The following is a 72,089-nucleotide window of genomic DNA, read 5'->3' on the forward strand; positions in this document are numbered from 1 at the left end:
TTTTAGTTCAATAACCTCCCTACCACCCTTATGGTTACATTCATGTACAAAGAGAAACTCCCACACCTAAGAATCATACTTCTCATGACTACTTTCAGTCCTAATTCTGAAATTTAGGGTTAAGGAATAGAACCTTACCTATAAGATTAAGATCTTGTGGATTTGTCCCATGAGTCTCCAAAACTTGAGCATGAATTTGAAGCATGAAGATCTTGGTGCCATTCCCTCTCTCTCTAGAATAGCTCTCTCCTCTCTCTAAAATATTAGATTTTATCTAGTAAAATGACCCCCTAAGGCCTTATATCAAAATAGGGCCGTATAAGAAAATTTCTAAAAATGACCCCTTAAGTCAATTATGTGGTGCAATTATGTGGTGCAATTATGTGGTAGAAGAATTGTTATATGGGCAGCAGAATCAATATGTGGCCAGTAGAATTGCCACAAAATGGTATGTCAATTCCGCGATAGCAGAATGATTATACAGCCAGCAGAATGGCCACAAAATAATTTTTAAATTCTGGGTTGGGTCTGGTCCATTTCGCGATGCAATTTTGATAGCATAATCATTATGCAACCAGCATAATCATTATGTGGCCAGCAAATATAGTTTTCAAAATTTGAGTTGCTTCTGGTTCATTATGTGGTCATTTTGTGGTCAGCAGAACAGATCCGATATAGCATAATGGCAACAGAATCGTCATTTTATGCAATTTCTTCTACCCACTCCACTATGCATTGTACAACCCAAAAAGTCTGTACCATGACTCGTTTTCTAAAATCTTCGAACAAATTAGCCTACCTTGGCACAACGAAACCCCGGGTTCTCGGTAACATTTTACGAGGCCTTACATCAAATCTGAACCTCTAAACCAAAACATACACACAGTCAACGAGTACATGAGCACTACTGATTATCAAAATACAAGGCCAAATCCTCAATACAAATGTCTCAATAGTAGAACAATATTTACATAAATAATGAAAGAGAACTCCAAGGTCTGCGAACGGCATAACAACTACCTCGTAGTCTCCCAAAATGTCGATATCAACACAACTATAGCAATCACTATGATTGGAAGTACTTGGATCTACACACAAAGTGCAGAGTATAATATGAGTACAATCGACCCTATGAGATCATCTTTGAAAATACATAAAGTAAGTTAATCAAGTTACCTTGGAGGTTACAAATATTTAAGATCATGAAATGCAAGTACCAAGAGGGTTGGAAGGTTTAGAAGCTAAACGACTAAGGAAAATAAGTTTTATCAAAAGTCGACAAGTTGGGAATGTTATAACATGTACTTTTGGGGTGAGACTAGGGTGCATAACATGATAAGGACATTATGTTATGAGTTATTGTAGTCATATGATAGTATTGTATTACGTTTTGAAGTCAAGCGAGCTGTGGAACAAACGTTGGCAAAGGTCATCACAAGTTACATTCATAAATATGCTGAAAATTAGGTCAAATGTAGCTGAGTTTTTCTCCCAATATACTTTGAATTATGAGACAATCCACCTACAAAATTGAATATATATATGAGTCTAGTTTCCAACACATTAAACTGTTCGTCAATACGACATCCGAGTAGAGATATATTCACATTTTCGTGAGACTGCAGGCAGCCCCTATGGGACCCACTTGTTCAGTGGCCGACCTTCACCTATTCTTATCTCGTTTTTGGGATGAGATTTGTTCATTTTTAGACCTCATTCCATAATCAAACACTCCAACCCTCCCAAACAGTTCCCCCAAGGCTCCAAACAAATTCCAAAAAAATACACCATAATCCAACATCAAAGTTAGCCAAAGTTGAAGAATAACCCCTCTATGGTGTTGTGATGTGAATAAAGATGATAGTGAGCTAAGTCAAGCTTATGGTTCTAATTGTATCTAATGCCTAAGGTATTTTTAACATTATTTAGATTGTGTTTAAGGTTAATTACATGTTGGTTGTGGTGTTGGAGTCAAAGATTACAAGATATCACTTGAAAGGGGAAAAGATGATGTTATCTTTTGTTGGGTTCTTTTAAGACTATATATATATGTTATGGCTGGAAATTGGAGAAAATAACTTTCTTATGATTTTGTTTCTGTTGTTATGCATGTCTACATGTTTATCGAGTGAATTGATGAAAGGAACATATGAAACTTGAGAATGGAAGTGAAGATTATCTTAAGTCACTTCTATGGTGTTTTATTGCCATTGAAGGCTGTTGTAAGCTGAATATAACTTGGATTTCGACTTGAATCTACTGTAGGGGGTAAGCATATTGTGTTCTTGCATATGCTTAAGGTTATCTTGATGTTGATTAAGTTAAATGGATGGACTAGACATGAACTAGTGAATAAAGTTGCTAGTTGAGGATAGTTGGAGTTGTGGATTATTTTATTTGTTATAAACATAAGGTATAAGGCTGGAATAATTGATGAATGAGCTTATTATCATGTTAATGATACTTTTAAGTTAAAGTAAGAAGTCTATAAGGGGTGACATGGGATATACGGATTCCAATCGGAGCTTGCCACTCGTCGTGAAGTAGTTGTGACTTGCTATTGTTATATGGTGTCTTGTTATTGATACTTATATGTTGTTGGATTGCTCTAGTTGTTGTTGTTGGTATATGGTATTAGAGGAGGCCCTTGTTATAGGGTAGATGCTACCGAATTTACGTAAACAAGCTACTAGCTTAAGTTACGGACTTAGCCTTTACTTAGAACTGATTTTGAATCTCCTTATGCTATGGTAGATTAAGTTGAGTTGTTTGAAGAGTTTCTTGGAAGGTATGAAGGACTCAACGGGGTTAATATATGTTAAGGCTATCCCTTCTTTCCTTTTGGCATGATCCATATGATACAAACAAAATGAGCAAACGCGCAATTCTTTACAAATGACTCTATTCTTAGAAATACTAGGGGTGCTTATGTTTTTTATTTTCCATGTGTCCTGTTATTATATCGTCTATTCATGGGTCTCAGAAAATACGTAAATTGATAATTTTATTTCGTGATATTAACCGAAGGCATATTGATCTTATGACATCCCGAGAGATCTTATTAACTTACTTCTTATGCCTTGCATTCATTTATACATGTACATTGACCCATGACCAAATGAAATTATATATGCGTATATTATATCTATATGGGGTATGGGGAAAGGTTACGACATTATATAAGCACCAACACCTAATCAGGTGCTATACATTGATGATTTTGCCCATTGAGGCTGAGATGATATGATGGGATTCCCTCAGAGGCTTGATGATGTTATGTACGCATATACCTATGCATGATATGACATTTATACGCATATGCATGACATTATAAATATTTCATGATTCATAGAGCTATTCAGACTTACAGGTTGAGTCCTTTACTCCATGTTCTTTCAGGTCTTTATATACTACTTTCATGCCTTACATACTCGGTACTTTATTTGTACTGACGTCCCTTTTGCTTGGGGACGCTGCATTTCATGCCCGCAGATCCCGATATATAGGTTGACAGTCCTCCTAGTAGGCTATCAGCTCAACAGAAGGTGTTGGTGCACTCCACTTGCTTCGGAGTTGCCTATTTTGTCAGTATGATTTATACATGAATTGATTGGTATGGCAGGGCCCTGTCCCGACCTTTATGATGTTTATGTACTCTTAGAGGCTTGTAGACATACGTCATATATATGGATACTTGTATAGTCTTGTCGGCCTATGTTTTAAGTGTACAAATGATCACGTCGGCCTTATAGGCCAGTATGTCACATGTATAAGTTTCTATATCATGTTGGGATGTCTTATGTCTAGTATTCCCTTATGTTTTATTCTGTTATATTATGACAGCCATTCTGGCCCATTTACCCATGATGGTATGATAAGAAAGATACGTTACATAGGTACTCAGTTGGGTAAGGCACCGGGTGCCCGTCGCGGCCCATCGGCTTGGGTCGTGACATAACCTTGGGCTGAAAGCAGTGACGAACTCAGAAGAAACAGCCAGAGAGCAATATTAATAACCAACAATAGCTCCGGATATAAAGGAACAATATAAGTGAATTGTTAACCGATATCTTGTTCACGTTACAGGAATTTAGACATGCTTTCCAAGTATAACAGTGAAGCCCAACACGGATAAAATGTTTCATTTCCCAGCTAGGATGAAGAATGTATATCTCTATGGCTACATGTCAAGTATACATGTCAAATCAACAATATTATAGTGAAACCATTAAGAATAACCATACAACAACACTTGGCGTTATACGGGTGCTAGCATAAATGCCCATCACCAAAGCACGTATATATAACATTGTGCCTGCGCACACTGCTTGCATGTCAGACTCCGGAGTGACGAATCTTGCCCAAGCGCTAATCATAATCATATAGCCCAAAAGGTATGACATGGTGAATGCGTCACCCCAAATCAGTAAAACTTAGCCCAATATGAGCCTGGCGTGCGCATCACCTCAAAATAAATATCAAATCGGTTTTATGGCCCAAGCTCAGTCAATAATCACCCAAGTCTCAGAAGATCACATCTCACAATACTCAGTTCAACAATGTTACACATATGGGGCACCAATAACATGTGAGGAATCAAATAAGAAAGTACTGAGACAGAGATATCATACACGGATATAGCATCACGACTGAGAGTATGTGTGCAATTAAGGCAAATAGCTCAAAACAACAAGAATAGCCCTATTCTGTCTCAAACAATTATCACAAGGCCTAGACATGATTTCTAACATGAATCGGAACTCAAATAATCACACAAGTTTAGAAAACATGGATATAATGAGGCATGATAGCAAAAGAAATCCCATAATAGTCTAAAAGCCACCTCAAATCATAAATACTCTGGTGCACGCATACACGCCCGTCACCTAGCACGTGCGTCACCCCAATACATCTCATATATCATGTTTCCCAAGTTTAATTACCCTCAAATCTGAATTTAGATATGTTACTTACCTCAAAACACGAAGATCAATACTCTAAATAGCCCTTGCCATGCGAATCGGCCTCCGAGCGACTATATGGTAACCCAGCCAGTCGTCTTGTGTATTGTAGCCCCATTCCCTTGTTAATTTCTTATTCTATGTTCATTTTTGGTTATATGACTTGTCGGGTGGTTGATTTAGTTCGGGGGATGTTTCAAAGTGAATTGGGTCACTTACTCCCAAGGTTGGAGGCTTAAGTTGAAAGTGTTGACCGGACTTTGACTTTTGCGTAGACCACTCTGAAATGGAGTTTTGATGGTTTCGATAGCTTCATATGGTGATTTTGGACTTAGGCATATGTGTGAATTTGGATTTGGTGGTCTGTAGGTCGTTTTAGCTTGAATTGACAAAAGTTGGAAAGTTGAAGGCTTGGAAGGTTGAGAAGTTTGACCGAGAGTTGATTTTGTTGATACCAGGATTGGATTTTGGTTCCGAGAGATGGAGTAGGTCTGTTCTGTAATTTATGACTTGTGTACAAAATTTGAAGTTAATCGGAGTTGGTTTGGTATGATTCGGCATTAGTTTTAGAAGTTGGAAGTTCATTAGGCTTGAATACGGATGCGAACGTTATTTTGAAATTGTTTGATGTGATTTGAGGCTTTGACTAAGTTCATATCGTGTATTAGGACATGTTGGTATGTTTGAATGGGGTCCCCGGGGTCTCAGGTGTGTTTCAGATCATGTTCAGACTCATTTTGGACTTGGAGGAGTTGTTGATTTATGGGCATTTGGTTTTGCCTTTCGCGATCGCGAAGGGAGGTCCGCAATCGCGAACGGTCAATTATGGAAGGTGGATTTTGTTCAACACTTTTGCAAGGTTAAATACGCGATCGTGAAGCCTTCTTTGTTTGTGCAACGTGAACGCGGGTGAAGGGACGCGTTCGCGAATAAGTAAGGGGAGGCGTGGGAAGTTCATGCGTTTGTTCATCGCGATCGCTTGTGTTGGTCCGTGATCGCGCAGGTGTTGGTGACTGGTCAACATGTTCAAGACTTGGTCATCTAGTTTGCGTAGAAGGATTTTGCTACTAGAGACTTTTGTTCTTCGCGCTCGCGAGGGTCTTTCCACGATCTCGAAGGGTAATAACTAGGCAGAAGGTTTAAACTACCATTTCGAGGGTTAGAGTTATTATTTCATATTTTTGAGTTGTAGAGCTCGGTTTCGGGCGATTTTGGAGGGGATATTCACGTCTTGGATCGGGGTAAGTGTTTTTGACTCGGATCTGTCATTATTTCATGATTCTATCTTTGTTTTAGCATTTAATTAGTGGATTAAAGTGAAGAAATGAGGGTTTTTGTGGAAACATTTCAAAAATGAAAAATGGAAGTTTGAAGGTCGATTTGAAGTTGGAATTGGATGATTTTAGTGTGGTTGAACACGTAATCGAATGGGTGTTCGGAATTTGTGAATTTTTTGGGTTCCTGTCACGCCCCAAACTCGGGGAGCGCAACCGGCGCTCAACCGAGAGAACACGACCGAGCAAGCCTGTTATATTTTCTTCTACCCAAACTCATCCATGAATAAATAGGAGATGTACTCCATTAATCAAACACTGAAAAGATTTTATTAACAACTTCCATTTCATTCCCATTAGCAGCTTCATTCTTGATTTCCAAACTATTACGAGTTTATAGAATTAATGAAAAATATGATTTTTAAATACCAACATTTCTAGTTTAATTCCCAACATCAACCACAACCCAAAACCTGTCTACAGAGCCTCTAAGTAAAATAAAAGAGTAATATGGAAATGCCGGAAACAAGGTCCCGACTATACCTCAAAACACAATACATGAGAAACAAAAGATACATGACCCCGAAATAAAGTGGAGCTCACCAAATTAGCTGAAAAGAGTGTACTACTATCACTGATCAATGCCGCCTGCTGTAGATCCACTAGCATCTATTAAAGATGCAGCGCCCCCGACAAAAGGGACGTTAGTACCGACGAATAGTACTAGTATGTAAAGCTAAAAGTCCTCTTTCAAAATAGAATGACCATGTAAGAAAAGACAACACATAGAAATGGCAAGTCACAATCAACAATATCCAAATGTCCAGTTAAAACATAATAATTTTCAAAATACGAACTTCATATATAATATTTTTGGTTGGGAGATCATTAGCATCGATATGAACTTTTAACTTCCAAAACTCGTGCCGAATCATATCAAATCAATCTGGAATGACCTCAAATTTTGCACACAGTTAATCCGGAATGACCTCATATATGGTTAGACTCGTAATTGAATAGGTATTCGGATTTTTAGAATTTCCTCGGGTTTCGAGGTATGGGCCCGATGTTGAATTTTTGATTTTGTTTAAAGATATTAGCTTTATCGTATGGAAATGATTACTATAGCTTGTATTGATTATATTAAGTTGTTTGTGATTAGATTCTAGTCATTCGGATCTCAATTCGCGAGGCAAGGGTTTGTTGGAGCTTTGAGTTGCAGACTTTGAGGTAAGTAACACATCTAAACTTGAATTTGAGAGTATTTAACTTGAAGCACTACGTTATGTGAAATATATTGGGGTAATGTACGTGCTAGGTGATGGCCGTGTGTGCGTGCACCAGTTTGTTCATAGTTTGGGGAGGCCTTTAGGCTATTATCGGGCATATTTTTCAATCATATCGTGTTATCCACGCGTTTGCTCTACTTGATTGGTTATTTGAACTGTGAATCATGTTAGACACTATGTCTAGGTTTTGTGCTAAGTATTTAAGACATGTTAGGGGTATTCTTGTTGTCTCTCAGTGAAGCACCTTATTTGCACACATGTTCTCTGTCATGATACTAAATCCGTGAATAATATCTCTGTCTCAGAACATTTTATTTGATTCCTCGCATGTTCTTCATACAGCTTAGGGTAATTCTGTTAAACTGAGCATTTGAAATGTGTTTATCTGAGACTTGAACGGTAAATGACTAAGTTTGGGCCTTAGGGCCGGTTGGTAGTTATTTTGAGGTGACGTGTACGCTAGGCCCACATTGGGCTAAGTGTTATTATTTTGGGGCGACGCATGCACCAGACCTCACTTTTGGGCTAAATGATTATGTTTAGCGCTTTGGCAAAGGATCCACCTCTCTGGAGTTTGACATACCGGCAGTGGGCACATGCAAAGTATTTCACCTATGTGCTTGAGGATGGGAAGTTATGTGTAAGGCCCCGTAAAATTCGCTAAGTAATTTAAGGTTCTCTGGTGCCGAGGTAGACTTATGTTTTGATGATTCGCAAGCTCGCCGCGACTCGAACCTTTTGGGTTGAAAAATACACTGAGGAGTTGATGGAAATTTTTGGTAAGAGAAGGCAATTTTGTGGTCAAATTTGCGACCGCAGAACAGGTTTGTGGGCCGCATATCTGTCGCATAGTTGAGTAGAGAGTTGTTGAATTTTGAAAGTTGTTTTGCACCCATTATGCGGTTGCATAAAATACATTCTGCAGCCGTATAAGTGGTCTGCGAACCGCAGAAAAGTCGCAGACCTGACTAGTCTAGCCAAGATATTTTAGGACCATTTTGCGGTCCAGATTGCGTACCGCAGACGTTATTTGCGGTGCATTTTGCGACCGCAGAGTTGAGATCGGAGGGTCAATTTTTTTATTTTTATAACCCGACCCCATTTTGATAAATAGCCTTTGGGGCTCTTTTTGAAGGCAAAAACATGATATTTTTAGAGAGAGGTGAGAGTGTTCTAGAGAGAGGAAGAAGCTCAAGTGCTTTGTTCATCAAGATCTTGTCAAAGCTTTGAAATCCAATAGGGAAATCTCATAAGATCTTCACTCAAGAGACTGGAATTGCTAGGATTTTCGAAACGTTGTAGTAATTTAAGGAAAGCTCAAATCGAGGTATGTTGGCTAAACTACTCTTATAGAAATGAATTCCATGATATTCCCGTAAGTTTCAAGTATGGTTGGCTCAAGTTCCTAATTCCTATGTTCCGAGTTATTCCTTATAAACTTGACTATTCCGAATGAGCCTTATGTCAAAATATATATGTTCAAAGTATAGGTTGTGTATTAAAATTATATGGCTTTGAGTCGTGTTCCAAATGAATGCTAGTATGCCAAATTGTATGTGAAAAATTGATATGCTTAGGACTCTTAATTGCTCGTATGTGTACCTAAAGTCTTGATTGGAAATGCCTTGTTGTTGATAATCTATAAAGATGCTCGAAAGTGAAAGAAGTGAGTTGATGATATAAAGTGTGACCACCGTGCAAAGAATGAAAGTTATAATTTGTGGCTAGTGGTGCCAATGACATGAGATGATGTGAGAAAGATTATGAAATGAGCCTTGATTCAACTGTTCCAAAATTACTTCAAAAGTAGATTTTCCTAAAAGCTTATGTCCTCAAGTCATGTCCCAATGTGGTTGTTTTAACTAATACTATGCTTTGTGAGTGTTTTAATATGTTTTGCGTTCTTACATATTCGTGAGTGGAAATTGTGTATTGCCCTTTTTGGGGAAAAGTATTTCAAGACTAAATGGTGTGTTACTTGTTTATTATTTTAACTTGCGCATCGATTGCCATCATTTTACTCAATTTCTTGGAAAGGAATCTATTGTGATTAAATTCTTGATTTCTAAGGAACTTAAAGTTGTGATTTCCGGAATATTATATATGTTGATGTTTATGATGATGATCCATGAAAGGAAAGGAATGAAAGTGTGATATATGAAATACGGCCATTGTACCATGAATGAAGAATCATATGTATGGCCAAGAGAGCCAATGAAATAATGATGTTGTAAGTGGATGAAAATGCCAATGAGGTTATAAATGGTGTGAAAGGTTACGAGGTAAATACATTTGTATTGTTGTTTCCTTTGTATGCAAATCAAAAATGTTTTTGGGAGTATCGATAGTCACCGAGGAAGTGTAGGTTGAAATAACCTAACCCTGAAACTACATGTGTCGGTGTAGGAGTGGATTGTGATCATTCCCCTTATTTGGGATGTGATAAAATTATTCCCCTTATTTGGGATGAGATTGATGTGACAAAATTATTCCCCTTATTTGGGATGAGATTGATCTGATAACATTATTCCCCTTGATATGATTGATAGAAAAGGATGATGACGATCCACACGACATTGTGGTGAGATTGTCTAGCCGATCGGGTCATGATCGGACGCCATGCCTCACATATGGTTGTGATTGTGCTGGAAATTGTAATTGAAAATTGTGATCAAGATTGTGACTGTGGTTGATGTCTTGGATGAGACGGCCTAGACGATCGGGTCGTGATCAGACTCCGTGCTAAACGTACGGTGGTATAGTGATTGGTGGTATATCAGTGCTAAAGATCTCCAACCCAAAAATAATATTATCTTCGTATTTTGGAAATTATTATGTTTTAACTTGGCATTTGGATATCATTGATTGTGACTTGCTATTTCTATGGTTTTTCCCTTTTCTTATATTGGCATTCTATTTTGAAAGTGGACGGTTAGCTTTACATACTAGTACTATTCCATATGTACTAATGTCCCTTATTGTCGGGGGCGCTGCACTTCAATGAATGCAGGTGGTTCATCAACGGGCAGCTTTTGTCACTCCCCAAACTCGGGGAGCGCGACCGACGCTCAACCGAGAGAACCCGACCGAGCAAGCCTGTTAGATTCCCTTATACCCAAACACATCCATGAGTAAATAGGAGATGTACTTCATTAATCAAACACTGAAAAGATTTTATTAACAACTTCCATTTCATTCCCATTAGCAGCTTCATTCATGATTTCCAAAATATTACGAGTTTATAGAATTAATGAAAAATATGATTTCGAAATACCAATATTTCTAGTTAAATTCCCAACATCAACCACAACCCACAACCTGTCTACGGAGCCTCTAAGTACAACAAAAGAGTAATATGAAAATGCCGGCAACAAGGCCCCGGGTATACCTCAAAACACAGTACATGAGAAACAAAAGATACATGACCCCGAAATGAAGTAGGGCTCACCAAATCAGGTGACGAGTGTATTGTTATCACTAATCAATGCTGCCTGATGTAGAACCACCTGCATCCATTAAAGATGCAGCGCCCTCGACAAAATGGGCATTAGTACTGTCGAATAGTACTAGTATGTAAAGCTAAAAGTCCTCCTTCAAAATAGAATGACCTTGTAAGAAAAGTCAACACATAGAAATGGCAAGTCACAATCAACAATATCCAAAAGTCTAGTTAAAACATAATTATTTTCAAAATACGAACTTCATATACAATTTTTATGGTTGGGAGATCATTAGCACCGATATGCCACCGTCTTTGATAGAATAACGTCCGATCACGCCTGGTCGGCTAGGCCATCTTCCCACGGATGATATGGTTTGATGAGTGATGCGAAAGAAAGTTGTTACCAAGATTAGTACCACCATGTGCGCAACATAGCGTCCGATTTCCACCCGATCAGCTAGGCCGCCTTCCCACATATGTCGTGTGAGTTGACTTTTCCAATTCACAATTGTTACTAGTTTCATCCCAATTAAGAGGAATAATATCACAATTTCTCCAATATTTCAATTTCATCCTAAATAAGGGGAATAATCACAATCCACCCTACACCGACACGTGTAGTTTCAGGTGTGGGCATTATGACCCATCCTTCCTCGGTTTTGCTAATGATGCTCCCAAAAACATTTTTAATTTGATTTGCACACAAGGTAACATAAATACAATTGTACTCACCTCAATATTTTTCACATTGTATAAATTCTGATTAATATTTCCAGACACTCACAACAACAATATTTCCTTGGCTCATTTGGCCATTCACAAGATTCTTTATTCCTGGCACGGTGGCCGTATTTCATATTCCACACGTTCACCTCTTTCAATTTTAAAGATCACCATCAAATATCAACATATAGAATATTTCAGCAATTATATAACTCATACTTATTAGTAACGGGAACTTTAAAAACACAAGGTTTATTCACAAATAATGGGGCATACCGACCAGCAATACAAGCACACATTAAAATCATAAGCAATCAATACACCATTTATTCGTGCAATACTCCTTCCCAGAAGTAACAATATACAATTTCACCACCTGCGTATGTAAGAACTCAAATCACACTGGATATATTATTTTAAAGCAAAGCATTAGTTAAAGCATCCTCTTATGGGCATGAATTGAGTACAAACGCTTTTAGGCAATTCTATTTTCGAAACCATTTTTAAATAATTGAGTCGAGGCTCATTTCATATTCTTTATCGCATCCTCTCAAATCATTTTCACTATTAGCCAAAATCATAACTTAAATTCTTGGCACATTGGCCACACACTATACCCCTAATTCAATTATTTCATTTCCAACCATCTTCATAGATTATCAACAATAAGACATTTCCAATCAAGACTTTAGGTCCACATATGAGCAATTATGAGTCTTAAGAATATTGAGATTTTCACACACAATTTGGCATACTAGCTTTCATTTGAAATACGATTCAATCCATAACATTTTAATACGCAACCCATACTTTGAAAATCACGGGAACATTATGGAATTTGATTCTAAGAGAGAAAGTTTAGCCAACATACCTTAATTGAGCTTCCTTGCACTCTAAAATATTCCGAAAATCTTAGCAACTTCAATCTATTTTGAAAATGTAACAAATTGAATCAAAATTAGGAGGATGGTCATGGTTCTAGCCCATTTGAGCATTTTATCAAACACTAGGTGTGCATTAAAGTTCTTAAGGCCCTTTTGCGAAAGCTTCCATCCCAACCCATTCTCTACCATTTGTAGCTCACAACCTTCCCACATTCTTTGATAACACATTCATGCAAGATAACAAGTCTCATACCCAAGAATTGTCTCTCTAACTATCTCATTTTTGTAAATTTTCGAAATTGAGAGCTAGGACATAGATTCTTACCTTTGGGATGAAGACTTCCTTTGTTAATCCTCAATGATTGGGCAAGAATTGATGGATAATAGGTTGAAGGTTACTCCCCCACGCTAAGAACTCTATATCTCACTCTAAAGTATCAGTTTTTTCTCAAAAATGCCCCCTTACATCTATTTTAACGAAGTAGGGTCGGGTTTTAAAAACCCAAATATAAAGCTCCAGAACAAGGTATGCGATCGCATATGCGATCACATAATTGATATGAGGTCCGCATATCGGTTGCATAATTTGGCCTCCAAAACTGGGCATGACTGACCCGGTCTATGGTAAATATACAGCTCGCAGACCTATTCTGCGGTCGCATAATACACCGTAGAACGGTTCTGCGGTCGCATAGTGCTTCATAAAACCTCTCTCCGAAAAATCCCAAATCAGGATATGCGACAAGAGTGCGGCCCGGGAAGTGGTTATGCGGTCGCATAATGACCGCGAAATTGATAGCAAAATGACCCAGAAAACTAACCAACTCTGCGGTCCGCAGAGTGGTTCTGCAGTCGCGAATAGGACGGAGAAATGCCTACTTCTGCCCAACATTTTCTTCAACTCCCCAACGCACTGTTCAATCCAAAAAGTCTAAACCCCGGGTTTTAGGAAACTTTTCATGAGGCCTTACATCCTCCCCCACTTAAGATCATTCATCCTCGAATGAGAATCAGGGTCCATTATTAGCACCTTATGCAACTCAATTTTTCATACCCCACACCTACAACCCAAAATTTAACTAACTCCCCAAATTTCCAAAAGTTTCGCCAGAGTTTCATTTGTAACTAGGCCTATCTACCTATTAGACTAACACCATAATAACTCCTAACAACATATCCACAACCCAATAAAGCACCACAATGTATATATCAATAACACTAATCTCAGCATTACAAGTACTGCATTATCAAAATGATATCTGGACAGGAACTGCACATTTTTAAATCATAACACCTAGAAAGTATCTTTCAAATCACAATCATTTGACTATACACTCAAGTGAGAACATTTTATTTCCTTAACACTCTTGGCCCTCAAGGTGGCCTTCTCGATTTACAGACTTCGCCATAACACAGTAACAGAGGTAATCCCAACTCCCACACTTATCTAACAAGGATGGCAAATAGTTGCTCCTCATAATTCACTTATCCATTAACTTCACCTTCTTAGACATAGACACGTGAAACATCGGGTACACGGAGAACAATAATAGGGAAACATCATACTCATAGTTTGGCCTATTTCCTTCAAGATTTCATAAGGCCTAATGTGACTACACATACTTTACCTTCCTTAACAATTCACCCAATATATTCATAGAGAAAATCTTGAGAATAACCCATTCACTTTATTTAACTCTAAATCCCTACGCCGAACAAACTAAACCTTTGGCAATCTTCATCAATTATTATAATATGAGCTAACATGAATATGACCATAAAATTTCCTATCCAATATATTTGATCACGGGACGATGCTTCTTCTTTGACATGGTTGAACCTTCAACCCCCATCAACGGGCTGAGCAGATTATTTCATGAGGTTATATATCCTAAAAGACATGAAGCTTACTACTGATAACGTGGACAAGATTAATCATAGTGATGACATCATTGATTAGACAAATAAGGCATAAAGTTAAGTAGTATATCGGAAATAGAAATCCTTAAGGAGGAATAGTCACGTACGTGACACCAGTTACCTATTTGAGTGTAAGAACAAAACAAATACCTGGTGAAATGGGTTTTATTCGAAATGAGAATATTCTGGCACCCTGAATGTGATATGGGCTTCAAAATACATGAAGTTGTATGCTCTTAACAGTAACTAGCATAAGGAATCTATGCCGCAAGCCTACGAGGATGAAAAAGAAGTTGAACACTTGTGATATTATTATCATTCTAACAGATTTACCCCTTTCCCGATTGTTGATCCTATATGTGAGAATTAGAGATGCGACAAACGTGTCTTTCAAATCAATATACCCATGATATGTGCCAAAATCTGGAAACATCTAATTTAAACCTTTCACAAGTAAAAGCATATAGCTGGGACATCTAAATATTTAGGATGGAATCATGTATTGGTTAGAGAAAATGAACATTTTTCTATGAGATAGACATGTTTCTTCCATAATAACTCTCAGGATGCAATACCAGGCCACTTCATGGAAGACTACAATACTAGGTACAAAGTGAGCTACTTGCTGTGAGATGATTTAGGTGAACATGAAAGTCATACTGAGATGGGTAAACAACAAGATCTTTCTGTGACGAATTAGTGATAAATCTCAAATTTCTCAGAAACTTTATGCGGAAAAGTGACCCCTTTCAATTGACAGGTACACATATGGTAGGTGCTAAGATATGATATAATGTTACTAGACAGTGAAAAGATTTATGATAATATTGATAGAGGAGTAAAGTAATCGTTCAAACCATAGGAGCAACATACACCGGAGAGAAAGAAAGTGGCTTAATAAGGATCTCAACATTAGGTTGTCTTACATTGGATATGATACCACATAGGTAAATATTATGATGATGCATGCATAGGCACAAGTGAGCAGATATTATCCATTTGAATCAAAATGTTCTGTAAGAAATTCATCAGGTATAGTCCCTTGTTGATAATTTAGGGAAGCAATGGGAAATATTAATCCTAGAGTTATAACTCAATTTCAAGGACATAATTATAGAACTCAATTCCTCAAGAGGTTGTAAATAAGAGAATTTGTGATAGAGTGGCTTCACGAATAATCTGTCTCGTTCAAAGAGTAGATACAGAGAACGTCTCAAAAAGTGATTCCGGTTCTATCCCAACTTCCATAGTAGCATAAGGAGTGACGTATGACAAAGTGGAACCGGGATCAATAAGAGTATACACATCATGAGATTGGACAGTCAATAGACCTGTAACCACATCTGGAGAAGCCTCAAACTTTTGACGTCTCCTGATAGCATAAAATATGTTGGGCCCTCCCGAGCTCTGAATAGCACCCCTAGTTGTTCCAAGCCCTGCTAACGTTATAGTGCCTCGAGCTGGGGGAGGCGCTGAGGATGTAGTAGCTACAGAACTGGCTGGCTGGGCCATACCCCTACCCAAGCTCTGGCTAGACAAATAACAATCTCTTTGAAAGTGACCCGTCATACGAAACTTTTAGCATACATTGGTACCATAGTGACATACTCCCAGATGACATCTCCCATACTTCACACAACAGGGATGAGGTCCGCTAAACTGACTAGTCCCACTGACCTGATATTTACCCTTTTCGCATACATCATAAGCATCCCCCTTATGCTCTCTCCAAGATTTTAATGCAGTAGTAACAAACTCGGTACCGGTTTGCTGTGTGGGCCTTTGGAATTTCCCAAACCTGCCACCCCTAACATGATGCTGAGCATACTCAACACAAGATGCCAAATATTCATTCCCGCATATCGGGCAGACCAGGATGGGTGTACCCAACCTAGGGAATTTGTTCTTCGTGTGTCCCCTCTTTCCACAACCATAACATATTTTAAGAGTCATCCGACATCTCCCCAAGTGACGCTTCTTGCAAACCAAACAATCTGGCTCATTAGTACTAACAACCCTTTTTCGTTTCTCAAATACACTTACCACACGATCCGGTGGTGTGGTGACATTGGTAGGAACAATGATACTTCCCCTATCAACAAGTTCTTCCAATCCCTCCATGGCTCGACGCATTCTCCCAACGAACTCTTGTGTAATCACCCCAAAATGCAATGGCGTGGTCATTCCCTCCTTGCTACTTCAAACTCGTGCATTACTCATCTGGAAAATGAGACATGGCGAGGAAATTAGCTTCCTATCTTGAACTCTATCACGCAATATGGAGTATAAAAGAAGTGTGAAATTCCTAAATGTCCAAGTAGCCTCCTCATTATAGATGTGGTCGACAACACATTGATAAGAAGGACCTTACTAGACATGGCTCCGAGATATCCTAGTATACTTTAAAACCTTAGGCTCTAATACCAAGTTTGTCACGCCCCAAACTCACAGAGCGCGACCGATGCTCAACCGAGAGAACACGACCGAGCAAGACTGTTAGCTTTCCTTCTACCCAAACTCATCCATGAATAAATAGGAGATGTAATCCATTAAACAAACACTGGAAAGATTGTATTAACAACTTCCATTTCATTCCCATTAGCACCTTCATTCATGATTTCCAAAATATTACGAGTTTATAGAATTAATGAAAAATATGATTTCTAAATACCAACATTTCCAGTTCAATTCCCAACATCAACCACAACCTATAACCTGTCTACGGAACCTCTAAGTACAATAAAAGAGTAAAATGGAAATGCTGGCGATAAGGCCCCGGCTATACCTCAAAACACAGTACATGAGAAACAAAAGATACATGACCCCGAAATGAAGTGGGGCTCACCAAATCAGCTGAAAAGAGTGTACTACTATCACTAATCAATGCCGCCTGTTGTAGAACCACCTGCATCCATTAAAGATGCAGCTCCCCTGGTAAAAGGGACATTAGTACTGTCGAATAGTACTAGTATGTAAAGATAAAAGTCCTCTTTCAAAATAGAATGACCATGCAAGAAAAGACAACACATAGAAACATAAGTCACAATCAACAATATCCAAATGTCCAGTTAAAACATAATAATTTTCAAACTACGAACTTCATATATAATTTTGTTAGTTGGGAGATCATTAGCACTGATATGCCACCGTCTGTGTTAGCACGGCGTCCGATCACGCACGATCGGCTAGGTCATCTTCACACGAACGATGTGGTTTGATGAGTGATGCGAAAGAAAGTTGTTACCAAGAATAGTACCACCACGTGCGCAACATGGCATCTGATCTCCACCCGATCAGCTAGGCCGCCTTCCTACATATGTTGTGTGGTTTGACTTTTCCAATCCACAATTGTTACCAGTTTCATCCCAATTAAGGGGAATAATATCATAATTTCTCCAATATTTCAATTTCATCCCAAATAAGGGGAATAATCACAACCCACCTCTACACCGACACGTGCAGTTTCAGCTGTGGGCCTTATGGCCCACCCTTCCTCGATTTTCCTAATGATGCTCCCAAAAAAATTATTAATTTGATTTACACACAACGTAACATAAATACAATTGTACTCACCTCAACATTTTTCACATTGTATAAATTCTTATTAGTATTTTCAGATACTCACAACAATAATATTTCCTTGGCTTATTTGGCCATTCACAAGATTCTTTATTCCTGGCACGGTGGCCGTATTTTGTATTCCACACTTTCACATCTTTCAATTTCAAAGATCACCATCAATTATCAACATATAGAATATTTCAGCAATCATATAACTCAAACTTATTAGTAAAGGTAACTTTAAACACACAAGGTTTCTTCCCAAATAATGGGGCATACCGACCAACAATACAAGCACACATCAAAATCATAAGCAATCAATACACCATTTATTCGTGCAATACTCCTTCCGAGAAATGATAATATAAAATTTCAACACCTGAGTGTGTAAGAACTCGAATCACACTGGATATGTTTTTTTAAAGCAAAGCATTAGTTAAAACAGCCTCTTATGGGCATGAAATAAGTACAAAAGCTTTTAGGCACTTCTATTTTCGAAAGCGTTTTTAAACAATTGAGTCGAGGCTCATTTCATATTCTTTATCGCATCCTCTAAAATCATTTTCACTATTAGCCACAATCATAACTTAAATTCTTGGCACGTTGGCCACACACTATACCCTAAATTCAATTATTTCATTTCCAACCATCTTCATAGATTATCAACAATAAAACATTTTCAATCAAGACTTTAGGTCCACATATGAGAAATTAAGAGTCTTAATAATATTGAAATTTTCTCACCCAATTTGGCATATTAGCTTTCATTTGAAATACGATTCAAGCCATAATATTTTAATACACAACCCATACTTTGGAACTCACGGGTACATTATGGAATTCGATTCTAAGAGAAAACTTTTAGCCAACATAACTTAATTGAGCTTCCTTACACTCTAAAATATTCCGGAAATCTTAGCAACTTCAATCTATTTTGAAAATGTAACAAATTGAATCAAAATTAGGAGAATGATCATGGTTCTAGCCCATTTGAGCATTTTCTCAAATACTATGTGTGCATTAAAGTTATTAAGCCCCTTTTTCGAAAGATTCCATCTTTCCCCAACTCATTATCTACCATTTTTAGCTCACAACCTTCCCACATTCTTTGATAACACATGCATTCAAGATAATAACTCTCATATCCAAGAATTGTCTCTCTAACTATCCCATTTTTGTAAATTTTCGAAATTGAGAGCCAATACATAGATTCTTACCTTTAGGATGAAGAATTCATTTTTTAATCCTCAATGATTGGGCAAGAATTGATGGATAATAGGTTGAAGGTTACTCCCCCACTCTAAGAACTCTCTCTCACACTCTAAAGTATCAGGTTTTGCTCAAAATTGGCCCCTTACATCTATTTTAACTAAGTAGGGTCGGGTTTTAAAAACCCAAAAATGAAGCTTCAGAACAAGGTCTGCGATCGCGTAATTGATATGCGGTCTGCATATCGGCCGCATAATTTGGCCTCCAAAACCGGGCTTGACTGACCCGGTCTGCGGTCACTATGCGGCACGCAGACCTGTTCTGCGGTCGCATAATGCACCGTAGAACGGTTTTGCGGTCGCATAGTGCACCGTAGAACCTCCCTCCGAAATATCCCAAAGCGGGATATGCGACAAGAGTGCGGCCCACGAAGTGGTTGTGCGGTCGCATAATGGCCACGAAATTGACATCAAAATCACCCAGAAAACTGACCCACTGTGCGACCATTCTGCGGTCCGCAAAGTGGTTTTGCTGTCGCAGAATAGGCCGCATAAATGCCTACTTCTACCCAACATTTTCTTTAACTCCCCAGCGTACTGTTCAATCCAAAAAGTCTGAACCCCGTTTTTAGGAAACTTTTCACGGGGCCTTACATCCTCCCCCATTTAAGATCATTCGTCCTCGAATGAGGATCAGGATCCACTATTAGCACTTTATGCAACTCAGTTTTTCATACACCACATCAGCAGCCCCAGATTTAACTAACTCCCCAAATTTCCAAATATTTTGCCAGAGTTTCCTTTGTAACTTGGCCTATCCACCTGCCAGAAAAACACCAAAACAACTCCTAATAATGCCTGCCCTGGCATCACAGAACCCCAGATTTTAGGAAAATTTTCACGGGGCCTTACAGTTCCGAGGTACGAGATCGAGGTTGGCTTTTTATTTTGGTTAAAGATCTTAGTTTTATCATTTGGAATCAATTCCTATGGCTTTTACTGATAGTATTATGTTATTTTGGCTAGATTCGAGCTTTCCAGAGGTTAATATGTGCGGAAGCGTTTGTTAGAGAAGTAATTTGGCTTTCTTGAGGTAAGTATCTTATCTAAACCTGGCTGACGCACTAGTTGCCCAAATTATTTATGATAACTACATGCTATGGGTGCACACATGTGTGGGGTTTTTAGCCCATGTGCTAACACCGGGGTATTTTTCCATGCTCGGGTTTTGCTTAGGCTATGATATGCCCAGAATTGGCTGCTATAATGTTTCTCATATTTGTAACCTTGTTGTGAACTATTTGGGCCATGTTTGAGGTTACATAGAGGCTAAATCTCTAAATGAACATGGTAATTGTTATATTTATGATGAAATAGCCGGTTTGAGCTATGATAGCACACTATGCATATGCCTACACTTTAGCATATCATTTATATCAGCCCAGGAGCATGATATCTATTATTCATTCATCATATATATTTCCTTCTGTGTGATATGATTTGACTGGATGTCTGTTACCACGCCAGAAGGATTGTATTGTTATGCCTATGACCACGCCGAGCGGATTAAGTTGTTATGACTGTGACCACATGGGGTGGATTATGTTGATATGCATATGACCACGTCGTGCGAATTGTACTATTATGCCTGTGACCACGCCGAGCGGCTTATGATATTGAGCATGTGACCACGCCTGGCTGGTAGCATGTTGAATTAGTCGTGCTTGCATGTGGATATGGATCCATCCCCCTAGGGTCACCATCTCATTTTTCTCTCTTGATGGTGTACCCTTGGATATTAAAGAAAACTGATAAGTGGTTTGGTATGGATATGGAAAGGTTGAGGAAATCTGGCTAGTGTTTGTTTAGATTTTGTATTTCATCTTTACTTGCCTTTTCCGCGGTTAATTACCTGATTTAACTGCATATCATCTCTATTTGCTGAACATTGTCTGAACAAAATATTTGAGTAACTGTACACATACACACATAGATGCTTCTTCCTGTATTTCATGACTTGATTTCATTATTGTTCTGTACATGTTAAAATGATGAGACTGTACAGGTTATAACTAGTATCATTTATAATTCGTGCGTCTTTTACCTCCCAAGGTTAGTTACGATACTTATTGAGTACATTGGGTCAGTTTTACTCATACAATAATATGCACTTAATTGTGCAGATCCAGGTGTGGGGACCAAGTATCAACAGTAGATTTGCTTGTTGGACTGATCATCGAGAGGCGAGGTAGAGTTGCATCCTTGGCTGCAATTTGACTTGTCTTTTTCTTATGTATTGCTGTTTCAGTTCAACCAATATTATTATTTAGTTTCTCAGACTTGTATTTCGTAGTAGAGCTCATGACTCCGTATTTACAAGTTTCTGGGGGATTTATATTGTATTGGCAGTAGTTTGATACATTGAGGTATAAGACTTATGCTATTTCTATAATTTCTGTTGTTTTAGCTCTTTATTGTTAAGTTTCGGTTTGCCTAGCCGGTGTGTTCGGTGCCATCCCGACGGGTTGGGATTTTGGGTCGTGACAAATTGGTATCATAGCCCTAGGTTCATAGGTATTATGAGTCATGAGCAAGTTTAGTAGAGTCTTGTGGATCGGTACGGAGATATCTGTACTTACCTTCGAGAGGCTACCGAACTGTTATGAAACTTCACTTTCTTGTATTCTTGTCGTGTAGATTTCTTATTTCCAAACTTGAAATTAACACTTATATTATCTCACAGATGGTGAGGACACGTGCGACCGAATCAGGCGAACGGGCATCAGTACCACCAGCTAGAGTCGCTAGAGGCCGGGGCCGCGATAGAGGTTGAGGTATGGCTCGTACTACAGCTAGAGCAGCACCTATGGAGCCACTAGTTGCTCCAGCTCATGAGCAGGTACTAGATGTGTGAGACCCCGTAAAATGTTACCTAAAACCGGGATTTTCGTGATGCCGAAATAGGCGTAGAGGGTATGAAAAACTGAGTTGCATAAGGTGCTAATAGTGGACCCTGATCCTCATTCGAGGATGAATGATCTAAAGTAGGGGAGGATGTAAGGCCCCATGAAACGTTTCCTAAAAACTGAGGTTCGGACTTTTTCAATTGAACAGTGCGTTGGGGAGTTGAAGAAAATGTGGGTCAGTTTTCTGGGTCATTTTGGTGTCAAATTTTGCGGCCATTATGCGACTGCATAACCCCTTTGTGAGCCGCACTCTTGTCGCATATCCCGTTTCAGGATTTTTCAAAGAAGGTGCTGCAGTGCACTATGCGACCGTAGAACCGTTCTGCGGTGCATTATGCTACCGCAGAACAGGTCTGCGAGCCACATAGTGACCGCAGATCTGGTCAGTTCCTTTCCAGTTTTGGCACCCAAATTTCGTGTTCATTTCGCGGACCGCATAATAATTATGCGGTCGGATATGCGATCGCAGAACCTGTTCCGGAGGTTTATTTTTTGGGTTTTTTAACCCGACCCTATTCCGTTAAAACACCTACCTTGGACTATTTTGAGCTTATTTTCTGATATCTTTAGAGTGAGAGAGAGGGTCCTAAGGGGGAGAAAGTGATCGTCATCAAATTTCTCTTCAATTCTCACTTAAAACCTTGAAGATTATCAAGAGAGGCACCTGGGTCTTCTTTCTAAGAGGTAAGATTCTATCACCCCCAAACTCTTAATTTCAAAATGTAACTAGAATGGGCCATTAGTAAGGTAATTCATGGGGATGGGAGTGCTTACCTTGCATGCATGTGTTCCTAAGGTATGTGGGGAGGTTGTGAGTTAAATATAGGAAAGAATGGGGTGTGGGTTGGTGGAGTCTTGCATAAAAAGGGCAATGAAACCTTAATACACACATAGTATTTGATAGAATGCTCAAGTGAGCTAGAATTATGATCGTTTTCCTAATTTTGGGTTGAATTTTGCTATATTACTAAAATAGATTTAAGTTTCTAATATTCCGGAATATGTTCGAGTTTTAAGAGGCTCAATTAAGGTATGTTGGATAAACCCACTCTTTTTAGAATTGAATCCCATGGTATTTGTCATGCCCCAACATCGGGAAGCGCGATCGGCGCTCAACCGAGTGAACCCGACAAGCAAGCTTGTTAGATACTTTCTACCCAATTCACTCATGATCAAGAAAAGATGTGATTTCATTACTTATACAGTAGGAAGCTCATTCATACAATCCTAAATCGTTTCATTAGTCATTGCGCCTTTAAGTCTCAAAATACACATTTCTTATAGTCTGAGTGGAACAAGTGATCAAACATAACATAACTTGTTTAACATTCCCAACACCCATATACAATCCACATAGTGTCTACGGATCCTCTAAAGATACAAAAGATAGTAAAGATGTTATCATCAACAAGGCCCCAGCTATACCTCAAAAGTGACCACAATATAAACAAAAGCTACAATACATGACCCCGGAATGAAATGGGGCTCACCGAGTCCGCTGAGAAGAGGATGCAGCACTATCTGTGATCAACATTGTCTGCTATGTAACTACCTGCATCCATTTAAAGATGCAGCGCCCCCGACAAAAGGGACGTTAGTACCGTCGAATAGCACTAGTATGTAAAGCTAAACACCAACTCAATAGAATGAACAATAATACAAAAAGGAACAGTCAAGAATTCAATAAGGGCTTCAAATAATATTAAAACAACAAGTTAAGGATCAAATACGTTTTCAAGTCAACTCCTATATTATTAGGTTGGGTGATCTTTAGTACCAATATTCCACAATTCACAAAACCTCTGTATTCTTACACGGAGTTCGATCTCGACCCGATCGGCTAGGTCGTCTCATTTGAGACATTACCACAACTTCATTATAATTTTCAACACAGTACCACCATGTGTGCGGCATGGCGTCCGATCACGGCCCGATCGGCTAGGCCATCTCATTTGAGACATCAACCATTTTCACAATATCATCCACAATACCATTGTCTTCTTACACGAAGTCCGATCTCGAACCGATCGTCTAGGCCATCACATTTGAGACATTACCTTTTTCAGTCAATCATCTCACATCGTATTCCTTTCATATACTTTAAGTTCATTGGCACTAGTGATCACAATTATAAAGTCATTCTTGTCACTTGGACGTATTTCATAGTTCCAGTTCCCTTTTCTACATTCAAATATCATTATCAACATCAATAGGGCTTCCCATGCAAGACATTAATTCACATATGAGCAATTTGGGAAATCTTAGGAACATAGAGGCCTTTCATACAATTTGGCATAACAACCTTTATTTCGGTCTTGACATGAAGTTTTAACACTCCTAACACATATTCCACATTTTGAACATATTCTCAAATGGCAAGATGACATGATGAAGTATTTAGAATAAACATTGAACAAACACCCTTCAACACAACCACATTAGGAATAGCCAATTCAAAAATGATCAAGGACTTACTCCAATTACATGAACACTGTGGGATTCCATTCTAAGCAGAAGGGGCTTTAGCCAACATACCTCAATTGAGCTTCTCAAACTCTAAAATGATCCGGAATTCTTAGCAACTTCAATCTATTTTAGAAATATAACAAATTGAACCAAAAATTAGGAAGATGATCATGGTTTTCGCTCATTTGAGCATTTTATCAAACACTAGGGGTGCATTAAGGTTCTAAGGCTCTTTTGTGGAAGATTCCATCATTTCCCAACCCACTCTATACCATTCTTAGCTCAAAACCTTCCTACATACTTCAAGGATACATGCATGCAACATAACACCCCCCCCCACACCCAATATTTGCCTCTCTAATTACCCCATTTTTGCAAAATTTCGAATTAGAGAGTTAAGACATAGATTCTTACCTTTAGGGAGAAGACTTCCTTTGTTAATCCTCAATGATTGAGTGAGAATTGATGGATAATGGCTAAAGGTTTATCCCCCACTCAAGAACTCTCCCTCTCACTCTAAAATATCAGAAATGTGCTCAAAATGGTCTATGAGGTGTGTTTTAACAGATTAGGGTCGGGTTTAAAAACCCAAAAAAAGAAGCTCAAGAATAGGTTCTGCGGTCTCATATGTGGTCGCATATGCAATCTCATAATGGTTAAGCGGTCCGCGAAATGACCGCGAAAATGGGTGCCAGAACTAGAAAGAAACTAGCCTGGTATGCGGTCACTATGCGGCCCGCAGACCTGTTCTGCGGTCACATAATGCACCGCATAACGGTTTTGTGGTCGCATAGTGCACCGCAGAACCTCCCTCCGAAAAATCCCAAAGCGTGATATGCGACAATAGTGTGGCCCGCAAAATTGTTATGCGGTCGCATAATGGCCGCGAAATTGATATAAAAAATGACCCAGAAAACTGCCCCACTCTGCGACTAGTTTGTGGTCCGCAGAGTGGTTCTGCGGCCGCAGAATGGGCCGCAAAAATGCCTACTTCTGCCCAACATTTTCCTTTAACTCCCTAGCGCACTGTTCAATCCAAAATATCTGAACCTGTTCCGGAGCTTCATTTTTGGTGTTTTTTAACCCGACCCTATTCCGTTAAAACACCTACCTTTGACCATTTTGAGATTATTTTCTGATATTGTTAGAGTGAGAGAGAGGGTCCTAGAGGGAGAAAGTGATCTTCATCAAATTTCTCTTCAATTGTCACTTAAAACCTTGAAGATTATCAAGAGAGGTACCTAGGTCTTCTTCCTAAGAGGTAAGATTCTATCACCCCAAACTTTTAATTTTAAAATGTAACTAGAATGGGCCATTAGTAAGGTAATTCATGGGGATGAGAGTGTTGTGAGTTAAAGATAGGAAAGAATGGGGTGTGGGTTGGTGGAGTATTTCATAAAAAGGGCCATGAAACCTTAATACACATATAGTGTTTGATAGAATGCTCAAGTGAGCTACAATTATGATCGTTTTCCTAATTTTGGGTTCAATTTTGCTATATTGCTAAAATAGATTGAAATTTCTAATATTTCGTAACATCTTAGAGTTTTAAGAGGCTCAATTGAGGTATGTTGGCTAAACCCCCTCTTCTTAGAATTGAATCCCACGGTATTCATGCAATCGACGTAAGTCCCAAATTGAACGTCCTAGAAATTGTTATCCTGAATGTACTTGCTTTGCAAATATATGTGTAATATTTATTCCCATGCTTTCATCATGTTATCTAGTCATCTCAGGAAATGTTCAAGACTTAGAATATGTGCTAATATGCCTAGACTTCAAGTCAAATTCTATTAAAGACTGTTATGCCAAATTGTGGGAAAAACCTCTATATGCCTTGAATTCTAAATTGCTCACATGTGAAATCAAGAGTCATGAATGAAAACCTTGTTGTCATTGATGATAATAATAATGTTGTATTGTGGAAAAGAACTTGAATTATGAAATAAGGCCAAGTGCCAAGAATGACTTTATAATTTAAAGCCAATTGTGCCAATGTGCTGAAAAGATGGAAAAGAAATATGAAGTAAGATGATCGATTGAAATGGTTGATGTCTCAAATGAAATGGCTTAGCCGATCGGACCGAGATCAGACTCCGTGTAATAACACGGTGGTATTGTGAGTGAAATTGTGAACACGGTTGATGTCTCAAATGAGATGGCTTAGTCGATAGGGCCAAGATCGGACTCTGTGTAACAACACGGTGGTATTGTGAATGAAATAGTGAATATGGTTTATGTCTAAAATGAGATGGCTTAGCCGATCGGGCCGAGATCGAACTCCGTGTAAGAACACGGTGGTATTGTGTCACAAAACCATCCAACCTAATAACGTGGCAATTGACTTAAAAATCTAAGTGATCTTTAACTTGACATTTTAGTGTTACTTACCGTTCATATTCCTTCTTGATGTTTTCCCTTGTGTTACTATTCATTTTATTGAAATTGTGTTTAGTTTTCATACTAGTACTATTCAAAAGTACTAACGTTCCTTATTGTCGGGGGCGCTGCATCTTTAAATAGATGTAGGTGGTTCTATAGCAGACAGTGTTTATCACAGATAGGTGTTGCATCCTCTTCTCAACGGACTCTGTGAGCCCCATTTCATTCGGGTCATGTAATATATCTTTTGTTTATATTGTTGTAATTTTTTAGGTATAGTCGGGGTCTTATTGCCGACACCTTCTTTACACTCTTTTGTATCTTTAGAGGCTCCGTAGACACTATGTGGGTTGTATATGGGTGTTGGGAATGCTAAATAAGTTATTTTGTGTTTGATCATTTGTTCCACTCAAACTATAAGAATATGTGTATTTTGGGACTTAATAGTGGAGTAACTAATGAGACGATTTAATACTGTATGAATAAATTTCCTACTGTCTAATTAAGGTAATCATGTCTTTTCTTGATCATGGGTGAGTTGGGTAGAAAGTATTCAACAGGCTTGCTCTTCCGCGTTCACTCGGTTGAGCGCCAGTTGTGCTTCCCGAGGTTGGGGCGTGATAAGATGTGGTTGAGCCGGTGGGACCAGCTCAAGCACAACAGTGCCCATTGTGATTCCTGGCCTTCAGGTGCCTTATCCCAAATTTTGACTATGTGCATGAATCTGGCCAGGCAGTCTCAATTCCAGCTGCACCAGCCACTTCACAGGCCTGAGGGGGTGCCCAGACTCCTGCCGCCTGTACTCCAGAGCAGCTAGCTCATGGACTCCAGACACCGGGTGTATTGATAGTTCAACCGGTTGCTGCCGCTAGGGCGAAGGTTTGTCCACATACGAGTGATGAGGAGCAGAAAAGACTGGAGCGGTTTGGGAGGCTTAAGCCTCTAGAGTTCAGTAGAGTTGAGTTGGAGGATGTCCAGGATTTCACATATCGGTGTCAGTGGATTCTTCGTACGGCGGGTATTTTGGACACCAGTGGGGTTTTATTCACTACTTTTCAACTGACCGGGGTAGCCTACTGATGGTGAAATGCTTATGAGTTGAGTAGGCCACCCGATGTTACGCCACTTACATGGCATGAGTTCTCATTTCTATTCTTAGAGAAATCTTATAGACTCGTAAAGAGGAGTTGCGTAGGAAATTTGAGAAGCTACACTACGAGGGTATGACAGTGACTCAGTATGAGATGAGGTTTTCAGAGTTGACTCGTCACGCTAGTATGGTTGGTTCCGACTGAGAGGGAGAATATTAGAAGGTTCATTGATGGCCTCAACTATAGATTATGCTACATTGTGGATCGGGAGGTTGTGACGGGTGCGAGGTTTGATGAGGTGGTTGATATTGCTAGATGCTTAGAGCTTGTTCGCAGGCACGAGTGCAAGGAGAGGGAGAGCCAAGATGCCTCATAGTTGAGGTGGTTTCAGTAGTGCCTCATCTGGAGGCTAGTCTTACTATAGCGGAGTTCATTCTTCTAGACCCGTTCAGACAGCTCGCCATATTCCTCGTGGTTCTTCATCTAGCAACAGTTCCTACAGTGCACGCTCAACTCAGTCATCATTCAGTGCATTGCCAGCACAAAGTTCTTACCATGCTTTATCTTCCCAGGTTTCCAGAGGCATTTTTTCGTGTTATCAGGGTCAGCATCCTATAAGGAAGGGTTGCTATGAGTGCGGAGAATTTAGTCATCTCAAGATAGACTGCCCTAGACTATTGAGTAGGATTCCATAGCAGAGATCTCAGCCTATGATTCCAGCACCAACAACTACGCCACCCACATAGCTAGCTCGAGGTGGGGCCTAGTTAGCTCAAGACCGCCCTAGAGAGGGAGGTTGATCGGCGGTGGTCAAGCCTGTTGCTACGCCTTTCAAGCTAGGCTAGAGGCAGTCACCTCCGATGTCGTGATCACATGTATTGTTTCAGCATGCCATATGGACGCTTCAATACTTTTTGATCCAGGTTCCACTTATTTATATGTATCATCACACTTTGATCATTATTTGGATATGCCTCGTGATTTCCTTATTTATGCATGTTCATCTATCAACACCTGTGGGTGATTCTATTATTATGGACCGTGTGTATCGGTCGTGTGTGGTGACTATTGGAGGATTATAGACGAGAATTGATTTTTGACTACTTAGCATGGTTGATTTTGACGTGATTTTAGGAGTGGATTGGTTGTCACCATATCATGCTATTTTGGATTGTCACGATAAGACTGTAACGTTGTAGATGCCGGGATTGCCTAGGGTTGAGTGGAGTGTTCTTTTGACTATGTTCCCAATAGAGTGATTTCATATTTGAAGGCCCAACGGATGGTTGGGAAGGGATGTCTGGCATATTTGGCCTTTGTGAGGGATGTTGGTGCTGATACTCTTACCATTGAGTCAGTTCCAGTAGTAAGGGACTTTCCAGATGTGTTTTTTGAAGACCTGTCGGGCATGCCAACCGATAAGGACATTGATTTTGGTATTGATCTGGCACTAATAGAGTTGAAGAAATTGAAAGAACAGCTTCAGGAGCTACTTGATAAGGGACTCATTAGGCCTAGCGTGTCGCCTTGGGGTGAACCAATTTTGTTTGTGAAGAAGAAGGATGGTACTATGTGAATGTGCATTGAATACAGGTAGTTGAATAAAGTTACAATTAAGAACAAGTACCCATTATCGTGCATTGATGACTTATTTGACTAGGTTCAGGGTGGTAAAGTGTTCCCTAAGATTGATTTGAGGTCTGGGTATCACTAGTTGAAGATTCGGGATTCTGATATCTTAATGACATTATTTAGGACCCGCTATGGTCACTACAAGTTTCTTGTGATGTCTGTTGGGCTGACCAATGCCCCAACAACATGTATGCATCTGATGAACAATGTATTCCAGCCATATCTTGATTCTTTGTCATAGTATTCATTGATGATATACTAGTGTACTCACGCAGCCAGGCGGATCACGAACATCATTTGAGGATTGTACTCCAAACGTTGAAGGAGAAGAAGCTTTATGCTGAATTCTCCAAGTGTGAGTTTTGGCTTGATTATGTGGCGCTCTTGGAGCACATGGTGTCTAGTGAGGGGATCAAGGAAGATCCGAAGAACATTGAGGCAGTTCACAATTTGCCCAGACCATCTTTAGCTACTGAGATCCGTAGTTTCCTTAGTTTGGCCGGATATCATCGCTGTTTTATGGAGGGTTTCTCGTCCATTGCTGCACCTTTGACTAGATTGACCAAGAAGGGTGCCCCATTCAGGTGGTCTGATGAGTATGAAGAGAATTATTTCCAATAAGCTAGGTTGTGTATTTGTATGTTTGGAATGGAGAAATTGTGAAATGCCTAAGTTGCCTAGGTCTGAAGCCCGTTGGCTGCACCTGCGGAACAATCCCGTTGGAGGAACTAAATGAACGGCTTCAGGAGTTGCTTGATAAGGGTTTTATTCAACCAAGTGTCTTGCCTTGGGGTGCTCTAGTTCTGTTTGTGAAGAAGAAATATGGCTCTATGAGGATGTGTATTATCTATAGGAAGCTGAACAAAGTTACAATCAAGATACCCACTACTGTGTATTGATGACTTATTTGACCAGCTTCAGGGTGCTAGAACGTTCCCGAAGATTGATTTGAGGTCAGGGTATCATCAGCTGAAGATTCAGGATTTAGACATCCCGAAGACTGCTTTCAGGACTCGGTATGGTCACTACGAGTTTCTAGTGATGTCATTTGGGTTTACCAATGCCCCGGCAATATTTATGCACTTGATGAACAGTGTGTTCCATCAATATCTCGATTCTTTCGTCATCATTTTCATTGACAACATCTTGGTGTATTCTCACAGCCAGGAGGATCATGAACAACACTTGAGGATCATGCTCCAGACTTTGAGGGAGAAGAAGTTATATGCAAAATTCTCCAAGTGTGAGTTTTGGCTTAACTCGGTGGAGTTTTTGGGTCACGTGGTGTCTAGTTAAGGGATCCAGGTAGACCCGAAGAAGATTGAGGCAGTTCAAATCTGTCCTAGACCATCATCAACAACTAAGATCCGGAGTTTCCTTAGTCTGGTCGGATATTATCGTCACTTTGTAGAGGGTTTCTCGTCCATTGCTGCACCTTTGACTTGATTGACACAGAAGGGTGCTCCTTTCAGATGGTCTGATGAGTGTGAGGTGAGGTTTCAGAAGCTCAAAAATGCATTGACTACAACCTCAGTGTTGGTATTGCCTTCAGGTTTAGAGTCATACACTATGTATTGTGGTGCGTCGCATATTGGGATTGGCATGGGATTGGCATGGAATTGACAACCATTGTTCACGCATTGAAGATTTGGAGACACTATTTGTACAGCGTCCCATGTGAGGTCTATACCAACCATCGGAGTCTCCAACATCTATTCAAGGAGATGGACTTTAATTTGCAGCAGCGGAGATGGTTAGATTTGTGAAAGACTATGATATCCCCATACTATATCATTTGGGGAAGGCCTATGTGGTGACTGATGCCTTTAATAGAAAGGCTGAGAGTATGGGCAATTAGGCATATTTACCGGCAGTAGATAGTCCACTAGCCATGTATGTTCAGGCTTTGGCCAATCAGTTTGTGAGACTGGATGTTTCGGAGCCTAGCCGGGTTCATGCTTGCATGGTTTCTCGGTCTTCCTTGTATGAGCACATCAAAGCGCGTTAGAATGACGACCCTCATTCTTGTCCTTAAGTACATAATGCAGCACGACGATGCCAATGAGGTTTCTATTGGAGATGATGGGGTGTTGCGGATGTAGGCCAGATATGTGTGCCCAATGTAAATAAGTTGTGTGAGTTGATTATTGAGGAGGCCCACAGTTCGCGGTACTCCATTCATCCGGGTGCCGCTAAGATTTATCAGGATTTGAGGCAGCACTATTGGTGGAGAATAATGAAGAAAGATATAGTGAAGTATGTGGCTCGGTGCTTGAACTGTCAACAAGTGAAATACGAGCATTAGAGACCGGGCGGTTTGCTTCAGGGACTTGAGATTCCAGAGTGGAAGTTGGGGCGTATTACTATGGATATCGTTGTCGAGCTCTCACGGATATTGAAGAAATTTGATGCAGTATGGGTTATTGTGGATTGATTGACCAAGCCTGCACACTTCATTCCGGTTGTGACTACCTATTTTTCGGAGCAGCTGGCTCAGATCTATATCCGTGAGAGTATTCTTCTACACAGTGTGCCAGTGTCTATTATCTCAGATCGAAGAACGCAATTCACATCATATTTTTGGAGAGCCGTGCAATATGAGTTAGGCACACAGGTCGAGTTGAGCACGACATTTCACCCCCGGACGGATGGGCAATCCGAGCGCACTATTCAGATCTTGGAGGATATGCTACATGCCTATGTTATGGATTTTGCGGGTTCATGGGATCAATTTCTACCACTTGTAGAGTTTGCCTACAACAATCTCTACCAATCGAGTATTCATATGGTTCCTTATAAGGCCTTATATGGGAGGCGTTGTCGTTCTCCAATAGAGTATTCATATGGATCCTTATAAGGCCTTATATGGGAGGCGGTGTCGTTCTCCAGTTGGTTGGTTTGATCCAAGAGAGGTTAGGTTATTGGGCACTAATTTGGTTCGAGATGCCTTGGAAAAGGTCAAGTTGATTTCGGATCGGCTTCACACAACACAGTCTAGGCAGAAGAGTTATACTGATCAGAGGGCTAGTGATGTAGCATTTATGGTGGGAGAGAGTGTTTTGCTCATAGTTTCACCCATGAAGGGTGTGCTGAGGTTCGGAAAGGGGCCACTTTGATCCCTAGGTATATTGGTCTTTTTGAGATCCTTGAGAGAGTTGGTGAGGTGGCCTACAGACTTGCATTGCCACCCAGCTTATCAGCAGTTCACTTGGTGTTCCATGTTTCCATGCTCCAGAAGTATTATGGTGATCCATCACATGTTTTAGATTTTAGCTCGGTCTAATTGGACAAGGATTTGACTTATGATGAAGATCTTGTGGTTATCTTGGACAAGCAGGTCCGGCAGTTGAGATCAAAGAACATTGCTTCAGTGAAGGTTCAATGGAGGGGTCCTCTAGACTAGTAGGTAACCAGGGAGACCGAACACGACATGCGAAGTCGTTATCCTCACCTTTTTGGCACTTCAATGTCTCTATGCACATTTGAGGACGAACATTTGTTTTAAGAGGGGGAGAATGTAACGACCCGACCGGTTGTTTTATGTATTTTAGCCCTGTTTCCTCTTTTGACTCTTCACACATATGTATTTGTGTTTTTATGACTTGCGAGGTTGGTTAATTTTGTTTCGGAAAGGTTTTGGGTTGATTTGGACCCTTTAGTTTTTGGTTTAGAAGCTTAAGTGAGAAAAGTTGACCGGAGTTTGACTTTTGTGAAAACGACCCCAGAACGGCATTTTGATGGCTCTGATAGGTTCATATCGTGATTTTGGATGGGCATATGACCGAAATTGAATTCGTAGATCCCTAGGTTGATTTGACTTGAATTCGTAGATCCCTAAGTTGGCAAATTGAGGTTTAGATGTTTCCCTATGTTTGACCGTAGGCTGACTTTGTGGCTATTGGGTTCAGAATATGGTTTGGAACTTGGAATAGGTCTGTTTTTCTACTTGGAATCTTTCTACAAAATTTGGTGTCATTTGGAGTTGGTTTGATAGGATTCAGACGCTTGGTTGCAATTCTAGAGGTTCTAGAGTTTTCTTTTGAAAAACATGTGTTTTGATGTCCGATTCGTGGTTCTAGATGTCATTTTGGTATATTGACACACGAGCGAGTTCGTATGATGTTTTTATACTTGTGTGAATGCTTAGTTTGGTGCCCCGAGAGCTCAGGTGAGTTTCAGATGTGTTACGAAATGGTTTGGACTCAATTACAGGTTGCTGGTGTGCTAGAGTCTCATGTGTCACATTTGTGAGCACCAGCATCACAATTGTGATCATAGCAGAGGAGCGTCAAGCATCGCATTTGCGATAAATTGATCACAATTATGGAGAGTAGGTTAGGCATAGTAGTCTCACATTTGCGACAATTTAGTCGCATTTGCGATGGGAGAAGGCTTTGCAAATGCAAAGCCAATATTGCATTTGCGACATCCCTTTAGGCTGTCAGGTGCCGCAATTACGAGTCATTCTTCGCAATTGCAAGGGTTTGCAGTGGCAAAACTAGTGTCGCAATTGCGACATTTGCACCTGAACAAAATTATTGGAAAACGGGATTTCATCTAATTTCTCTCATTTTCTATCGCGACCCAAAATCCAACTAGTCATGATGGCACCTAACCTAACCTGCTAGGTAAGCCAAATAACATTCAACATAACTCAAGTGAGAATAATAGAAATCAATGAGTATAATAACTGAATTTTGATATAAAATCCCAAGGATTGGTAGTACAAATCATGAGTTTCTAAGACTTAGAATTTACAAAGCTGATACAAAATAAATATATCACATGTTCGAAATATACATAAATAGATTTGCTTCTCTAAATCTACCTAGGACAAATGGTAGCTATATCCGAAAAGCAGGTACATCTTCAATGCCAGCTCCCGCCATACACACCAACATCACCACCGAGATCTCCATGACATGTACTCAATAAGTAAGAAACCTAACCTCAGGTTTAAAGTTGTGACGAACTCAGAAGATAGTCGAAGTCCAACATCAAAATCCAGTAACAACTTGTAATAATAATATAAGGACAGTAAAGGAAACTAAATCAAGAGATATATGCTCAGCGCGTTCACAGTTATGAAAAACGTAGGCATGCTTATCAAGTATAATAGTCAAGTCCAAACCATATTTATTAATTCACAACACTAGATAAGAATTTCCGCTTACCAATTAGCATGAGAAAAGTACATCTCTACGCCTACATGTCAAATATACATGTCAAGTCATCAATTATCATATACCGTCTAGCATGAGGAATATATATCTCTATGCGTATATGTCAAATATACTTGTCAGTTCATCAAATGCTAAATGTCAAATATCCTTGTCAACTCAAATTTAATCATCACAATGAAACCATCAAGAATAACCACACTTAGCACACTCACGGTGCCTGGCCCAAGGCCCTTACCAATACACACTACTACACTTAGCAATGTACGGGTGCCTGGCATAAATTCTCATCACTAAAGCATGTATATAAAACACTATGGTTGCGCCCACTGCTGGCATGTTAGATTCGGAGGAGCGAATCCTACCCAAGCGCTAATCATAAGCCAATATGGCATGGTGCACGTGTAGCCTCAAAATTAGTAATACTTAGCCCAATGCGGGGCCTGGCGTATGCTTCACCTCAATAACAATATAATAATTTTGGCGTGCAACCCGATCCAACGTAACTCAAAACACGGCTCTACGGCCCACATCAGTCGTCAATCCGCTCAAATTTTTGTATGTCAACATATCACAGAAACATAATCCAATCATGTAGCATGGAATACCGCAATGTGCCCAAATATAGCTCAGACTCATGTCACGTATAAAGACACCAATAACATGTGAAATATCATGTCAAGAATTCACAGAGTCAGAGATATAACATGTGGATATAAATCTCATGGCTGAAACAATATGATTACAGCTAAGGCAAATAGCTCAACATGGCAAAATAACTCTAACATGTCTCAACAACTAAGCAGGTGGCCTAGACATGGTTTCTAGCATGAATAATAACTCACGTAGTCATATAAATGGAGGAAACATAAAATCAACAAAGTATGATAGTAAAACAAGGCACATAATAGCGTAAGAACTACTCGGATCATGAATACCTCGGTGCACGCACATACGCCTGTCACCTAGCGCATGCATCACCCCTAAACCCATCTCAAATATTATAGTTCTCAGGTATAATTACCCTCAAATCCATGTTTAGATATGTTACTTACCTTGAATAAGCCAAATCAAATACTGAGCAAGACAAAGAATACTCTAGAAATGCCATCCTGCGCAAATCGACCTTCGCACTACTTGAAACAAGCCAAAAGCAACTCAAATACATATAACAATGCCAAAGGAAACAAACCCAAATGATAAAGGTCGAGTCTTTAATCAAATACTCAAAGTCAACCAAAATATCAACCCCGAGCCAGCACCTCGGAGCACGACAAAACTCACAAAATCTGACAACCATTCAATTACGAGTCCAACCATACTAATTTCACACAAATCCGACTCTGACTCGATGTTCGAAAATCAATTAATCACTTTAGGAAAATTTAGAGTAAAACCCCCAATTTCTCTTTTATGTTCATCATTCAAATTCCAAAATCGAAGATGGAATCACAGAATATAATCAAAACCGACTATATACCCCAAACCATGTGGTAAAATTTGCCTCCAAAATCGCCCAAATTCGAGCTCCATAACTCAAAATATGATAAAATGACAAAGACCATCAAAATAGAGTACTTTATACACTTCTCAAAGGTTATCCTTCGCGATCGCGGTCACCAACCTCGCGATCGAGATTCCAAAATTGTCCAGCACAGTTTTTACCCTTCGCGGTCGCGGCCATTTCGTCGCGATCGTGTTGAAAAAATTCCATTAACCCTTCCTAAACTCTTCCCAGACAGCCTGTAGTGTATCAGTAATAAATTTTTTACATATTTCCAAATGACAAATAGTTTGATTTTCCGAAAACTAGAAACAAAGGGCAACAACGTATGTGTTTGGATAACCTAAAAATTCCTTATAGATTGAAAATTATAAGCTCCCAAAGTCAGCTAAGTGAGAGCAGAAATTTCTTCTTCGCGAACGCAAAGCTACTTCCGCGAACGCGATTCAGAAGTCCAATTTTCCATTTTACTCTTCGCGATCGCGACCCGGAGCTTCACGATCGCGATGTACACCCCTGTAGCCAAAAACTAGCAGTTGAGAAGGGCCTAAAAATGGTCTGAAACTCACTCGAGCCCCTCGGGACCCCGTCCGAACAAATTAACGAGTCCCAAAACATAACACGAACTTATTCGAGGCCTCAAATCACACATAATAACATCAAAACCACGAATCGCATCTCAAATCAATATTTATGAACTTTTAACTTCAAAAACTCGCGCCGAATCATATCAAATCAATCCAGAATAACCTCAAATTTTGTAGACAGTTAATCCGGAATTACCTCATATATGGTTGGACTCATAATTGAATGGGTGTTCGGATTTTGGAAATTTTATCGGGTTCTAAGGTATGGGCCCGATGTTGACTTTTTTATTTTGGTTAAAGATATTAGCTTTATCATATGGAATTGATTCATATAGCTTGTATTGATTATATTAAGTTATTTGTGACTTGATTCGAGTCGTTCGGAGCCTGATTCGAGAGGCAAGGGTTTGTTGGAGCTTTGAGTTGCGGGCTTTGAGGTAAGTAACACATCTAAACTTGAATTTGAGGATATTTAACCCAAAGGACTATGCTATGTGAAATATATTGGGGTGATGTACGTGCTAGGTGACGGCCGTGTGTGCGTGCACCAGTTTGTTTAGAGTTTGGGGAGGCCTTTAGGCTATTATCGGGCATGTGTTTTCTATCATATCATGTTATCCCCGCATTTCCTCTGCTTGATTGGTTATTTGAACTGTGAATCATGTTAGACACTATGTCTAGACTTTGTGCTAACTATTTAAGACATGTTCGGGGTATTCTTGTTGTCTCTTAGTGAAGTACCTTATTTGCACACATGTTCTCTGTCATGATACTAAATCCGTGAATAATATCTCTGTCTCAGAACTTTTTATTTGATTTCTCACATGTTCTTGATACGACTTAGGGTAATTCTGTTAAACTGAGTATTTGAAATGTGTTTATCTGAGACTTGAACCGTAAATGACTGAGTTCTGGCCTTAGGGACGGATTGGTAGTTATTTTGAGGTGACGTGTACGCCAGGCTAATAGTTATTGTTTTGGGGCGACGCCTGCACCAGACCTCACTTTCGGGCTAAATGATTATGTTTAGCGCTTGGGTAGAGGATCCGCCCCTCCAGAGTCTGACATACCAGTAGTGGGCACATGCACAATATTTCAGTTATGTGCTTGAGGATGGGAAGTTATGTGTTAGGCCCCGTAAAATTCGTTAAGTAATTTAAGGTTCTGTGGTGTCGTGGTAGACTTATGAGTTGATGATTCGCAAGCTCGCCGTGACTCGGACTTTTTGGGTAGAAGAATGCACTTAGGAGTTGATGGAAAGTTTTGGCAAGAGAAGGCAATTCTGTGGTCAAATATGCGACCGCAGAACAAGTTTGTGGGCCGCATATCTGTCGCATAATTGAGCAGAGAGTTGTTGAATTTTGAAAGTTGTTTTGCGCCCATTCTGCGGTTGCATAATTCCTTCTGCAGCCGTATAAGTGGTCTGCGAACCGCAGAACGGTCGCAGACCTGACCAGTCTAGCCCAGATTTTTGAGGAGCATTTTGTGGTCTAGTTTGCGAACCGCAGACGTGATTTGCGATGCATTTTGTGACCCCATTTTGATAAATAGCTTTTGGGTCTCGTTTTAAAAGGCAGAAACCTGATATATTTAGAGATAGGTGAGAGTGTTCTAGAGAGAGGAAGAAGCTCATGTGCTTTGTTCATCAAGATCTTGTCAAAGCTTTGAAATCCAACAAGGAAATCTCACAAGATCTTCACTCAAGAGATTGGAATTTCTAGGATTTTTGGAACGTTGTAGTAATTTAAGGAAAGCTCAAATCAAGGTGTGTTGGCTAAACTACTCTTATAGAAATGAATTCTATGATGTTCCCGTAAGTTTCAAGTATGGTTGGCTCAAGTTCCTAATTCCTATGTTCCGAGTTATTCCTTATAAACTTGACTATTCCGAATGAGCCTTATGTCGAAATATATATGTTCAAAGTATAGGTTGTGTATTTAAATGTTATGGCTTTGAGTCGTGTTCCAAATGAAAGCTAGTATGCCAAATTGTGTGAGAAAATTTGATATGCTTAGGACTCTTAATTGCTCATATGTGTACCTAAAGTCTTGATTGGAAATGTCTTATTGTTGATAATCTATAAAGATGCTCGAAAGTGAAAGAAGTAAGTTGATGATCTAAAGTGTGGCCACCGTGCAACGAATGAAAGTTATATTTGTGGCTAGTGGTGCCAATGACATGAGATGATGTGAGAAAGATAATGAAATGAGCCTTGATTCAACTTTTCCGAAATTACTTCAAAAGTAGATTTACCTAAAAGCTTATGTCCTCAAGTCATGTCCCAATGTGGATGTTTTAACTAATACTATGCTTTGTGAGTATTTTCAATGTGTTTTGCGTTCTTACATATTCGTGAGTGGAAATTGTGTATTGCCCTTTTTGGGAAAAAGTATTTCAAGAATAAATGGTGTGTTACTTGTTTATGATTTTAACTTGCGCATCAATTGCCAATCATTTTACTCCATTTCTTGGAAAGGAATCTATTGTGCTTAAATTCTTCATTTCTAATGAACTTAATGTTGTGATTTTAGGAATATTATATATGTTGATATTTATGATGATGATCCATGAAAGGAAAGAAATGAAAGTGTGAAATATGGAATACAACCATTGTGCCATAAATGAATAATCATATGTATGGCCAAGAGAGCCAATGAAATAATGATGTTATAAGTGGATGAAAATGCCAATGAGGCTATAAATGGTGTGAAAGGTTACGAGGTAAATACATTTGTATTGTTATTTCCTTTGTATGCAAATCAAAAATGTTTTTGGGAGTATCGATAGTCACCGAGGAAGTGTAGGTTGAAATAACCTAACCCCGAAACTATATGTGCCGGTGTAGGAGTGGATTGTGATCATTCTCCTTATTTGGGATGTGATTGATGTGATAAAATTATTCCCCTTATTTTGGATGAGATTGATGTTATTTGGGATGAGATTGATGTGACAAAATTATTCTCCTTATTTGGGATGAGATTGATGTGATAACATCATTCCCCTTAATTGGGATGAGATGATTGATAGAAAAGGATGATGTCGATCCACACGACATTGTGGTGAGATTGTCTAGCCGATCGGGTCATGATCGGACGCCATGCCTCACACATGGTGGTGATTGTGTTGGAAATTGTAATTGAAATTGTGATCAAGATTGTGACTATGGTTGATATCGTGGATGAGACGGCCTAGCCGATCGGGTCGTGATCAGACTCCGTGCTAAAAGTACGGTGGTATAGTGATTGGTGGTATATCAGTGCTAAAGATCTCCCACCCAAAAATAATATTATCTTCGTATTTTGGAAATTATTATGTTTTAACTTGGCATTTGGATATCATTGATTGTGACTTGTTGTTTCTATGATTTTTCCCTTTTCTTAAATTGGCATTCTATTTTTAAAGTGGACGGTTAGCTTTACATACTAGTACTATTCCATATGTACTAACGTCCCTTTTGTTGGGGGTGCTGCATCTTCAATGGATGCAGGTGGTTCATAAACGGGAAGCTTTTGTCACGCCCCAAACTCGGGGAGCGCGCCCGGCGCTCAACCGAGAGAACCCGACCGAGCAAGCCTGTTAGATTTCCTTCTACCCAAACTCATCCATGAATAAATAGGAGATGTACTCCATTAATCAAACAGTGAAAAGATTTTATAAACAACTTCTATTTCATTCCCATTAGCAGCTTCATTCATGATTTCCAAAATATTACGAGTTTATATAATTAATGAAAAACATGATTTCAAAATACCAACATTTCTAGTTCAATTTCCAACATCAACCACAACCCACAACCTGTCTATGGAGCCTCTAAGTACAATAAAAGAGTAATATGGAAATACCGGCAACAAAGCCCCCGCTATACCCCAAAACACAGTACATGAGAAATAAAAGATACATGACCCTGAAATAAAGTGGGGCTCACGAAATCAACTGAAAAGAGTGTACTTCTATCACTGATCAATGCCGGCTGCTGTAGAACCACCTGTATCCATTAAAGATACCACGCCCCCGGCAAAAGGGACGTTAGTACTGTCGAATAGTACTAGTATGTAAAGCTAAAAGTCCTCTTTCAAAATAAAATGACCATGTAATAAAAGACAACACATAGAAACGGAAAGTCACAATCAACAATATCCAAATATCCAGTTAAAACATAATAATTTTCAAAATACGAACTTCATATACAATATTTTTGGTTGGGAGATCATTAGCACCGATATGCCAGCGTCTGTGTTAGTACGGTGTCCGATCATGCCCGATCGGCTAGCCCATCTTCCCACGACCAATGTGGTTTGATGAGTGATGAGAAAGAAAGTTGTTAACAAGAGTAGTACCACCATGTTCGCAACATGGCGTCCGATCTCGACCCGATCAGCTAGGCCGCCTTCCCACATATGCCGTGGGGGTTGACTTTTCCTATCCATAATTGTTACTAGTTTCATCCCAATTAAGGGGAATAATATCACAATTTCTCTAATATTTCAATTTCATCCCAAATAAGGGAAATAATCACAATCCACCCTTACACCGGCACGTGTAGTTTCAGGTGTGGACCTTATGACCCACTATTCCTCGGTTTTGCTAATGATGCACCCAAAAACCTTTTTAATTTGATTTGCACACAAGGTAACATAAATACAATTGTACTCACCTCAACATTTTTCACATTGTATAAATTCTTATTAGTATTTCCAGAAACTCACAATAACAATATTTCCTTGGCCCATTTGTCCATTCACAAGATTCTTTATTACTGGCACGGTGGCCGTATTTCATATTCCACACTTTCAGCTCTTTCAATTTCAAAGATCACCATCAAATATCAACATATAGAATATTTCAGCAATCATATAACTCAAACTTATTAGTAACGGGAACTTTAAACACACAAGGTTTCTTCCCAAATAATGGGGCATACCGACCAGCAATACAAGCACACATCAAAATCATAAGTAATCAATACACTATTTATTCGTGCAATACTCCTTCCCAGAAATGACAATATACAATTTCAACACCTGAGTATGTAAGAACTCGAATCAAACTAACATATTTTTTAAAAGCAAAGCATTAGTTAAAGCAGCCTCTTATGGGCATGAATTGAGTACAAAAGCTTTTAGGCAATTCTATTTTCAAAATCATTTTTAAACAATTGAGTCGAGGCTCATTTCATATTCTTTATTGCATCCTCTAAAATCATTTTCACTATTAGCCACAATCATAACTTAAATTCTTGGCACGTTGGCCACACGCTATACCCCAATTCAATTATTTCATTTCCAACCATCTTCATGGATTATCAACAATAAGACATTTCCAATCAAGACTATAGGTCCACATATGAGCAATTAAGAGTCTTAAAAATATTGAGATTTTCTCAAATAATTTGGCATACTAGCTTTTATTTGGAATACGATTCAAGCCATAACATTTTAATACGCAACCTATAATTTGAAACTCACGGGAACATTATGGAATTCGATTCTAAGAGAGAAAGCTTAGCCAACATACCTTAATTGAGCTTCCTTACACTCTAAAAGTTTCCGAAAATCTTAGCAAATTCAATCTATTTTGAAAATGTAATAAATTGAATCAAAATTAGGAGGATGATCATAGTTCTATCCCATTTGAGCATTTTATCAAACACTAGGTGTGCATTAAAGTTCTTAAGGCCCTTTTGCGAAAGATTCCATCATTCCCCAACCCATTCTCCAACCCGTAGCAATGCCTAGTTTTGCCCAATATTTTCTTCTACTATTATTAACCTCTACGCCTGCCTTGACATCACAGAACCCCGATTTTTAGGAAATTTTCTACGGGGCCTTACAGGTTTGGTCCTCGTTAGCAGTCACTCTCTATTCAGCAAGTTTTGGTGAGGCCTACTCTATTTCGGGCTTGATGTCATTTGAGTTATACATTGTATTTTAAGGTATAGCCGGGGCCTTGTTGTCGGTACTTCCATACTACTCTTCTGTTGTATTAGAGGCTCTGTAAATAGGTTATGGGTGGTGTTTGATGTGGGGAATTGAACTAGAAATGTTGGTATTTGGATCTTTATTGTTTTTACATTCAGACAATTGTATTAAAGGATTTTGTTTATACCTTGTTATTCAGTAGTGTTCATGTGCTCGTTGACACCATATTTTGGGATAGGTTGTAGTAGCATTTTGGCTTTATTCTCAGATAATTTTTATGTCATTCTTTCGTTTTTGAGTTATTAGACCATGTTATTCCATTTTCATTGATATTATGTGATTGTTGGCTTACCTAGCGAGTTGGGTTAGGTGCCATCACGGCTTGTGTATTTGGGGTCGTGATAAAAACTTAGCCCAATGTAGGGCCTGGCGTACGCATCACCTCAATAACAATATAATCGTTGTGGCGTGCAACCCAATCCAAAATAACTCACAATACAGCTCTACGGCCCACATCAGTCATCAATCCGTCCAAATCTTCATATGTCAACATATCACAGAAACACAATCCAATCATGTAGCATGGAATACCATAATGTGCCGCAAATATAGCTTAGACTCGTGTCACGTACAAAGACACCAATAACATGTGAAATAGCATATCAAGAATGCACATAGGTAAAAATATAACATGCGGATATAACTGTCATGACTGAAAAAGTATGACTATGGCTAAGGCAAATAGCTCAACATAGCAAAATAACTCTAACATGTCTCAACAACTAAGCAGGTGGCCTAGACATGGTTTCTAACATGAATAATAACTCACATAGTCATATAAATAGAGGAAACATGATATTAAATATGTATTATAGTAAAACAATGTACATAATAGCCTAAGAACTACCCGAATCATGAATACATCGATGCACGCAAACATGCCCGTCACCTAGCGCATGCATCACCCCCAAACCCATCTCAAATATCATAGTTCTCACGTATAATTACCCTCAAATACAAATTTAGATATGTTACTTACCTCGAACAACCCAAATCAAATACCGAGCAAGCCAAATAATACTCTAGAAATGCCATCCTGAGTAAATTGACCCCCGAACGGCTTGAAACTAGCCAAAAGCAACTCAAATACATCAAATAATGCCAAAGGAAACAAGACCAAATGATAACAGTCGAGTCTTTAATCAAATACTCAAAGTCAACCAAAAGGTCAATCCCGAGCCCACAGCCTATTCAATTACGAGTCCAACAATTCCAATTTTACTCAAATCCGGCTCCGAATCGATGTTCAAAACTTAATTAATCACTTTAGGAAAATTTAGACAAAAACCCCCAATTTCACTTTTAAATTCATCATTAAAATGCCAAAATCGAATATTGAATCACATAATATAATCAAATTGAGTATAAAATTCTAACCCCGATCCATGTGGTGAAATTCGCTTTCAAAATCACCCAAATCTGAACACCATAACTCAAAATATGATAAACTGACCAAGACCTTTGAAATAAAGTACTTTATACACCGCTCCAAGGTTACCCTTCGTGATCGTGGTCACCAACCTCGCGATCGTGATTCAAAAATTGTCCTGCACGGTTTTTACCCTTTGTAATCGCGGCCATTTCCCCGCAATCGCGATAATCCTTTCCAAACTCTTCCCAGACAGCCTGTAGTTTATCAGCCATAACATTTTGTACATAACTCCAAATGACAAGAGATTTAATTTTTTGGAAACAAGAAACAAAGGGCTACAACTTTCGTTATTGTATGACCTAAAAATTCCTTAATATTTATAAGATATAAGCTCCCGAAGTTAGCTTAGTGACAGCAAAATGTTCTTCTTCGCTAACGCAAAGATTCCTCCTTGAACGCAATTTATAGGTCCAATTTTCCATTTTAATCTTTCCGATCTCGACCCGGAGCTCTACTATCGGGATGTACACCCCTATAGCCAAAACCAGCAGTTGAAAAGGGCCTAAAAATGGTCTGAAACCACCCCGAAACTCACCTGAGTCCCTCACAACCCTGTCTGAACATATCAACAAGTCCCAAAATATAATACAAACTTATTCGAGGTCTCAAATCACACACAAAAAATATCAAAACCACGAATCGCACCTCAAATCAAAATTTATAAACTTTTGAACTTTCAACTTCCAAAAATAGCGCCGAATCATATAAAATCTACCCGGAATGACCTCAAATTTCGCACACAAGTTCCAAAAGACATAATGAACATATTTCAACTCCCGGAACAATAATCTGAATCCAATATCATCAAAGACAACTCTATGTCAAACTTATGAACCTTCCAAACCTTTGAATTACAAACTTTGGCCAATTATGTCCAAAATCTGCTAGAAGCCTCGAAATGTAACCGAAGCTACTATAATAATATTGTAGTAATTATTATTTTTATTATTTTTAAAGGAAAATAAATTGATAGAATACCATAATATTTGAAGAATATGACAATTATCAATAAATTATTTGGAATCTAGAAAGAATTCACAAAATAGTAGTATTTAACTAATTGCAATAAAATGATAAAAATTCTTATATTTTGTGAAAATAAGAATAATTATCAATAAATTACATTAAAGTTAAAAATATGCAAAAATGCTATATATTACTATTTAATGACAAGGAAGCCTGCAGAAGTTATTTTTAAATACGGAGGGTCAAAACTGAGTGTCAACAGCTACCCCTCTTTTGACCGGAGATGATGTAAGAAATTTCGGGCAAAGATATGGACGCCATACAAAATTTTGTCCCGACATGACAGAGTGAGGATGAGGAGGTTTTGAAGATTGTGACCGAACTCTGGTATTTGAGTTTCCTACATATCTCGGGTTGCACGAGAATCGGGTTGTGTGTCATTCTGGAATATCATTGAATGCTAATTGTGAATCGTAGTCTCATAGGGTGGAAGAAAAAGGATGCAGATGTTCGTGGACGAAAAGGTTTGTGTGATCTCGACATTGCTTCCAGGATTGCCCTAGTGTCGGACTATGGCGACACTGAGACGTAGATGTTAGGTGATAGGTGGATTGATCGAATTGATTTTGACATGGTACGACTAGGCTATGTGTTGAGTTTCCTACATATCTTGAAGGCATCGAGAATCACGCAGATTGTAGTTTGAGAAAGCGATGGGGATGTACACCCCCATTCGTTGTTGTATGACCTAAAAATTCCTTATAGATTATAAGATATAAGCTCCCGAAGTTAGCTTAGTGACAGCAAATAATTTTCTTCGCGAACGTAAAGATTCCTCCGTGAACGCAATTCACAGGTCCAATTTTCCATTTTAATCTTGGCGATCACGACCCAGAGCTCCACGATCGGGATGTACACCCCTATAGCCAAAACCAGCAGTTGAAAAGGGCCTAAAAAGGGTCTGAAACCACCCCGAAACTCACCTGAGTCCCTCACGACCCTGTCCGAACATATCATCAAGTCCCAAAACATACTACAAACTTATTCAAGGCCTAAAATCACACACAAAAAATATCAAAACCACGAATCGCACCTCAAATCAAAATTTATAAACTTTTGAACTTTTGAACTTTCAACTTACAAAACTAGCGCCGAATCATATAAAATCTACCCGAAATGACCTCAAATTTCACACACAAGTTCCAAAAGACATAATGAACCTATTTCAACTACCGGAACAATAATCTGAATCCAATATCATAAATTCAACACTCGGTCAAACTTATGAACCTTCCAAACCTTTGAATTACCACCTTTGGCCAATTATGTTAAAATATCTTCCAGAAGCCTCGAAATGAAAATACGGGCATACGCCCTAGTCGAAAATCACCATTCGGACCTAGCAGAACCATCAAAACTCCAATCCAGAGTCAAATACTTAAAGTCAAACTTGGTCAACTCTTCCAACTTATAACTTCTAAGATGAGAAACATATTTCCAAACCAATCCTGAATCACCTTAAAATTGAAACCGAAAAAATAAAAGTCGTAATACATCATACGAAGCTACTATAATAATGTCAACTACTATAATAATATTGTAGTAATTATTATTTTATTATTTTAAAGGGAAAATAAATTGATAGAATACCATAATATTTGAAGAATATGACAATTATCAATAAATTATTTGGAATCTAGAAAGAATTCACAAAATAGTAGTATTTAACTAATTGCAATAAAATGATAAAAATTCTTATATTTTGTGAAAATAAGAATAATTATCAATAAATTACATTAAAGTTAAAAATATGCAAAAATGCTATATATTACTATTTAATGACAAGGAAGCCTGCAGAAGTTATTTTTAAATACGGAGGGTCAAAACTGAGTGTCAACAGCTACCCCTCTTTTGACCGGAGATGATGTAAGAAATTTCGGGCAAAGATATGGACGCCATACAAAATTTTGTCCCGACATGACAGAGTGAGGATGAGGAGGTTTTGAAGATTGTGACCGAACTCTCGTATTTGAGTTTCCTACATATCTCGGGTTGCACGAGAATCGGGTTGTGTGTCATTCTGGAATATCATTGAATGCTACTTGTGAATCGTAGTCTCATAGGGTGGAAGAAAAAGGATGCAGATGTTCGAGGACTAAAAGGTTTGTGTGATCTCGACATTGCTTCCAGGATTGCGCTAGTGTCGGACTATGGTGACACTGAGACGTATGTGTTAGGTGATAGGTGGATTGATTGAATGGATTTTGACATGGTACGACTAGGCTATGTGTTGAGTTTCCTACATATCTCGAACGCATCGAGAATCACGCAGATTGTAGTTTGAGAAAGCGATGGGGATGTACACCCCCATTCGTTGTTGTATGACCTATAAATTCCTTACAGATTATAAGATATAAGCTCCCGAAGTTAGCTTAGTGACAGCAAAAAACTTTCTTCGCAAATGAAAAGATTCCTCCGTGAACGCAATTCACAGGTCCAATTTTCTATTTTAATCTTCGCGATCGCAACCCAGAGCTCCACGATCGGGATGTACACCCCTATAGCCAAAACCAGCAGTTGAAAAGGGCCTAAAAGGGGTCTGAAACCACCCCGAAACTCACCTGAGTCCCTCACGACCCTGTCCGAACATATCATCAAGTCCCAAAACATAATGCAAACTTATTCGAGGCCTCAAATCACACACAAAAAATATGAAAACCACGAATCGCACCTCAAATCAAAATTTATAAACTTTTGAACTTTCAACTTCCAAAACTAGCGCCGAATCATATAAAATCTACCCTGAAATGACCTCAAATTTCGCACACAAGTTCCAAAAGACATAATGAACCTATTTCAACTCCCGAAACAATAATCTGAATCCAATATCATCAATTCAACTCTCGGTCAAATTATGAACCTTCCAAACCTTTGAATTACCACCTTTGGCCAATTATGTCAAAAAATCTTCTAGAAGCCTCGAAATGCAAATACGGGCATGCGCCCTAGTCCAAAATCACCATTCGAACCTAGCGGAACCATCAAAACTCCAATCTAGGGTCAAATACTTAAAGTCAAACTTGGTCAACTCTTCCAACTTATAACTTCTAAGATGAGAAACATATTTCCAAACCAATCCTGAATCACCTTAAAATTGAAACCGAAAAAATAAAAGTCGTAATACATCATACGAAGCTACTATAATAATGTCAACTACTATAATAATATTGTAGTAATTATTATTTTATTATTTTAAAGGGAAAATAAATTGATAGAATACCATAATATTTGAAGAATATGACAATTATCAATAAATTATTTGGAATCTAGAAAGAATTCACAAAATAGTAGTATTTAACTAATTGCAATAAAATGATAAAAATTCTTATATTTTGTGAAAATAAGAATAATTATCAATAAATTACATTAAAGTTAAAAATATGCAAAAATGCTATATATTACTATTTAATGACAAGGAAGCCTGCAGAAGGTATTTTTAAATACGGAGGGTCAAAACTGAGTGTCAACAGCTACCCCTCTTTTGACCGGAGATGATATAAGAGATTTCGGGCAAAGATATTGACGCCACACTAAATTTTGTCCCGACATGACATAGTGAGGATGAGGAGCTTTTGAAGATTGTGACCGAACTCTGGTATTTGAGTTTCCTACATATCTCGGGTTGCACGAGAATCGGGTTGTGTGTCATTCTGGAATATCATTGAATGCTACTTGTGAATCGTAGTCTCATAGGGTGGAAGAAAAAGGATGCAGATGTTCGAGGACGAAAAGGTTTGTGTGATCTCGACATTGCTTCCAGGATTGCCCTAGTGTCGGACTATGGCGACACTGAGACGTAGATGTTAGGTGATAGGTGGATTGATCGAATTGATTTTGACATGGTACGACTAGGCTATGTGTTGAGTTTCCTACATATCTCGAAGGCATCGAGAATCACGCAGATTGTAGTTTGAGAAAGCGATGGGGATGTACACCCCCATTCTTTGTTGTATGACCTAAAAATTCCTTATAGATTATAAGATATAAGCTCCCGAAGTTAGCTTAGTGACAGCAAATAATTTTCTTCGCGAACGTAAAGATTCCTCCGTGAACGCAATTCACAGGTCCAATTTTCCATTTTAATCTTGGCGATCACGACCCGGAGCTCCACGATCGGGATGTACACCGCTATAGCCAAAACCAGCAGTTGAAAAGGGACTAAAAATGGTCTGAAACCACCCCGAAACTCACCTGAGTCCCTCACGACCCTGTCCGAACATATCATCAAGTCCCAAAACATACTACAAACTTATTCAAGGCCTAAAATCACACACAAAAAATATCAAAACCACGAATCGCACCTCAAATCAAAATTTATAAACTTTTGAACTTTCAACTTACAAAACTAGCGCCGAATCATATAAAATCTACCCAAAATGACCTCAAATTTCACACACAAGTTCCAAAAGACATAATGAACCTATTTCAACTCCCGGAACAATAATCTGAATCCAATATCATAAATTCAACTCTCGGTCAAACTTATGAACCTTCCAAACCTTTGAATTACCACATTTGGCCAATTATGTCAAAATATCTTTCAGAAGCCTCGAAATAAAAATACGGGCATACGCCCTAGTCGAAAATCACCATTCGGACCTAGCAGAACCATCAAAACTCCAATCTATGGTCAAATACTTAAAGTCAAACTTGGTCAACTCTTCCAACTTATAACTTCTAAGATGAGAAACATATTTCTAAACCAATCCTGAATCACCTTAAAACTGAAACCGAAAAAATAAAAGTCGTAATACATCATACGAAGCTACTATAATAATGTCAACTACTATAATAATATTGTAGTAATTATTATTTTATTATTTTAAAGGGAAAATAAATTGATAGAATACCATAATATTTGAAGAATATGACAATTATCAATAAATTATTTAGAATCTAGAAAGAATTCACACAATAGTAGTATTTAACTAATTGCAATAAAATGATAAAAATTCTTATATTTTGTGAAAATAAGAATAATTATCAATAAATTACATTAAAGTTAAAAATATGCAAAAATGCTATATATTACTATTTAATGACAAGGAAGCCTGCAGAAGTTATTTTTAAATACGGAGGGTCAAAACTGAGTGTCAACAGCTACCCCTCTTTTGACCGGAGATGATGTAAGAAATTTCGGGCAAAGATATGGACGCCATACAAAATTTTGTCCCGACATGACAGAGTGAGGATGAGGAGGTTTTGAAGATTGTGACCGAACTCTGGTATTTGAGTTTCCTACATATCTCGGGTTGCACGAGAATCGGGTTGTGTGTCATTCTGGAATATCATTGAATGCTACTTGTGAATCGTAGTCTCATAGGGTGGAAGAAAAAGGATGCAGATGTTCGAGGACTAAAAGGTTTGTGTGATCTCGACATTGCTTCCAGGATTGCGCTAGTGTCGGACTATGGTGACACTGAGACGTATGTGTTAGGTGATAGGTGGATTGATTGAATGGATTTTGACATGGTACGACTAGGCTATGTGTTGAGTTTCCTACATATCTCGAACGCATCGAGAATCACGCAGATTGTAGTTTGAGAAAGCGATGGGGATGTACACCCCCATTCGTTGTTGTATGACCTATAAATTCCTTACAGATTATAAGATATAAGCTCCCGAAGTTAGCTTAGTGACAGCAAAAAACTTTCTTCGCAAATGAAAAGATTCCTCCGTGAACGCAATTCACAGGTCCAATTTTCCATTTTAATCTTCGCGATCGCAACCCAGAGCTCCACGATCTGGATGTACACCCCTATAGCCAAAACCAGCAGTTGAAAAGGGCCTAAAAAGGGTCTGAAACCACCCCGAAACTCACCTGAGTCCCTCACGACCCTGTCCGAACATATCATCAAGTCCCAAAACATAATGCAAACTTATTCGAGGCCTCAAATCACACACAAAAAATATGAAAACCACGAATCGCACCTCAAATCAAAATTTATAAACTTTTGAACTTTCAACTTCCAAAACTAGCGCCGAATCATATAAAATCTAACCTGAAATGACCTCAAATTTCGCACACAAGTTCCAAAAGACATAATGAACCTATTTCAACTCCCGGAACAATAATCTGAATACAATATCATCAATTCAACTCTCGGTCAAATTATGAACCTTCCAAACCTTTGAATTACCACCTTTGGCCAATTATGTCAAAAAATCTTCTAGAAGCCTCGAAATGCAAATACGGGCATGCGCCCTAGTCCAAAATCACCATTCGAACCTAGCGGAACCATCAAAACTCCAATCTAGGGTCAAATACTTAAAGTCAAACTTGGTCAACTCTTCCAACTTATAACTTCTAAGATGAGAAACATATTTCCAAACCAATCCTGAATCACCTTAAAATTGAAACCGAAAAAATAAAAGTCGTAATACATCATACGAAGCTACTATAATAATGTCAACTACTATAATAATATTGTAGTAATTATTATTTTATTATTTTAAAGGGAAAATAAATTGATAGAATACCATAATATTTGAAGAATATGACAATTATCAATAAATTATTTGGAATCTAGAAAGAATTCACAAAATAGTAGTATTTAACTAATTGCAATAAAAAGATAAAAATTCTTATATTTTGTGAAAATAAGAATAATTATCAATAAATTACATTAAAGTTAAAAATATGCAAAAATGCTATATATTACTATTTAATGACAAGGAAGCCTGCATAAGGTATTTTTAAATACGGAGGGTCAAAACTGAGTGTCAACAGCTACCCCTCTTTTGACCGGAGATGATATAAGAGATTTCGGGCAAAGATATTGACGCCACACTAAATTTTGTCCCGACATGACATAGTGAGGATGAGGAGCTTTTGAAGATTGTGACCGAACTCTGGTATTTGAGTTTCCTACATATCTCGGGTTGCACGAGAATCGGGTTGTGTGTCATTCTGGAATATCATTGAATGCTACTTGTGAATCGTAGTCTCATAGGGTGGAAGAAAAAGGATGCAGATGTTCGAGGACGAAAAGGTTTGTGTGATCTCGACATTGCTTCCAGGATTGCCCTAGTGTCGGACTATGGCGACACTGAGACGTAGATGTTAGGTGATAGGTGGATTGATCGAATTGATTTTGACATGGTACGACTAGGCTATGTGTTGAGTTTCCTACATATCTCGAAGGCATCGAGAATCACGCAGATTGTAGTTTGAGAAAGCGATGGGGATGTACACCCCCATTCTTTGTTGTATGACCTAAAAATTCCTTATAGATTATAAGATATAAGCTCCCGAAGTTAGCTTAGTGACAGCAAATAATTTTCTTCGCGAACGTAAAGATTCCTCCGTGAACGCAATTCACAGGTCCAATTTTCCATTTTAATCTTGGCGATCACGACCCGGAGCTCCACGATCGGGATGTACACCGCTATAGCCAAAACCAGCAGTTGAAAAGGGACTAAAAATGGTCTGAAACCACCCCGAAACTCACCTGAGTCCCTCACGACCCTGTCCGAACATATCATCAAGTCCCAAAACATACTACAAACTTATTCAAGGCCTAAAATCACACACAAAAAAAATCAAAACCACGAATCGCACCTCAAATCAAAATTTATAAACTTTTGAACTTTCAACTTACAAAACTAGCGCCGAATCATATAAAATCTACCCAAAATGACCTCAAATTTCACACACAAGTTCCAAAAGACATAATGAACCTATTTCAACTCCCGGAACAATAATCTGAATCCAATATCATAAATTCAACTCTCGGTCAAACTTATGAACCTTCCAAACCTTTGAATTACCACCTTTGGCCAATTATGTCAAAATATCTTCCAGAAGCCTCGAAATGAAAATACGGGCATACGCCCTAGTCGAAAATCACCATTCGGACCTAGCAGAACCATCAAAACTCCAATCTAGGGTCAAATACTTAAAGTCAAACTTGGTCAACTCTTCCAACTTATAACTTTTAAGATGAGAAACATATTTCCAAACCAATCCTGAATCACCTTAAAACTGAAACCGAAAAAATAAAAGTCGTAATACATCATACGAAGCTACTATAATAATGTCAACTACTATAATAATATTGTAGTAATTATTATTTTATTATTTTAAAGGGAAAATAAATTGATAGAATACCATAATATTTGAAGAATATGACAATTATCAATAAATTATTTAGAATCTAGAAAGAATTCACACAATAGTAGTATTTAACTAATTGCAATAAAATGATAAAAATTCTTATATTTTGTGAAAATAAGAATAATTATCAATAAATTACATTAAAGTTAAAAATATGCAAAAATGCTATATATTACTATTTAATGACAAGGAAGCCTGCAGAAGTTATTTTTAAATACGGAGGGTCAAAACTGAGTGTCAACAGCTACCCCTCTTTTGACCGGAGATGATGTAAGAAATTTCGGGCAAAGATATGGACGCCATACAAAATTTTGTCCCGACATGACAGAGTGAGGATGAGGAGGTTTTGAAGATTGTGACCGAACTCTGGTATTTGAGTTTCCTACATATCTCGGGTTGCACGAGAATCGGGTTGTGTGTCATTCTGGAATATCATTGAATGCTACTTGTGAATCGTAGTCTCATAGGGTGGAAGAAAAAGGATGCAGATGTTCGAGGACGAAAAGGTTTGTGTGATCTCGACATTGCTTCCAGGATTGCCCTAGTGTCGGACTATGGCGACACTGAGACGTAAATGTTAGGTGATAGGTGGATTGATTGAATGGATTTTGACATGGTACGACTAGGCTATGTGTTGAGTTTCCTACATATCTCGAACGCATCGAGAATCACGCAGATTGTAGTTTGAGAAAGCGATGGGGATGTACACCCCCATTCGTTGTTGTATGACCTAAAAATTCCTTACAGATTATAAGATATAAGCTCCCGAAGTTAGCTTAGTGACAGCAAAAAATTATCTTCGCGAACGCAAAGATTACTCCGTGAACGCAATTCACATGTCCAATTTTCCATTTTAATCTTCGCGATCGCGACCCGGAGCTCCACGATCGGGATGTACACCCCTATAGCCAAAACCAGCAGTTGAAAAGGGCCTTAAAAGGGTCTCAAACAACCCTGAAACTCACCCGAGTCCCTCACGACCCTGTATGAACATATCATCAAGTCCCAAAACATAATGCAAACTTATTCGATGCCTCAAATAAAACACAAAAAATATCAAAACCATGAATCGCACCTCAAATCAAAATTTATAAACTTTTGGACTTTCAACTTCCAAAACTAGCGCCGAATCATATAAAATCTACCCGGAAATGACCTCAAATTTCGCACACAAGTTCCAAAAGACATAATGAACCTATTTCAACTCCCGGAACAATAATCTGAATCCAATATCATCAATTCAACTCTCGGTCAAACTTATGAACCTTCCAAACCTTTGAATTACCACCTTTGGCCAATTATGTCAAAAAAACTTCTAGAAGCCTCGAAATGCAAATACGGGCATATGGCCTAGTCCAAAATCACCATTCGGACCTAGCGGAACCATCAAAACTCCAATCGAGGGTCAAATACTTAAGGTCAAACTTGGTCAACTCTTCCAACTTATAACTTCTAAGATGAGAAACATATTTCCAAACAAATCCTGAATCACCTTAAAACTGAAACCGACATATATAAAAGTCGTAATACATCATACGAAGCTACTATAATAATGTCAACTACTATATTAATATTGTAGTAATTATTATTTTATTATTTTAAAAGGAAAATAAATTGATAGAATACCATAATATTTGAAGAATACGACAATTATCAATAAATTATTTGGAATCAAGAAAGAATTCACAAAATAGTAGTATTTAACTAATTGCAATAAAATGATAAAAATTCTTATATTTTGTAAAAATAAGAATAATTATCAATAAATTATATTAAAGTTAAAAATATGCAAAAATGCTATATATTACTATTTAATGACAAGGAAGCATGCGGAAGTTATTTTTAAATACGGATGTTCAAAACTGAGTGTCAACAGCTACCCCTCTTTTGACCGGAGATGATGTAAGAGATTTCGGGCAAAGATATTGACGCCATACAAAATTTTTTCCCGACATGACAGAGTGAGGATGAGGAGGTTTTGAAGATTGTGACCGAACTCTGGTATTTGAGTTTCCTACATATCTCGGGTTGCACGAGAATAGGGTTGTGTGTCATTCTGGAAAATCATTGAATGCTACTTGTGAATCGTAGTCTCATAGGGTGAAAGTAAAAGGATGCAGATGTTCGAGGACGAAAAGGTTTGTGTGATCTCGACATTGCTTCCAGGATTGCCCTAGTGTCGGACTATGGTGACACTCAGACGTAGATGTTAGGTGATAGGTGGATTGATTGAATGGATTTTAACATGGTATGACTAGGCTATGCGTTGAGTTTCCTACATATCTCGAAGGCATCGAGAATCACGCAGATTGTAGTTTGAGAAAGCGATGGGGATGTACACCCCTATTCGTTGTTGTATGACCTAAAAATTCCTTACAGATTATAAGATATAAGCTCCCGAAGTTAGCTTAGTGACAGCGAAAATTCCTCCGTGAACGCAATTCACAGGTCCAATTTTCCATTTTAATCTTCGCGATCGCGACCCGGAGCTCCACGATCGGGATGTACACCCCTATAGCCAAAACCAGCAGTTGAAAAGGGACGAAAAATGGTCTAAAACCACCCCGAAACTCACCTGAGTCCCTCGCGACCCTGTCCGAACATGTCATCAAGTCCCAAAACATAATACAAACTTATTCGAAGCCACAAATCACACACAAAAAATATCAAAACCACGAATCGCACCTCAAATCAAAATTTATAAACTTTTGAACTTTCAACTTCCAAAACTAGCGCCGAATCATATAAAATATACCCGGAAATGATCTCAAATTTCGTACACAAGTTCCAAAACACATAATGAACCTATTTCAACTCCCAGAACAATAATCTGAATCCAATATCATCAATTCAACTCTCGGTCAAACATATGAACCTTCCAAACCTTTGAATTACCACATTTGGCCAATTATGTCAAAAAATCTTCTATAAGCCTCGAAATGCAAATATGGGCATACGCCCTAGTCCAAAATCACCATTCGGACCTAGCGGAACTATCAAAACTCCAATCCAGGGTCAAATACTTAAAGTCAAACTTGGTCAACTCTTCCAACTTACAGCTTCTAAGATGAGAAACATATTTCCAAACCAATCCTGAATCACCTTAAAACTGAAACCGACATACATACAAGTCGTAATACATCATACGAAGCTACTATAATAATGTCAACTACTATAATAATATTTTAGTAATTATTATTTTATTATTTTTAAAGGAAAATAATTTTATAGAATACCATAATATTTGAAGAATATAACAATTATCAATAAATTATTTGGAATCTAGACAGAATTCACAAAATAGTAGTATTTAACTAATTGCAATAAAATGATAAAAATTCTTATATTTTGTGAAAATAAGAATAATTATCAATAAATTACATTAAAGTTAAAAATATGAAAAAATGCTATACATTACTATTTAATGACAAGGAAGCCTGCAGAAGTTATTTTTAAATACGGAGGGTCAAAACTGAGTGTCAACAGCTACCCCTCTTTTGACCGGAGATGATGTAAGAGATTTCGGGCAAAGATATTGATGCCATACTAAATTTTGTCCCGACATGACCGAGTGAGGATTAGGAGGTTTTGAAGATTGTGACCGAACTCTCGTATTTGAGTTTCCTACATATCTCGGGTTGCACGAGAATTGGGTTGTGTGTCATTCTGGAATATCATTGAATGCTACTTGTGAATCGTAGTCTCATACGGTGGAAGAAAAAGGATGCAGATGTTCGAGGACGGAAAGGTTTGTGTGATCTCGACATTGCTTCCAGGATTGCCCTAGTGTCGGACTATGGTGACACTGAGACGTAGATGTTAGGTGATAGGTGGATTGATTGAATGGACTTTGACATGGTACGACTAAGCTATGTGTTGAGTTTCCTACATATCTCGAAGTCATCGAGAATCACGCAGATTGTAGTTTGAGAAAGCGATGGGGATGTACACCCCCATTCGTTGTTGTATGACCTATAAATTCCTTACAGATTATAAGATATAAGCTCCCGAAATTAGCTTAGTGACAGCAAAAATTCTTCTTCGGGAATGCAAAGATTCCTCCGTGAACGCAATTCACAGGTCCAATTTTCCATTTTAATCTTCGCGATCGCGACCCGGAGCTCCACGATCGGGATGTACACCCCTATAGCCAAAACCAACAGTTGAAAAGGGCCTAAAAAGGGTCTGAAACCACCCCGAAACTCACCTGAGTCCTTCACGACCCTGTCCGAACATATCATCAAGTCCCAAAACATAATACAAACTTATTCGAGGCCTAAAATCACACACAAAAAATATCAAAACCACGAATCGCACCTCAAATCAAAATTTATAAACTTTTGAACTTTCAACTTCCAAAACTAGCGCCGAATCATATAAAATATACCCGAAAATGATCTCAAATTTCGCACACAAGTTCCAAAACACATAATGAACCTATTTCAACTCCCGGAACAATAATCCGAATCCAATATCATCAATTCAACTCTAGGTCAAACTTATGAACCTTCCAAACCTTTGAATTACCACCTTTGGCCAATTATGTCAAAAAATCTTCTCGAAGCCTCGAAATGCAAATATGGGCATACGCCCTAGTCCAAAATCACCATTCGGACCTAGCGGAACTATCAAAATTCCAATCCAGGGTCAAATACTTAAAGTCAAACTTGGTCAACTCTTCCAACTTACAGCTTCTAAGATGAGAAAAATATTTCCAAACCAATCCTGAATCACCTTAAAACTGAAACCGACATACATACAAGTCGTAATACATCATACGAAGCTACTATAATAATGTCAACTACTATAATAATATTTTAGTAATTATTATTTTAAAAGGAAAATAATTTTATAGAATACCATAATATTTGAAGAATATAACAATTATCAATAAATTATTTGGAATCTAGACAGAATTCACAAAATAGTAGTATTTAACTAATTGCAATAAAATGATAAAAATTCTTATATTTTGTGAAAATAAGAATAATTATCAATAAATTACATTAAAGTTAAAAATATGAAAAAATGCTATACATTACTATTTAATGACAAGGAAGCCTGCAGAAGTTATTTTTAAATACGGAGGGTCAAAACTGAGTGTCAACAGCTACCCCTCTTTTGACCAGAGATGATGTAAGAGATTTCGGGCAAAGATATTGATGCCATACTAAATTTTGTCCCGACATGACCGAGTGAGGATTAGGAGGTTTTGAAGATTGTGACCGAACTCTCGTATTTGAGTTTCCTACATATCTCGGGTTGCACGAGAATTGGGTTGTGTGTCATTCTGGAATATCATTGAATGCTACTTGTGAATCGTAGTCTCATACGGTGGAAGAAAAAGGATGCAGATGTTCGAGGACGGAAAGGTTTGTGTGATCTCGACATTGCTTCCAGGATTGCCCTAGTGTCGGACTATGGTGACACTGAGACGTAGATGTTAGGTGATAGGTGGATTGATTGAATGGACTTTGACATGGTACGACTAAGCTATGTGTTGAGTTTCCTACATATCTCGAAGTCATCGAGAATCACGCAGATTGTAGTTTGAGAAAGCGATGGGGATGTACACCCCCATTCGTTGTTGTATGACCTATAAATTCCTTACAGATTATAAGATATAAGCTCCCGAAATTAGCTTAGTGACAGCAAAAATTCTTCTTCGGGAATGCAAAGATTCCTCCGTGAACGCAATTCACAGGTCCAATTTTCCATTTTAATCTTCGCGATCGCGACCCGGAGCTCCACGATCGGGATGTACACCCCTATAGCCAAAACCAGCAGTTGAAAAGGGCCTAAAAAGGGTCTGAAACCACCCCGAAACTCACCTGAGTCCTTCACGACCCTGTCCGAACATATCATCAAGTCCCAAAACATAATACAAACTTATTCGAGGCCTAAAATCACACACAAAAAATATCAAAACCACGAATCGCACCTCAAATCAAAATAAATAAACTTTTGAACTTTCAACTTCCAAAACTAGGGCCGAATCATATAAAATATACCCGAAAATGATCTCAAATTTCGCACACAAGTTCCAAAACACATAATGAACCTATTTCAACTCCCGGAACAATAATCCGAATCCAATATCATCAATTCAACTCTCGGTCAAACTTATGAACCTTCCAAACCTTTGAATTACCACCTTTGGCCAATTATGTCAAAAAATCTTCTAGAAGCCTCGAAATGCAAATATGGGCATACGCCCTAGTCCAAATTCACCATTCGGACCTAGCGGAACTTTCAAAACTCCAATCCAGGGTCAAATACTTAAAGTCAAACTTGGACAACTCTTCCAACTTACAACTTCTAAGATGAGAAACATATTTCCAAACCAATCCTGAATCACCTTAAAACTGAAACCGACATACATACAAGTCGTAATACATCATACAAAGCTACTATAATAATGTCAACTACTATAATAATATTTTAGTAATTATTATTTTAAAAGGAAAATAATTTTATAGAATACCATAATATTTGAAGAATATAACAATTATCAATAAATTATTTGGAATCTAGACAGAATTCACAAAATAGTAGTATTTAACTAATTGCAATAAAATGATAAAAATTCTTATATTTTGTGAAAATAAGAATAATTATCAATAAATTACATTAAAGTTAAAAATATGAAAAAATGCTATACATTACTATTTAATGACAAGGAAGCCTGCAGAAGTTATTTTTAAATACGGAGGGTCAAAACTGAGTGTCAACAGCTACCCCTCTTTTGACCGGAGATGATGTAAGAGATTTCAGGCAAAGATATTGATGCCATACTAAATTTTGTCCCGACATGACCGAGTGAGGATAAGGAGGTTTTGAAGATTGTGACCGAACTCTCGTATTTGAGTTTCCTACATATCTCGGGTTGCACGAGAATTGGGTTGTGTGTCATTCTGGAATATCATTGAATGCTACTTGTGAATCGTAGTCTCATACGGTGGAAGAAAAAGGATGCAGATGTTCGAGGACGGAAAGGTTTGTGTGATCTCGACATTGCTTCCAGGATTGCCCTAGTGTCGGACTATGGTGACACTGAGACGTAGATGTTAGGTGATAGGTGGATTGATTGAATGGACTTTGACATGGTACGACTAGGCTATGTGTTGAGTTTCCTACATATCTCGAAGTCATCGAGAATCACGCAGATTGTAGTTTGAGAAAGCGATGGGGATGTACACCCCCATTCGTTGTTGTATGACCTAAAAATTCCTTACAGATTATAAGATATAAGCTCCCGAAGTTAGCTTAGTGACAGCAAAAAACTTTCTTCGCGAACGCAAAGATTCCTCCGTGAACGCAATTCACAGGTCCAATTTTCCATTTTAATCTTCGCGATCGCGACCCAAAGCTCCACGATCGGGATGTACACCCCTATAGCCAAAACTAGCAGTTGAAAAGGGCCTAAAAGGGGTCTGAAACCACCCCGAAACTCACCTGAGTCCTTCACGACCCTGTCCCAACATATCATCAAGTCCCAAAACATAATACAAACTTATTCGAGGCCTCAAATCACACACAAAAAATATCAAAACCACGAATCGCACCTCAAATCAAAATTTATAAACTTTTGAACTTTCAACTTCCAAAACTAGCGCCGAATCATATAAAATCTACCCGGAAATGACCTCAAATTTCGCACACAAGTTTCAAAAGACATAATGAACCTATTTCAACTCCCGGAACAATAATCTGAATCCAATATCATCAACTCAACTCTCGGTCAAACTTATGAACCTTCCAAACCTTTGAATTACCACCTTTGGCCAATTATGTCAAAAAATCTTCCAGAAGCCTCGAAATGCAAATACCGGCATAAGCCCTAGTCCAAAATCATCTTTCGGACCTAACGGAACCATCAAAACTCCAATCCAGGGTCGAATACTTAAATTCAAACTTGGTCAACTCTTCCAACTTACAGCTTCTAAGATGAGAAATGTATTTCCAAACCAATCCTGAATCACCTTAAAACTGAAACCGACATACATACAAGTCGTAATACATCATACAAAGCTACTATAATAATGTCAACTACTATAATAATATTTTAGTAATTATTATTTTAAAAGGAAAATAATTTTATAGAATACCATAATATTTGAAGAATATAACAATTATCAATAAATTATTTGGAATCTAGACAGAATTCACAAAATAGTAGTATTTAACTAATTGCAATACAATGATAAAAATTCTTATATTTTGTGAAAATAAGAATAATTATCAATAAATTACATTAAAGTTAAAAATATGAAAAAATGCTATACATTACTATTTAATGACAAGGAAGCCTGCAGAAGTTATTTTTAAATACGGAGGGTCAAAACTGAGTGTCAACAGCTACCCCTCTTTTGACCGGAGATGATGTAAGAGATTTCGGGCAAAGATATTGATGCCATACTAAATTTTGTCCCGACATGACCGAGTGAGGATTAGGAGGTTTTGAAGATTGTGACCGAACTCTCGTATTTGAGTTTCCTACATATCTCGGGTTGCACGAGAATTGGGTTGTGTGTCATTCTGGAATATCATTGAATGCTACTTGTGAATCGTAGTCTCATACGGTGGAAGAAAAAGGATGCAGATGTTCGAGGACGGAAAGGTTTGTGTGATCTCGACATTGCTTCCAGGATTGCCCTAGTGTCGGACTATGGTGACACTGAGACGTAGATGTTAGGTGATAGGTGGATTGATTGAATGGACTTTGACATGGTACGACTAGGCTATGTGTTGAGTTTCCTACATATCTCGAAGTCATCGAGAATCACGCAGATTGTAGTTTGAGAAAGCGATGGGGATGTACACCCCCATTCGTTGTTATATGACCTATAAATTCCTTACAGATTATAAGATATAAGCTCCCGAAATTAGCTTAGTGACAGCAAAAATTCTTCTTCGGGAATGCAAAGATTCCTCCGTGAACGCAATTCACAGGTCCAATTTTCCATTTTAATCTTCGCGATCGCGACCCGGAGCTCCACGATCGGGATGTACACCCCTATAGCCAAAACCAGCAGTTGAAAAGGGCCTAAAAAGGGTCTGAAACCACCCCGAAACTCACCTCAGTCCTTCACGACCCTGTCCGAACATATCATCAAGTCCCAAAACATAATACAAACTTATTCGAGGCCTAAAATCACACACAAAAAATATCAAAACCACGAATCGCACCTCAAATCAAAATTTATAAACTTTTGAACTTTCAACTTCCAAAACTAGCGCCGAATCATATAAAATATACCCGAAAATGATCTCAAATTTCGCACACAAGTTCCAAAACACATAATGAACCTATTTCAACTCCCGGAACAATAATCCGAATCCAATATCATCAATTCAACTCTCGGTCAAACTTATGAACCTTCCAAACCTTTGAATTACCACCTTTGGCCAATTATGTAAAAAAATCTTCTCGAAGCCTCGAAATGCAAATATGGGCATACGCCCTAGTCCAAAATCACCATTCGGACCTAGCGGAACCATCAAAACTCCAATCGAGGGTCAAATACTTAAAGTCAAACTTGGTCAACTCTTCCAACTTACAGCTTCTAAGATGAGAAAAATATTTCCAAACCAATCCTGAATCACCTTAAAACTGAAACTGACATACATACAAATCGTAATACATCATACGAAGCTACTATAATAATGTCAACTACTATAATAATATTTTAGTAATTATTATTTTATTATTTTAAAAGGAAAATAAATTGATAGAATACCATAATATTTGAAGAATATGACAATTATCAATAAATTATTTGGAATCTAGAAAGAATTCACAAAATAGTAGTATTTAACTAATTGCAATAAAATGATAAAAATTCTTATATTTTGTGAAAATAAGAATAATTATCAATTAATTACATTAAAGTTAAAAATATGCAAAAATGCTATACATTACTATTTAATGACAAGGAAGCCTGCAGAAGTTATTTTTAAATACGGAGGGTCAAAACTGAGTGTCAACAGCTACCCCTCTTTTAACCGGAGATGATGTAAGAGATTTCGGGCAAAGATATTGATGCCATACTAAATTTTATCCCGACATGACCGAGTGAGGATTAGGAGGTTTTGAAGATTGTGACCGAACTCTCGTATTTGAGTTTCCTACATATCTCGGGTTGCACGAGAATTGGGTTGTGTGTCATTCTGGAATATCATTGAATGTTACTTGTGAATCGTAGTCTCATACGGTGGAAGAAAAAGGATGCAGATGTTCGAGGACGGAAAGGTTTGTGTGATCTCGACATTGCTTCCAGGATTGCCCTAGTGTCGGACTATGGTGACACTGAGACGTAGATGTTAGGTGATAGGTGGATTGATTGAATGGACTTTGACATGGTACGACTAGGCTATGTGTTGAGTTTCCTACATATCTCGAAGTCATCGAGAATCACGCAGATTGTAGTTTGAGAAAGCGATGGGGATGTACACCCCATTCGTTGTTGTATGACCTATAAATTCCTTACAGATTATAAGATATAAGCTCCCGAAATTAGCTTAGTGACAGCAAAAATACTTCTTCGGGAATGAAAAGATTCCTCCGTGAACGCAATTCACATGTCCAATTTTCCATTTTAATCTTCGCGATCGCGACCCGGAGCTCCACGATCGGGATGTACACCCCTATAGCCAAAACCAGCAGTTGAAAAGGGCCTAAAAATGGTCTCAAACCACCCCGAAACTCACCTGAGTCCTTCACGACCCTGTCCGAACATATCATCAAGTCCCAAAACATAATACAAACTTATTCGAGGCCTAAAATCACACACAAAAAATATCAAAACCACGAATCGCACCTCAAATCAAAATTTATAAACTTTTGAACTTTCAACTTCCAAAACTAGCGCCGAATCATATAAAATATACCCGAAAAATATCTCAAATTTCGCACACAAGTTCCAAAACACATAATGAACCTATTTCAACTCCCGGAACAATAATCTGAATCCAATATCATCAATTCAACTCTAAGTCAAACTTATGAACCTTCCAAACCTTTGAATTACAACCTTTGGCCAATTATGTCAAAAAATCTTCTCGAAGCCTCGAAATGCAAATATGGGCATACGCCCTAGTCCAAAATCACCATTCGGACCTAGCGGAACTATCAAAACTCCAATCCAGGGTCAAATACTTAAAGTCAAACTTGGTCAACTCTTCCAACTTACAGCTTCTAAGATGAGAAACATATTTCCAAACCAATCCTGAATCACCTTAAAACTGAAACCGACATACATACAAGTCGTAATACATCATACGAAGCTACTATAATAATGTCAACTACTATAATAATATTTTAGTAATTATTATTTTATTATTTTAAAAGGAAAATAAATTGATAGAATACCATAATATTTGAAGAATATGACAATTATCAATAAATTATTTGGAATCTAGAAAGAATTCACAAAATAGTAGTATTTAACTAATTGCAATAAAATGATAAAAATTCTTATATTTTTTTGAAAATAAGAATAATTATCAATTAATTACATTAAAGTTAAAAATATGCAAAAATGCTATACATTACTATTTAATGACAAGGAAGCCTGCAGAAGTTATTTTTAAATACGGAGGGTCAAAACTGAGTGTCAACAGCTACCCCTCTTTTAACCGGAGATGATGTAAGAGATTTCGGGCAAAGATATTGATGCCATACTAAATTTTATCCCGACATGACCGAGTGAGGATTAGGAGGTTTTGAAGATTGTGACCGAACTCTCGTATTTGAGTTTCCTACATATCTCGGGTTGCACGAGAATTGGGTTGTGTGTCATTCTGGAATATCATTGAATGTTACTTGTGAATCGTAGTCTCATACGGTGGAAGAAAAAGGATGCAGATGTTCGAGGACGGAAAGGTTTGTGTGATCTCGACATTGCTTCCAGGATTGCCCTAGTGTCGGACTATGGTGACACTGAGACGTAGATGTTAGGTGATAGGTGGATTGATTGAATGGACTTTGACATGGTACGACTAGGCTATGTGTTGAGTTTCCTACATATCTCGAAGTCATCGAGAATCACGCAGATTGTAGTTTGAGAAAGCGATGGGGATGTACACCCCCATTCGTTGTTGTATGACCTATAAATTCCTTACAGATTATAAGATATAAGCTCCCGAAATTAGCTTAGTGACAGCAAAAATACTTCTTCGGGAATGAAAAGATTCCTCCGTGAACGCAATTCACATGTCCAATTTTCCATTTTAATCTTCGCGATCGCGACCCGGAGCTCCACGATCGGGATGTACACCCCTATAGCCAAAACCAGCAGTTGAAAAGGGCCTAAAAATGGTCTCAAACCACCCCGAAACTCACCTGAGTCCTTCACGACCCTGTCCGAACATATCATCAAGTCCCAAAACATAATACAAACTTATTCGAGGCCTAAAATCACACACAAAAAATATCAAAACCACGAATCGCACCTCAAATCAAAATTTATAAACTTTTGAACTTTCAACTTCCAAAACTAGCGCCGAATCATATAAAATATACCCGAAAAATATCTCAAATTTCGCACACAAGTTCCAAAACACATAATGAACCTATTTCAACTCCCGGAACAATAATCTGAATCCAATATCATCAATTCAACTCTAAGTCAAACTTATGAACCTTCCAAACCTTTGAATTACCACCTTTGGCCAATTATGTCAAAAAATCTTCTCGAAGCCTCGAAATGCAAATATGGGCATACGCCCTAGTCCAAAATCACCATTCGGACCTAGCGGAACTATCAAAACTCCAATCCAGGGTCAAATACTTAAAGTCAAACTTGGTCAACTCTTCCAACTTACAGCTTCTAAGATGAGAAACATATTTCCAAACCAATCCTGAATCACCTTAAAACTGAAACCGACATACATACAAGTCGTAATACATCATACGAAGCTACTATAATAATGTCAACTACTATAATAATATTTTAGTAATTATTATTTTATTATTTTAAAAGGAAAATAATTTTATAGAATACCATAATATTTGAAGAATATAACAATTATCAATAAATTATTTGGAATCTAGACAGAATTCACAAAATAGTAGTATTTAACTAATTGCAATAAAATGATAAAAATTCTTATATTTTGTGAAAATAAGAATAATTATCAATAAATTACATTAAAGTTAAAAATATGAAAAAATGCTATACATTACTATTTAATGACAAGGAAGCCTGCAGAAGTTATTTTTAAATACGGAGGGTCAAAACTGAGTGTCAACAGCTACCCCTCTTTTGACCGGAGATGATGTAAGAGATTTCGGGCAAAGATATTGATGCCATACTAAATTTTGTCCCGACATGACCGAGTGAGGATTAGGAGGTTTTGAAGATTGTGACCGAACTCTCGTATTTGAGTTTCCTACATATCTCGGGTTGCACGAGAATTGGGTTGTGTGTCATTCTGGAATATCATTGAATGCTACTTGTGAATCGTAGTCTCATACGGTGGAAGAAAAAGGATGCAGATGTTCGAGGACGGAAAGGTTTGTGTGATCTCGACATTGCTTCCAGGATTGCCCTAGTGTCGGACTATGGTGACACTGAGACGTAGATGTTAGGTGATAGGTGGATTGATTGAATGGACTTTGACATGGTACGACTAGGCTATGTGTTGAGTTTCCTACATATCTCGAAGTCATCGAGAATCACGCAGATTGTAGTTTGAGAAAGCGATGGGGATGTACACCCCCATTCGTTGTTGTATGACCTATAAATTCCTTACAGATTATAAGATATAAGCTCCCGAAATTAGCTTAGTGACAGCAAAAATTCTTCTTCGGGAATGCAAAGATTCCTCCGTGAACGCAATTCACAGGTCCAATTTTCCATTTTAATCTTCGCGATCGCGACCCGGAGCTCCACGATCGGGATGTACACCCCTATAGCCAAAACCAACAGTTGAAAAGGGCCTAAAAAAGGTCTGAAACCACCCCGAAAGTCACCTGAGTCCTTCACGACCCTGTCCGAACATATCATCAAGTCCCAAAACATAATACAAACTTATTCGAGGCCTAAAATCACACACAAAAAATATCAAAACCACGAATCGCACCTCAAATCAAAATTTATAAACTTTTGAACTTTCAACTTCCAAAACTAGCGCCGAATCATATAAAATATACCCGAAAATGATCTCAAATTTCGCACACAAGTTCCAAAACACATAATGAACCTATTTCAACTCCCGGAACAATAATCCGAATCCAATATCATCAATTCAACTCTAGGTCAAACTTATGAACCTTCCAAACCTTTGAATTACCACCTTTGGCCAATTATGTCAAAAAATCTTCTCGAAGCCTCGAAATGCAAATATGGGCATACACCCTAGTCCAAAATCACCATTCGGACCTAGCGGAACTATCAAAACTCCAATCCAGGGTCAAATACTTAAAGTCAAACTTGGTCAACTCTTCCAACTTACAGCTTCTAAGATGAGAAACATATTTCCAAACCAATCCTGAATCACCTTAAAACTGAAACCGACATACATACAAGTCGTAATACATCATACGAAGCTACTATAATAATGTCAACTACTATAATAATATTTTAGTAATTATTATTTTATTATTTTTAAAGGAAAATAATTTTATAGAATACCATAATATTTGAAGAATATAACAATTATCAATAAATTATTTGGAATCTAGACAGAATTCACAAAATAGTAGTATTTAACTAATTGCAATAAAATGATAAAAATTCTTATATTTTGTGAAAATAAGAATAATTATCAATAAATTACATTAAAGTTAAAAATATGAAAAAATGCTATACATTACTATTTAATGACAAGGAAGCCTGCAGAAGTTATTTTTAAATACGGAGGGTCAAAACTGAGTGTCAACAGCTACCCCTCTTTTGACCGGAGATGATGTAAGAGATTTCGGGCAAAGATATTGATGCCATACTAAATTTTGTCCCGACATGACCGAGTGAGGATTAGGAGGTTTTGAAGATTGTGACCGAACTCTCGTATTTGAGTTTCCTACATATCTCGGGTTGCACGAGAATTGGGTTGTGTGTCATTCTGGAATATCATTGAATGCTACTTGTGAATCGTAGTCTCATACGGTGGAAGAAAAAGGATGCAGATGTTCGAGGACGGAAAGGTTTGTGTGATCTCGACATTGCTTCCAGGATTGCCCTAGTGTCGGACTATGGTGACACTGAGACGTAGATGTTAGGTGATATGTGGATTGATTGAATGGACTTTGACATGGTACGACTAGGCTATGTGTTGAGTTTCCTACATATCTCGAAGTCATCGAGAATCACGCAGATTGTAGTTTGAGAAAGCGATGGGGATGTACACCCCCATTCGTTGTTGTATGACCTATAAATTCCTTACAGATTATAAGATATAAGCTCCCGAAATTAGCTTAGTGACAGCAAAAATTCTTCTTCGGGAATGCAAAGATTCCTCCGTGAACGCAATTCACAGGTCCAATTTTCCATTTTAATCTTCGCGATCGCGACCCGGAGCTCCACGATCGGGATGTACACCCCTATAGCCAAAACCAGCAGTTGAAAAGGGCCTAAAAAGGGTCTGAAACCACCCCGAAACTCACCTCAGTCCTTCACGACCCTGTCCGAACATATCATCAAGTCCCAAAACATAATACAAACTTATTCGAGGCCTAAAATCACACACAAAAAATATCAAAACCACGAATCGCACCTCAAATCAAAATTTATAAACTTTTGAACTTTCAACTTCCAAAACTAGCGCCGAATCATATAAAATATACCCGAAAATGATCTCAAATTTCGCACACAAGTTCTAAAACACATAATGAACCTATTTCAACTCCCGGAACAATAATCCGAATCCAATATCATCAATTCAACTCTCGGTCAAACTTATGAACCTTCCAAACCTTTGAATTACCACCTTTGGCCAATTATGTCAAAAAATCTTCTCGAAGCCTCGAAATGCAAATATGGGCATACGCCCTAGTCCAAAATCACCATTCGGACCTAGCGGAACTATCAAAACTCCAATCCAGGGTCAAATACTTAAAGTCAAACTTGGTCAACTCTTCCAACTTACAGCTTCTAAGATGAGAAACATATTTCCAAACCAATCCTGAATCACCTTAAAACTGAAACCGACATACATACAAGTCGTAATACATCATACGAAGCTACTATAATAATGTCAACTACTATAATAATATTTTAGTAATTATTATTTTATTATTTTAAAAGGAAAATAATTTTATAGAATACCATAATATTTGAAGAATATAACAATTATCAATAAATTATTTGGAATCTAGACAGAATTCACAAAATAGTAGTATTTAACTAATTGCAATAAAATGATAAAAATTCTTATATTTTGTGAAAATAAGAATAATTATCAATAAATTACATTAAAGTTAAAAATATGAAAAAATGCTATATATTACTATTTAATGACAAGGAAGCCTGCAGAAGTTATTTTTAAATACGGAGGGTCAAAACTGAGTGTCAACAGCTACCCCTCTTTTGACCGGAGATGATGTAAGAGATTTCGGGCAAAGATATTGATGCCATACTAAATTTTGTCCCGACATGACCGAGTGAGGATTAGGAGGTTTTGAAGATTGTGACCGAACTCTCGTATTTGAGTTTCCTACATATCTCGGGTTGCACGAGAATTGGGTTGTGTGTCATTCTGGAATATCATTGAATGCTACTTGTGAATCGTAGTCTCATACGGTGGAAGAAAAAGGATGCAGATGTTCGAGGACGGAAAGGTTTGTGTGATCTCGACATTGCTTCCAGGATTGCCCTAGTGTCGGACTATGGTGACACTGAGACGTAGATGTTAGGTGATATGTGGATTGATTGAATGGACTTTGACATGGTACGACTAGGCTATGTGTTGAGTTTCCTACATATCTCGAAGTCATCGAGAATCACGCAGATTGTAGTTTGAGAAAGCGATGGGGATGTACACCCCCATTCGTTGTTGTATGACCTATAAATTCCTTACAGATTATAAGATATAAGCTCCCGAAATTAGCTTAGTGACAGCAAAAATTCTTCTTCGGGAATGCAAAGATTCCTCCGTGAACGCAATTCACAGGTCCAATTTTCCATTTTAATCTTCGCGATCGCGACCCGGAGCTCCACGATCGGGATGTACACCCCTATAGCCAAAACCAGCAGTTGAAAAGGGCCTAAAAAGGGTCTGAAACCACCCCGAAACTCACCTCAGTCCTTCACGACCCTGTCCGAACATATCATCAAGTCCCAAAACATAATACAAACTTATTCGAGGCCTAAAATCACACACAAAAAATATCAAAACCACGAATCGCACCTCAAATCAAAATTTATAAACTTTTGAACTTTCAACTTCCAAAACTAGCGCCGAATCATATAAAATATACCCGAAAATGATCTCAAATTTCGCACACAAGTTCTAAAACACATAATGAACCTATTTCAACTCCCGGAACAATAATCCGAATCCAATATCATCAATTCAACTCTCGGTCAAACTTATGAACCTTCCAAACCTTTGAATTACCACCTTTGGCCAATTATGTCAAAAAATCTTCTCGAAGCCTCGAAATGCAAATATGGGCATACGCCCTAGTCCAAAATCACCATTCGGACCTAGCGGAACTATCAAAACTCCAATCCAGGGTCAAATACTTAAAGTCAAACTTGGTCAACTCTTCCAACTTACAGCTTCTAAGATGAGAAACATATTTCCAAACCAATCCTGAATCACCTTAAAACTGAAACCGACATACATACAAGTCGTAATACATCATACGAAGCTACTATAATAATGTCAACTACTATAATAATATTTTAGTAATTATTATTTTATTATTTTAAAAGGAAAATAATTTTATAGAATACCATAATATTTGAAGAATATAACAATTATCAATAAATTATTTGGAATCTAGACAGAATTCACAAAATAGTAGTATTTAACTAATTGCAATAAAATGATAAAAATTCTTATATTTTGTGAAAATAAGAATAATTATCAATAAATTACATTAAAGTTAAAAATATGAAAAAATGCTATATATTACTATTTAATGACAAGGAAGCCTGCAGAAGTTATTTTTAAATACGGAGGGTCAAAACTGAGTGTCAACAGCTACCCCTCTTTTGACCGGAGATGATGTAAGAGATTTCGGGCAAAGATATTGATGCCATACTAAATTTTGTCCCGACATGACCGAGTGAGGATTAGGAGGTTTTGAAGATTGTGACCGAACTCTCGTATTTGAGTTTCCTACATATCTCGGGTTGCACGAGAATTGGGTTGTGTGTCATTCTGGAATATCATTGAATGCTACTTGTGAATCGTAGTCTCATACGGTGGAAGAAAAAGGATGCAGATGTTCGAGGACGGAAAGGTTTGTGTGATCTCGACATTGCTTCCAGGATTGCCCTAGTGTCGGACTATGGTGA

Source organism: Nicotiana tabacum, chromosome 17 (assembly GCF_000715075.1).
Source record: "Nicotiana tabacum cultivar K326 chromosome 17, ASM71507v2, whole genome shotgun sequence".
NCBI classification, from domain to species: Eukaryota; Viridiplantae; Streptophyta; class Magnoliopsida; order Solanales; family Solanaceae; genus Nicotiana; species Nicotiana tabacum.